Source organism: Panthera leo, chromosome D3, assembly GCF_018350215.1.
Source record: "Panthera leo isolate Ple1 chromosome D3, P.leo_Ple1_pat1.1, whole genome shotgun sequence".
Classification (NCBI taxonomy): domain Eukaryota; kingdom Metazoa; phylum Chordata; class Mammalia; order Carnivora; family Felidae; genus Panthera; species Panthera leo.
The window spans coordinates 18,561,290-18,614,522 of NC_056690.1; the positions used below are offsets into that span (position 1 = coordinate 18,561,290).

General features: G+C 51.7%; 2 protein-coding genes across 2 annotated transcripts in view; one reads left to right on the forward strand and one right to left on the reverse strand.

Annotated features, from left to right (window-relative positions):
* Window positions 1-10,178: 10,178 nt before the first annotated feature.
* Window positions 10,179-34,009, reverse strand: LOC122203675 (glycolipid transfer protein). Its single transcript, XM_042910673.1, has 5 exons — window positions 33,799-34,009; window positions 17,204-17,262; window positions 16,037-16,170; window positions 13,193-13,343; window positions 10,179-11,334 (listed from the first exon to the last, which is right to left on the reverse strand). The coding sequence occupies exons 1-5, from the start codon at window positions 33,899-33,901 to the stop codon at window positions 11,152-11,154; spliced, it is 630 nt and encodes a 209-aa protein (XP_042766607.1). The 5' UTR covers window positions 33,902-34,009; the 3' UTR covers window positions 10,179-11,151.
* Window positions 34,010-52,911: 18,902 nt separating this feature from the next.
* Window positions 52,912-53,233, forward strand: part of LOC122203498 (trichoplein keratin filament binding) — a 15,189-nt gene continuing 14,867 nt past the window's right edge. Inside the window, exon 1 of the mRNA XM_042910395.1 lies at window positions 52,912-53,070. The gene's annotated coding sequence lies outside the window, so the exon portion shown is untranslated. The remainder of the gene's footprint in view (window positions 53,071-53,233) is intronic.

Below are 53,233 nucleotides of genomic sequence, written 5' to 3' on the forward strand. Positions count from 1 at the left end.
GTTCCAGGCTCCCAGCTGTCAGCACAGAGCCCGAGGCGGGAAATCATGACCCAAGCCGAAGTCCGGCGCTCAACCCACTGAGCCACCCAGGCGCCCCTGTTTTTTTAATTTTTTATTGGATGGTGAAGGTGAGCTCCTGACATGCAGTCTCGCCTTTTACTTGAATGCCTCCACAGGATGGGCAGCTCACTTCTGCTGGGACTGGTTGGAAGCCCGGTGGGCCTGAGCTCCAGAGCCAAGCTCCCTGAGCACCCCCCACCACAGCTGTGGCTCTGTGCCCTACCCGAGCAGCCAGTCATCTCCACCTCTGCGCCTCTGTGTCCCCACTGTAGAGTAGGGTGTAGGTATGTCCCCAGCCCACAGCCACAGTGGAGAGGCTGGGAGCACCAGGTCCCTGCAGAGCACAGGGAACATTCTTAGCCCCTTTATCATTACTGTTCTTCTTTAAATTGAGCTGGCTCCGCAAAAACAGTGGGGTCCCTCAGCTGCAAACAGAAATGGCTCCCATGAGGTGTTGGTTCAGCAGCTAGAAAGTCGGATTTTGGAATTGCTGCAGAGGGAGAGAGAGAGAGAGAGGGAGAGAAGGAGAGAGAGGAGAACCTGAACAGACATGACGTGTTCAAACGCCAGTGCAAAACATTTACCAAAAAAAAAAAAAACCAAAAACCCTAATAATTAACTCACTGAGAGTGGCGGGGGTGTGGGGAGGGAGATTTGTCAAGTAAACCTGCCTTCCAAGCAGGCTGTGAGGCAGGGATCGCCCGTGCTCACTGTAGAGATGGGAATCTGAGGCTTGGAGAGGAGTGTGGCTTCTCCAGAAGCGGCTCCCTCCATAATGGGAAGGGGAGAGAAGGGTTTTCAGGATCTTAGGGCAAACAGGCAGCTATCTGGCTGTGGTGAGGAATGTAAACAGAAGAGGCTCCCTCAGGCCTTCCAGACTGAAAGCCTCTCTGCTGGGGGCCTTGCTGGCTGGGAGGAGCGGGCATCAGGCAAACGAATCTGGGGCCCATTTCTGCAGAGAGGCGCCTCTCGAATGAAAAGAAAATGACAAGCATGATCCTGGCTACCAGGAGCCTGATGGGGACAGTGGGGCCGGGGATGGTACCTGCTCTCCTCCAAGGTCCGGGGTTAGAGCTGTGAGCCGTCAGCACTAGGGTAGCTAACCTAGGCCCCTCCGGCCCCACATTTCACAGACTGGGCAACTGAGGTCCCATGCAAGGAAGTGACTTTTTTTGGTCCAGGAGGTGGGATGTTGGCTGCCGCTGATTCAACGGGGGCCACGAGCAAAAGCCTCCCCTTCCAATGCCTGTGTCCTTATCTGGAAAATAGTACTGGTTTCCATGAGGCAAGGGATCACATCTGTCTTTTTTTTTTTGAGTTCATTTATTTTGAGAGAGAATGAAAGAGCATGCATGTGTGCACGTGTGATCGGGAGAGGGGCAGAGAGAGAGAGAGAGAGAGAGAGAGAGAGAATCCCAAGCAGGCTCCTTGCTGTCAATACTGAGCCCAGACTCAGGCTCGTTCTCACGGAACCGTGGGATCATGACCTAAGCCAAAATCAAGAGCCACCCAGGCACCCCCACATCTATCTTGTTCGCAGCTGTGGGACCAGCTTCTGGCACTTAGTAGGTACTTTAAAAATACTGGTTGGGGGGCCTGGGTGGCTCAGTTGGTTAAGCATCAGGCTCCTGGTTTCAGCTCAGGTCATGATTTTTTTTTTTTTTTTTTACTATGAAATTTACTGTCAAATTGGTTTCCATACAACACCCAGTGCTCATCCCAACAGGTGCCCTCCTCAGTGCCCATCACCCACCCTCCCCTCCCTCCCACTCCCGTCAACCCTCAGTTTGTTCTCAGTTTTTAAGAGTCTCTTATGTTTTGGCTCCCTCCCTCTCTAACCTCTTTTTTTTTCCCCCTTTCCCCCCCACCCCCACCATGGTCTTCTGTTAAGTTTCTCAGGATCCACATACAGCATCTGTCTTTCTCTGTCTGACTTATTTCACTTAGCATAACACTCTCCAGTTCCATCCACGTTGCTATAAAACACCATATTTCAGTCTTTTTCACTGCCAAGTAGTATTCCACTGTGTATATAGAATGATTTCATGGTTCATGGGATCCAGCCCCGAATCAGGCTCCCTGCTGTGGGCTCGGAGCCTGCTTGGGATTCTCTGTCTCCCTCTCTCTCTGCCCACTGCACTCTCTCTCTCTCTCTTGCTCTCAAAGATAAATAAATAAGCTTTTAAAAATAATAAAAAGTAGTAAAAAAAAATAAAAAATACTGGTTGATCGAGAGCATGGAGGTCTGCCTTGCAGGGAAGGGGTGAGTAGGAAGGGAAATGAGGTGCCTAGGACACCCCACAAACACTCGCTGGATTTACTGAACGTGAACAAGGGCCACTGCTAGGATGTGCCTGCCATTATGTGACTGTTTTTGTCACTGGCGAAGCTCTCTGGCCTCTGTCCCGGAAGGACAAGGGCTCTTAACACACAGAAGGAACGTGTCTTAAGGAAGGAAAAAATGTCAAGGCCTTTAGCGCAGGCAGAATCCTGTAGAGGCTACAGCCCGGCCTGGTCCTCTGGCCCACACAGGTTCCGGAGAGCCCCAGGGGGGCTCAGCCGCTACCACAGAGGGAGGTCCCGAGCTGTACCCAGGGTCTGCACTTACCAAGCACCTAGTGTATGCCAGACTCCGGTCCAGGCACCGGGAAGAGATCAGTAGGCCAGATGGGTCAGCATCTCAGGGACTTCACACCTGGTGCACCTGCCCCCAACCCCCGGAGGGTGGTGCCCAGTTATGAAAACAAAACGGGTGCACCTCACTTTCCACTTGGCACGACTCTGATGATGTCTCCAACCCATCTCCTGACAGCCTGGGAGGAAAGGATTCTTATACCATTTTCCAGAAAAGGATGCAGACAGACTACTCATCTGAGATTCCACAGCTGGTAGGATTTGAACCCACGCCCAGGAGACTCTACTCAGGGTAGCACAGCCAGTAAAAATATGGTCTCAAAAAGACAATGGGGTGCCTCAGTCGGTTATGCGTCAGACTCTTGATCTCGGCTCAGGTCGTGGTCTCATGGTTCGTAGGATTGAGCCCTGCCCTGGGCTCTGTGCTGTCAGCGAGGAGCCCTCTTGGGATTCTCTCTCACCCTCTCTCTTTGCCCCTCCCCTGCTTGTGCACGCGTGCGTGCTCTCTCTCTCTCTCTCTCAAAAATAAAGACGTAAATAAACATTTGAAAAATATATGGTCTCAAAAAGACAGACAATGAGAGGCTCATGGGTGGCTCAGTCTGTTGAGCGTCCAACTCATGATTTTGGCTCAGGTCATGATCGCAGGGTCGTGGATGGAACCCTGTGCCGGGTTCATACTGAGTGTGGAGCCTGCTTAAGATTCTCTCTCTCTCTGTCTCTCTCTCTCTCTGTCTCTTTCCTGTGGCCCCTCTCCCCTGTTCTTGCTCTCAAATTAAAAAAAAAAAAAAAATGACAGTAATAAATGTCCGCGAGGATGTGGAGAGACGGGAGCCCTCACACACTGTTAGTAGAACGTAAGATGGTGCAGCTGCTTTGGAAAACAGTCTGGCAGTTCCTCCAAATGTTAAATGTAGGATTACCACGGGAGCCAACAATTCCACTCCGAGCGATAAAGCCAAGAGAAATGAAAACATAGGTCCACACAAAAAAACTTGAATACGAATGTTCATAGCATCGCTATTTGTAATAGCCCCAAATAGAAACAACTCGGATGGTAACCGGCTAAATACAATGTGGCATAACTACACAGTGGAAATTACCCAATAATAGAAAGGATGAAGTTTCGCCACTGGCCGCAACATGGATGGGCCTGCAAAAGGAAAAAAGCCGGACAGACTTCGGAGGCCACATGCCGCGTGATCCCGTTTGTGTGAGATGCCCAGGACAGGCAAGTCTACAGAGACGGCAAGTAGGTGAATGGTCGCCAGGGGCTGGGGGGAGGCGAGGCTTGGAGGGTGTGGCCCAAAGCGTGTTGGGTCTCTTTTGGGGGTGACGACAATGGTTCTCCAGCTGATGGGTGACAGTCTCAGTGTAAATATACTACCACGGCCTCAAGGCGGGGAGTCTTCTCCAGCCCCTTCCGCAGGCGGATACCCTGAGGCTCCGAACGGTGAAACCCCTTGCCCAAGGTACCTGCCAGGATGCGGTCAGGATTTGAACCCAGCACCGTCTAAATTCAAACGACACCCGCCCCCCCACAACCCCTACAGCAGCCACCTGGCACTGCCCCAGCCACTGGATGGGACTGGAGAGTGCGGGGCTGTCCAGGTGAGGAATTCTGGCCGGCCTTCTTGTCCTCTCTCCAGTGAGTGCACGGCGTGGATGGGCCCAAGCCGCAATGAGAAGAAAAGACAGAAGAGACAACTGGGGAAAGGTGTGTGCCAGGTGGTGCGTAGGGCTTTCTCCTCATGGATTCCCCCCAGCTACAGGAGAGGAAGCGCACCCAGAGAGGTGAAGGAACCGGCCTGAGGTCACACAGCCGGGAGGGAGGGCGCCGTGTCTCCGACAGTCTCTTCTGGGAGCCTGCCCCAGGAGACAGCAGGCCCCCCATGAAATCACATCCCCTCACATTTGCCAAGAAGCCACTGAGACAGGATGCAAGAGGCTGGCGACAAAGCAGCTGGTTTGGCCACCCCAGTGCTGCTTGTGGCCCAGAGACCGGAGGCCCTGCCCGGCCAGACGCCTTCAATGGGGCTCCTCTGGAATTCTCCCTGGGGCAGAAACCTGAGAGCAGGTGGGAAGGAAGCCCTTCCCTTCAGAGGACCGTTGCCATGGGCACAGCCACCCTCCTGTGGGTGTGGTTGGGCCTCTGCTGCCCACTGGCATTTCAAAGATAGCCTTCATCTGGAGTTGTGGCATGGTGAGGGAGGGGGGCATCTAGGCCTCGGTGCCAGCGGGGTCTGAGTGATTCAGGGCTCCCCAGCTGGGGTCCCGAGGTAGGCTGCTGGGGGGTCCGTGAAGGTCCCCGGAGTAATGAGTGAAATCCTCACAGGGCCTCATAGGCCTTTCACAGAGGCCTGGGACCCCTCCCACTCACACATACTTGTGACGAGGGCTCCATTTTCTCAGCCAAGAAGAGGCGCAGGTGGGGGGTGGGGAGATAGCCTCTTTTCTGAGTCCAGGAAAAGAACCCGTGGAGATCCTAGGAAGGAGCTTTGTAAACTGTGAATTGGCTTCCTCGCCCTCTGTTCACAGAGGCTCATGACTTCCCTTGCTCTTAAAACAAAAACCACACCCCACCTTAATCTCCAGGCTCCAGCCACTCTGCCCTCTCTCCCTCCTTAGTACAAGCTGCTTTTCCGCCTGCCTCAGGGCCTTTGCACTAGTCGTAGCCAGCCCCTTTTCATGGCCTGCTCTTTCTCCCCCTTCAGATCTCAGCTCAAATGTCACCTCCTCAGAGAGCTTTCGTGCCCTCCCCCATCTCCGTCTCCTCCAGTGGTGCAGGAGCCCCTTGGAGGATGGGGCCTTATCTGTCCTTTCCCTGCAGGACCCCCTGAGCCTAGCTCAGGGCCTTGCACATAGTAGGTGCTCAGCAAACAGCAGCTGAACGACTTGCCTTCCAGACAGTTCTCTCTGGGCTAGATGAAGGGCTGCCGAAGGGCGAGTCATCGAGTCATCGTCCTCACTGTCCTTTCTCAAGCACCCTGTAAGTGCCAGGCCCTGTGCTAAGCCCTTTGCATGTGTCATTCCCCTAGAGGTCATGAGAAAGGACTGATGTCCCCGCTTGAGGGCGTAGTGTTGATTTCACTGGAATCACGCGTGCATACCAGGGGCTCCTTACGAGTGACACGAGGTGGCTTCTGGAGATTGACAGCGGGGAGGGAGCTTTGAACTATCTAACCTCCTGATATTATAGATGAGGAAACTAAAGCCCAGAGGGGAGAAGGAACTTGCCCAAAGTCCCACAGCAGATCAGGGCAGAGTCAGAAAAGCAGCCAGGCTGCACGATGTTTCCTGGGCTTTTCCGCTGGCGTGTTCACATGGGTCCTGCTCTGTATCTTTAAGAACGAGGAGTGTGTGAACATGGGGCGTGTTAACTGCATTAAGGGCCAGGTTGTCCCTTCAGGAGCCCGTGGTGTGTATCCATAACGCTATCGTGTTCAAACGCTCTGACGCCATAGTAATTTTAATCATGACCATCATCATCATATATATATATATATAATCATAATATATATGATAATAATCATAATACATTTAAAAAGTGAATAAAGGTCATTTCTTGAACATCTTCTACATGTCGGGCACTTTACACCCATTATATTACGTACTCCTGCTAGGTAGAAGTGTTCCTGTCCCATTTTACAGATGCAGAAACTGAGGCTCAGCGTGGTGAACTGACTTCCCTGGATCACGCAGCTACAAAGTTATAGAACCTGGACTTGAACCCCAAAATGTGCTGGGTGGTGGTGGTGACGGTGGCGGTGCCTGACGTGCAGAAGATGTATCTCGTAGGGGTATCTTGTAGGGGAAGTAGCGGCAAAAGCAACAAGACGCACCTTTGACACAGAGGCTGAGCTGAATGAAGTCAGAACCCCAAAGCCTCCGCTTGAGAGGCTTCAAACTTTCCCACCAGGATTCAGATGGGGCTCCTCACTTGGCCCTTGGAAGCCACCCGGATGACGCTAGCGGGGGCCCGGGCGGAGGCGGGGAGATCCGGTCCGGGACTGGCAGGGACTCGCGGCTGTGCCTCGGGGGCGCAGTGCCCACAGCGCCACCTACCGGGCCCTGCGGGAGCCGCAGGCGGTCAGCGCGCAGGCGCGCGGCCCCAAGCGGGGCGGGGCGGGGCGGGGCGGGGCGGGGCGGGGGGGGGGGGTGGCGCGTACACCCGGGAAGTCATCCACCAACCCACCAAACCCGAGGAAGGCAGGACCCCGCTATTCTCCTGTAACTCTCCGTAAACGAAAATCGGGCCAACACCGAACGATCACGCAGCCCAGCGCCCTAACAGGCAGTTTCATTGACTCTCAAGTGAGCTGGGGACTATTACATCCCCCTTGTACAGATGAGGAAACTGAGGCTCAGAGAGCCGCAGTGGTTTGTCTGTGGCCACTCAGCTGTAACAGAGCCAGGATTCCCTACTCTACCACATCATCCTATACACCCGAACGCATAAATATATCTTTGCAGTTTTATTTAACACTAAGACAGCTTTCTATGCTTCAGACACTTTTAATTGCTTTGCAAATAGTAACATTTATGTTATTTTTTAAGTATATTTATTTATTTTGAGAGATAGCATGTGCGCAAGCCAGGGAGGAGCAGAGAGACAGAATCGCGTAGGCTCCGAGCTGTCAGTGCAGGGCCACACGGGGCTTGAACCTTGAGATCATGACCTGAGCTGAAATCAAGAGCCAGTGGCTTAACGGACCGAGCCACTCAGGCACCCCAGTAACATTTCATTTAAACCTCACAACCCGTGGGGCGACTGGGTGGCTCAGTTGGTTAAGCGTCAGACTTCAGCTCAGGTCACGATCTCACCGTTCCTGAGTTCCAGCCACCCATGGGGCTCTGTGCTGGCAGCTCGGAGCCTAGAGCCTGCTTCAGATTCTGTGTCTCCTTCTCTCTTCTGCCCCTGCCCTGCCCACACTCTCTCTCCCTGTGTCTCTCAAAAATAAGCATTGAGCTTTTTAAAAACAATTTAAGCCTCACAACCTGTGAGGTGGGTATTAGCAAGACCCCTGTGTTACAGAAAAGGAAACCGAGGCTTTTTTTTAGGGAGAAATGGGTTTCAGTTCCTTGTCTATAATAGAGATGTATTATGATGGGTTTGAAATATTTATTACGGGCTTGAACTATCGTTGTGTTTAGAAGAATGAACCAACAGGTGAATACACCAGTCAACCTCTGTCCAACTTTCGGGCTCATCCAGGTTTCTGCGCACTGTCAGGTTAACGTGGGTCAGATAAGTGACTCCCCACAGAGGGATGTCCTGGCAGGAAGATGTGCTGGGAGGCGGGCTGACTCTGTCAGCTGGCGCAGAAGTGGCCACAGCTGACGGGAGATACAAATTCAGATGTGAAACCCCAGTGCCTGGCCGGGTCACCCTGGCCAAGTCCTCTTGCCCTGTCCTCGGGGTTCAGTTTCCTCATCTGACAGATGGGGCTCCTGAGGCCAGCCCAGGGGGTTGTGAAATGGTGCCTGTAAACCACTTGTACTGGGTGGGCCGGGTACACAGCAGGCGCTCAATGTGTGTTCCTTCCTCCCTGGCCCCGGGGCAGAAATCAGTCCCACTTTGACAAAAACGAAATGGGAGGACGTGGATGCACTGCTGGCTTTGTCTCTGGGCACCCAGTGTGCCCCCTGGGGCCCAGCAGGTGCCAGGAGTGAAGGAGGCTGGCCTGGGAAAATGCCGACCTTCCACAAACACATTGCCTTTCCGGTCCCGTCGTATTATGTCAGAGACACGAAGAAAAGCCTCTCTTTTTCTAAAGTAATTTCTATCCCCACTGTGGGGCTCGAACACACGACCCCAAGATCAAGAGTCTCATGCTCGGGGGCGCCTGGGTGGGTCAGTCGGTTAAGCATCTGACTTCAGCTCAGGTCATGATCTCATCGTTCCCAAGTTCCAGCCCGGCATCGGGCCCTGTGCTGACAGCTCAGAGCCTGGAGCCTGTTTCAGATTCTGTGTCTCCCTCTCTGTCTCTACCCCTCCCCCACTCGTGCTCTGTCTCTGTCTCAAAAATAAATAAAAATTTTTTTTAAAATTTATAAAAGGGGTGCCTGGGTGGCTCAGTCGGTTAAGCGTCCGACTTCGGCTCAGGTCATGATCTCGCGGTCCGTGAGTTCGAGCCCCGCGTCGGGCTCTGTGCTGGCAGCTCGGAGCCTGGAGCCTGTTTCAGATTCTGTGTCTCCCTCTCTCTCTGACCCTCCCCCGTTCATGCTCTGTCTCTCCCTCTCTCAAAAATAAATAAATGTTAAAAAAAAAAAAAAATTAAAAATTTAAAAAAAAAAAGAGTCTCATGCTCTACCAACTGAACCAGACAAGCACCCCAAGAAAGGCTGTTTTTTATTTTTTTAACGTTTATTTTTGAGAGACAGAGTCAGAGCGTGAACAGGGGAGGGGCAGGCTCCAGGCTCCGAGCTGTCAGCACAGAGCCCAACGTGGGGCTCAAACCCACGAACTGTGAGATCATCACCCGAGCCAAAGTTGGACGCTTAATCAACTGAGCCACCCAGGCGCCCCTAGAAAGGTTGTTTCTAAAATGAAGACGCAGAATTCCTTTTAGTTGTGGCAGAATTAAAAAGCCTAAAAAGCAGTTGGAGCTTGGAAAGCCCAGTAGCATTCCTACCACCAGCAACACTGGAAAATATAATGAAATCAGAGACAGTAGAAATCTCAGTTCGGGCGTCCATCCCTTGGTCGTGCGAGAGGCAGCCTTCCAAACTGGTTACCTGGTTGATTGAACAAGGACCCTTGAAGGTGCTCCATAATTTTCAGGGTCAAGTTCATATCCCTTCATCACATGATTTCACACACACACAGCCTGCCCTGGGTGTCTCGCTTATGCCTTGGAGCATCCGTCCCCTGCCGTCCTCCTCTGCCAGGCTCTTTCCCACCCCACCGCTTCCATGGAGGCTCAGGGCAAGGCATGACTCTCTAAGAGGCATCCCAGGATGCGGCCCCTCATCTGTGGCCCCAGGCACCCTCTGGGCACGGACTACTCTGTATCATCCCTATTGATTTACTGGCCCATCCTGCCCACTAGACTGCCAACTCTGTAGGAGCAGGAATGAAGTAAAACAAAGATTCTCTCTCCATTTAACCCAAGTATCAGAAAAAGCATCAGCCTACGAGCAAGCGAATAACTTCAGGTCACAGGTTAGGGAGGCAAGAGGGATTGGTAGGGACTGGGGCAAAATGGAGAATATATTTGTCCACTTGTCCTACCCAGCCAAGGGGGCAATTATTCCTCAGCTCCTGCCACGCAGTCTGATTTTTCTTCTAAAGAAGCTAGAAATCAAGATTTGTGTGTGAAATTTCTCCAGTTTCTCAATGTGGCAACCACTTCTATTTTTGTAAACCACGGAGGCCAGAAAGCAGGGCCCTGGCTGGTCCCCAGTTGTAACCTCTTATCCAGAAGCAGGGGGGTGGGAAAGGGATCAAGAACCAAAACCAGCACACCAAGGTGATTCCAAAATAGAGATTTGTTTATTAAGGATCATTTAGTCTCTGCATAAAAATCACCAATTGTTCCTCAGTGGGTTTTAACACACATCAATTCTCTTGGGGCTGCTCTGTTCGCCCCAACACTTTAAAAAATACAGCTCTTTTTAGCGCCAAGAAGGACAGTTAAGGCAGCGAGGCATTTTTCTTGGGTCTCAGTAGATGGAGGGTTCATCCTCTCCCCCTTGAGAGAGTTCACACAGTAGGTAGTTTCTTAGGTTGGAAAAGCTGTCCCTGAAGAAAATAACTATGCAGAAAAATGCAAATATAGTCACATAGGGCCACTCATTTGTGCCTGATAGCTTTAAAATAACCCTTCCCGTGGCCATCAAAGGCTTGCTGGTTGCTTTCGGCTATAAAAAAACTGTCTGGCAAAAGACAGTAAGAAAGAGCAGTATCTTTAATGACTGTTGTGAGGTCGGGCTGTGCAAACCACATGAGAACACACGCCAGTTTGCTTTAAAAAAAAAAAAATCCCACAACCGGGGCTCTGTGTAATTTCAGATCAAACTCCTCATGGTCCTTAAAATACCCAAAACATCATTCAGCCAGATCCTAAGGACACATGCTTCTTTTTCAAGGGAGGGGTATGACACACAGTTCCCCCAGAGTTATGCTCCGCGTGGGGGGAGAAAAAAAAAAACAAAACAAACCTTAGAACTTGATTAGAAACATTAATTGATCTTTCCCACACTGAAATGAAGGGATAAAGTCAGTCTGTGCTGCTGTGAAATTCAAAGGAGATTCGGAAGTAGGATCGTTATTTATTGCTCCGTGAGGATAAACCCCCAAAAATGACTTAAAAATAAAAACCTGGGCCGCCCAGCCCCTGCAGACCCCGGCCGGACTCTGGGCCGCTCCGGGGTGGGGGCACGCGGGCCGGTGCGGGCGGCCCGCCAGCTTGATTCACAGTGATTCGGGTTAGCCGGTTGCTGGGGTGCGCGTGCCTACACCTTGTAGTTGAGCTCGGCGTTCATCTTGGTGTACATCTCGTAGATGACGTCGATGGTGGCCGTGTAGTTGACCAGGAAGAGACGGACCTTCTCCAGGCACTCTTCCTCTGTCACGTTCTGCCCCTTGGAGAGCGCTTTCAGGAAGTCAGACTTGTAGGGTGCCGCGTAGAGCGCTGCCTTGAGACGGGCGAGAGGGGAGGGGGCACAGAGTTAGGGGACCAGCAGGGGCCGCCAGGCGGGGCACAGTGGGGTTCTGGGAGGGGGTGTCCCCGAGGTCCCTGCTACTCATGGTGTCGGAAGGGAAAGGAAGAGGGAGATGTGTGTTCCCTTCTACCCCCGTGAGGGACAGCAGGAAGGACACCAGCTTCGGGGACAGACAGACCTGGGTTCAAATTCCAGCTTGTGCCGCCGACTAGCTGTGAGCCTTGAGCAAGTTACTTAGCCTCTCTGAGCCTCAGTTTCCTCATCTGTAAAATCGGGATGATAATGGCACCCACGGGCATCAGGTTGCTCTCGTAAGGATCAAGGAGGTTGTGCAAAGTACTCAGCATGGCACCAGGCACACAGTAGGTGCTCAGCATGGACGAGCCGCTTCCCTCTGGGTCCCCTGCTCTGGAGAAGATGGACTGCTTCTTCAGAGACCGCACTTTCGGACCAGGGGAGAGGGCTGCTGACATGGACGGGGGCCTCTTTTCTCCTTCAGGGGGGGTGGGGCTACACGTCCCTAAATTTCAAGGCTCCCCTGACACTTGAAAAGTACAGAGAACAGGTAACGCGCAGAATTGCAGAGCCAGAAAGAAAAGGTTGCAGCTGAGTCAGAAGCTTAGGCTAGGAGTTAGACAGGCTGGGGTGGCTATAAATAATAAAATCATCCATACGAACAGCAGCAGTAAAGCTTTGATTTACTGAGTGTAAACCAGGCACCAAGCACTTTGTACATATTAACTCTTTTAATCTTTACTACAACCCTTGGAGGTGAGGCCTAGTTTATGACCATTTGAAAGATGACGATGCTGAGGCTCAGGGAGGTGGAATCCCAGACCGCATCTTACTGTGTGACCTTGAGCGAGATAATTAACCAACTTCTCTGAGCACCAGATTCCTCATCTATGAAATGGAGGTGAGGATGTGCGTTCGTGAAGAGTAGAATGTGTGGGCAGCCCGCCCTGGGCCAGGCACACAGGACATGCTGTTATCACTCAGGTGCGGGTTGCAAGGACTTTGTAGGGGGCAACACAGAGTGGGGGAGGGGGAGCAGGGCTTCATGGCACCCACCTGGGCCCTGCCCCCAGCCCCACCAGGGGGGACAGCCAGGGGTGCCACCTGGGGGGCCACCAGGGGTGGCCCAGCTCTTCCTGCCTGTACCCAGACTGGCTCCTGACCCAGCCTGTGCCTTGTGGGAAAGAGACCAGCCTGTTGGACCCCGGTTCTCAGGGGACAGGGGATGGGCTGCAGGGGAGGGTGGCCAGGACAGGCTGGGCCAGACGAGGGGCCAAGAGACGAGAGTTAGCCAGAGACAGCATGGGGGGCACCCCAAGGACCTCCTGACATCTTCCCGATGGGCCTCTCAGCTGGCGATCCTGGGGGCCCCCAGGCAACCAGGCTGGTGCTGAAGCCCCACTTGCAGAAACCCTGGCTAATGTCACCCCAACGTAAGCCACCAAGAGCCCTGTGGACCCGCGTCTCTTTAGCAGATGCCCCGGTGGGTACAGGAGCCCTTCTTCCCCTCCCTTCCCGGGGTGAGGATCCGGGCAGAATCCAAGGGGCCAAACAGGCCTGCCCGCCAGCGACCCTCGGTCTTCAAGAGTCTCCGCCAGGGTTGCTCCCACAGCCCCCCGGTCAGGCGTCACGGGACACTCAACGGAAACAGCACGGAGCAGCTCTGGCAACACCCACCGCGGCCACAGGTGGGGCTGGGCGAGCGCACGTGACAGGGCCCCTGCGTGAGCCAGCCTCAGCCCGAATAGGCCCAGCTGGGCCCAACCGGGTCGCCCAGGGCCACGGCTAAGCCGTGGCAGGAGGGGGGCCGGCCCACCTGGAAGATCTTCTGCACGATCCAGCCGTGGTACTTCTTGAGGGCCATCTCGTAGGCCTTGGTGGCGTTGACGCGGATGAGGTTGGGGTGATTCTCGTCCCGCTCCCCGTCGCAGATGCTCTGGAGGAAGACCTGGATGAAGCGGAGGCCCCTGCGGCCCGGGAGAGAGACGGCGCTTCAGGACCGGGCGCGCTCGGACCCGCCACGCCGCCGGCACACCCCTGCACAGACCCTGACGCACTTGGACCCGAGCGCCCGCTCTGAGCCGCGGGTACGCGCACACACGCACGCGCACACACGCTCCCGGTGGTGGTCACTCCTCAGGTGGTAGCTTCGACCCCGCTTACGTGTAACGTGACCGGCCGGCTCAGCGCAGCGGCTCCCGGGCACCTTGTCCAGAGGAGACCTGCCGCTGGCCGCTGGCCGCGCTCCCCGCCGGGCTGCGAGGTCTACGAGGCCGGGTCTGGGCCTGCCTTGCCCACTTCTGTGTCCACGCGGCCAGCCCCCGCCACGCGTCAGCTCGCGGACCACGGACTATGGACACACTGACCGGCCCGCCTTGTGCCTGGACGCCCCGCCTTCACCACCGACCCGAGCCACTGTCTACACCCTCCCGTGGCCGCTTGAGCCCCTCCTCCAGGCCCTTGAATGCACGGCATCTCATCTCCGGCTCCCTCAGCCCCAGGAGGCTAGGCTTGGCACAACCTGCCCGTTTCACAGAGGAGAACATCGAGGCACCCCCGAAAGGCTCAGGCAAAGGCCAGGATGTGAACCCCACTGTCTGACCCCGGAGCCCGACTCCTTCCTTCCCCATCCTTCCCTCTCCCCCCGGAGTCCCGGGATGAGCTGCTCTGCTCCTTCCCTGCAGAGAGGTGGGGATCAGGCTGGCGGGGGATGAGGGGAGGCTTTTAGGGGCAGGAGCACTGGGACTAAAGGGTCTCTTTGTCACCTGTGAGGTAAAGGGAAGTCCTCCATACCTGAATCAGAGCCCTTAACCATCAGGGATCAGCCTGGGCTGTGGGACTGAGCCCAGGGGACAATCCCAGCCCCGTCCTGCTCGGCCACCTCTGCTGAGCCCCTGCCTCCCCACAGCCCTAATGACCGCCCTCTACCCAGCAGCCGGGATGGGGTACCATCTGACCCTGTGGCTGAACACCTTCATGGCCCTCGGTGGCTCCCCAGCACCCCGATCAGGCTGGGACTCACCTCTGTCCAATCCCACCTGGTCCCTCCCTGCTCCTGCCTCACATCCAGAACCTGTGAGACCAGACCCTCCCAGACTAGCAGGCACCGGGTCTCTCCTGCCCTCCCACCTCTCCAAGACCTCGTCCTCCTGGGACCCTCCTGCTCAGTCCCAGAGACTCTGCCTGGCACCTCTCCTCCAGGAAGACCTCCCTGACCTCTCTCTGCTCCAGGCACTGCTACCCTGCTGTCAGGATGCACCCACCAGCCAGATACCCTACTCAGGCTGTGGTATCTGAAGAGGGACCCCACTTGTTCGATGCGGCATCCCACAGGCCCAGCACACAGCAGGTGCTTATTATGTGCTCAGCCAGTTGGCATCTCCCTTCACCCGCCCTCCCAGTCACCCGGCTCTGCCCATGTCTGATCGGGACACGAACAATCTAACCGAGCTGAACATCACCATCTGCCTTGCTCCTCCTAAGAAACCGGCAGAACTTGCCGATGGATGAACCAGGGAGCAGGCCTCACCCAGGCCTGTGAGTCTCTCACCGAGAGACAAAAGTGGGTGAGGGTGGTCCCTAAAACATGCTGTGAGGGTGTTAACTGCAGCCCACCCACCCCCCTGACGTCCTCGGCTGCGCCCTCCAGGTGGGAGACTCTCTCTGTTCCATTTCACCGAAGAAGTATGTGGTGGGGAGACGCGGCCGGCTGGGGCTGGGGAGAGACACAGGGGAGGAGCACCCTTCCTGACTCCAGGCCCAAGAGAGGGCAACACTAGGAACATCCGTGGGGCGGAGTATGTGCCTGGCTTCATGGCAGCTGCCAGTGGTGTCTACACAGCTAAAGGAGAATTCTGTGGCTGGTAGAGAGCTGTGTGAGCTCAGCCAGCCAACTGCCCGGGTTCTCTGAGCCTCGGTGGTCTTATCTGTGAGATGAGAACAACTGGATGTGGGGTCAAGTATCTGCTGGAAGGATGATATATATGTATGTATATATATATATATATATATATATATATATATATATATATATATATATATATATAGTGATTATGAGCATTCTCAAGTTTGGGGTAAGACTGTCTGGGTTCAAATCCCCTATCAGGGTACCCTGCCTCCAGCCCATGGGACAATTCTGTGCAAATCAGAGAGAGTGCCTTCTCCTCAAGATGCCGTATTCCTGTCAAGAAGCTCCCATAAAGTCAAACCTGGCACGTGCATGATGCAACCAGCCCTAGATAGGACACCTTTGTGCAGCGTACAACCTGCACAACCGTGCTTGGCCATTGGGGTCCAGCTCTGACCCTGTGACCTGGGCACATTATTTGGCCTCCAGAGCCCCAGTGGCCTCCCCCTGTGAGATGGGGATGATCACCACACCTAACTCACAGCACACGAAATACTATCAGACGTAAAAAAAATGATTAGAACGACATCTAGAGTATGCACTCACTTGCTATGCCTCTGATGGGACTGGAACAAGGGAGCATCACCAGCAGGGGGGCCTTGGCCCTTTGGGCACTTTTTCTCAGCATTTCACACACGTGAAAGGAACGGGGGTGGCCTCGGAGGGCAACAGTAGGGTTGGACACTCCTAGTCTGCAGAGCAGGGCCCCCGGGGCTGCACGGCCACACACGCCCTGCCACCCAAGCCCATCACCTTTTCAGCCACATCAGCGCCAGCGTGGCTCCCACTTTGGGCCACTCTGCTCCGTACATTTCCTTCTCCACCTCCAGGATGTTCTGCAGGGTCCGGAATTTGGCCGGGTTGCTGTCGTACACAGCTTTGATTTTCTGAAACAGAGCACACGGGGTTCTCCCTTGGAAAGGCCGTCCCCACGGACGGCCGTCCCCCACGCCTGGTCGGGGAGCACCCCTCTCCTTCCCACCCGCGCCAGCACCAGCAGCAGGGGCTTGTGCCGGTAACTACGTGACAGTAACTACCATGACTGTTCACGTTTACCGAGCACCTTCCGTGAGCCGGGAGGGTTGGCAAAGCCCTTTGTGGGCGCTGCTCTACTGATCCTCCCAGTGGTCCTGATGTTGCTGTCATGATCCCCGTTTGCAGTGGGGAAAGCGAGGCTCAGACAGGGGAAGGGATAGCTGGCAGCGGGATCCGGCATAGACCGGTTCCAGGGTCCATGCTCGCCAACCACGATCGATGGCGCCTCAGACCCTGAGCATCGGAAGTGGACGGTCGCTTTGGGATTCAAAGATGTCCGGGAACAAGGCTCCTGAATCGGAGCCAGGCAGTTTGGATCTGAATCCCACCTCCGCTCCTTCCTTGCTGTGTGACCTTAGGTCAGCCCTTCCACCCGCCGAGCCCCGGCTTCCTCGTCTGTAAAATGGGGATAACGACAGACCAGCCTCAAAGGGCCGCTGGGCTGACAAAATGAGACAATCCAGCGTGGCCAAGCGGCAGGCCGGGCCGTACGTGGATCCTCACGGGGAGAAGGGCAGTGGCTGGGTGACGGCAGTCCAGGGGATGACCCAGGAATGGGGAGGGGGGAAGGGCCGAGCCAATGCACCCGTGGACTTCGGAGTTTACTTCTTATTTGGTCGGGGTGGATACAAGAACCAGGAGGTTCCTTCCCAGGTCAACCCTTCAGACTGTCATCCCCGTCAGGCTGTGACTGCGGGGTATATGATTTCAAAGGAGCACCAAGAGCCCTGGGCCAGATGACCTGGGGGCCAAGCCTGTTTTCCACGTCTCCTTCCTGTTCCTCAACCTGGGGAGCCTGCGGCCAGGAGCAGGGCACTGGTGACTAATGCAGGTTCACAGTCCCAGTGGAGGTTCCGGGCTGTGGCTGCTGGGCCAAGTACATACCGTGATGTTGCCACTTATGTCTGCCTTGATGGGAGTAAACACTGGGGACCCGAGGCAATCTGGGGACAAAACCAGAAGAAAGATTCAGATTCCCAACAAGGAGGAGATTCAGGAACTCCATAGGCCACAGACGCTTGGGAACAGGAAGGCAGTTCACTTGGTGTGTTTAGGGATGAGCGGAGCTGTTTATAGGTGGTAAGAAGGCTTGTGGGCGAGTTAATTTGGAGCGGTGGGCTCCAGGTGAGACCAGTTTCTTGTTGCAGGACTTGTCAGAGCCTTTAAAATCCAACTGGAATATCTAGGGGGCAAATCCTTTTATCCGCAGCGCCCTTTGTTCTTGGACAGCACTGCCCAGAACTTTCTGCAGTGATGGAAATGTTCTGTATCTGCATTAATATAGACCCCACGTGGCTACCGAGCACTTGAAATGTGGTGTGACTGAGGAACTGAATTTGTAATTTTACTTGACTTTCATTCATTGAAATGTAAATAGCACACGTGGCCGGTGGCTACCTTATTGATCAGCACAGCTGTATACGGTACCTTGCAGAAATAATGTTCTGAGAAAGCCCTCTTGGCCAACAAGGCGGATCACTGCTAATAGACCAGTCTGAGGAATCTTATGAGGCAGAAGGGCCAGATTGATTAAAAATGACCTTCTCGGGCGCCTGGGTGGCTCAGTCGGTTAAGGGTCCGACTTCGGCTCAGGTCATGATCTCGCGTTTCATGGGTTTGAGCCCCGCATTGGGTTCTGTGCTGACAGCTCAGAGCCGGGAGCCCCTGCTCCCGAATCTGTGTCTCCCTCTCTCTCTGCCCCTCCCCTGCTCATGCTCTCTCTCTCTCTCAAAAATAAATAATAAACATTAAAAAAAATTTTTTTTTAATGACCTTCTCATTCACCAGCCTGTAAGAAAGAAACTGGCGACGCAGAGGCTCCACGGTTCGGAGACCCAGCCTCAGAGCCCGGGAGAACACGTCAGCAATGGGGTCCCAGTCACTTAACACTGCGTGAGGGACGCCGGCTCAACCTCCACCCTGCTCTGCAGGCACTGGCCTCAGCCTTCCCATCTAGCCAGTGGGGCAGCAGGACCGATCAGAGATGCCGCGGGCAGGACTTGAAAGAACCCACCTCCAAGGCACACGTTTTGCTTATGTCTGCAATCGGAATGTTCTTAATTGGAGGGGGTTTTCCCTTCTTGGTGTTACTGGTGACACCGTTTTTGTCTTTGCTTTTGAAGTTTATTTATTTTGAGAGCGAGAGAGCGAGCGAGAGGGAGAGCACGGGTGGGGGAGGGGCAGCGAGAGAAGAAGAGAGAGAGAGAATCCCAAGCAGGCTGCACTATGCCAGCACAGAGCCAGACTCCGGGTTCAAACTCACGAACCATGAGACCGTGACCTGAGCAGAAACCAAGAGTTGGACGCTTAACCACCTGAGCCACCCAGGCGCCCCGCCACTGACACCTTTGAGTTGATGAAAGGCAGACCTCGATGGGGCGCCTGGGTGGCGCAGTCGGTTAAGCGTCCGACTTCAGCCAGGTCACGATCTCGCGGTCCGTGAGTTCGAGCCCCGCGTCAGGCTCTGGGCTGATGGCTCGGAGCCTGGAGCCTGTTTCCCATTCTGTGTCTCCCTCTCTCTCTGCCCCTCCCCCGTTCATGCTCTGTCTCTCTCTGTCCCAAAAATAAAATAAAAAATGTTAAAAAAAAAAAAAAAAAAAAGGCAGACCTCGAAATGGGCGGGGCCTGGGACTCTGAGCAGCCTGCCCCCCTCCTTTCCCTCCTTTGTGACCCTCTGGCACTGTCGTGAGGACCTGAGACACCCCACAGGTCAGAGCCTCTTGCTGAGGGCTTGGCATGGAGGAAACACGCAGGGAATGGCTGGTTCCCTCGTGAGCAGGTTCAGCACGACCCTCACCCTCAGAGCCTGAAGCCAGCTGTGCTCCCCCAACACATTCTTCCCCCCCTCGTTGCTGTGTCCAGAGACCACAGGGCCCCGGGGACACAGACGCCCGAGCAGGCCACCGTGGGTACCCACGGGAGGGACATGCCAGACTCTCCTCGCCCGGCAGGTCAGGCACGGGCCTCCGTGTGCACGCCACCTTGACCGCACGGGAGCAGAGGCTTGGGGGAGGGGCAGCTGCAGACTGAATTCCACCCAAGGTGACCCGGCACACCTGGCCAGCCATGTGGAACAGTCCAAGCACAGCTGTTAAAAGAGGTGCATTGGGGAAACAGCTTTAGACACTATAAATGAAATACCCCAGAAGCCAGTGGAAAGAAAGTGGGGAAGGCATCCAGACAGATGGGGTTTGTTTGAATCCTGCCCCGGCCACACCCCAGTTGAGCAAGTCTCCTCGCCTGGGTGCCTCGGTTTCCTCTCATGTCAAATGGGGCAGTAATTGTACTTAACTCATAGGACTGTCACGGGAATTAAAAAACCATGTACTGGACACATTTAGCAGAGTGCCCGGTGCACCAACTCAATAAGATGGATTTTGACCACGTTCACGACTTCAAGCTCCGTGGTCCTGCAAACGTCAGCCAGCTGTGCTCAGAAGCCACAGGCCCTGAGGAATCTCTGCCCAACGGGAACACGCTTGGCCTGTACCCACATCCCTCTATCCTCTGCCTTCTTGAGGCCCCTCGTCAGGCCCAGGGCAGGCTTCAGGCACAGAATCCTCAGGCTGACTGGCCAGCCTTCTGTCATCCACTGGGCTTCTCTCCCGTGCCTGTGGGGCCAGACCGCCTTCCAGGGGGCCATGCAGGTGCGGCTCCCAGGTGCTGGGCTGGGGGTCCAGACGGCCTCCCAAACTACCCCATCCCAATCTTTCATCTTGCCTGACGCACCACTGACTTCATCCAGCAGGGACGGTGGTGGAATCTGCTAACCCTGGAGCACGTTACTACCGGCTGCCGCAAAGGACAAGGCGTTCCGGACTTAAATAGTAATGCAAGCGAGCCAGTCGCAGCGACTGTTCCCTCTTGACTGTGCAGCCAGGGGTCACCAATGCTGACCCTCACAGGGGCCAGGCGGGTCCCCTGGATGTGCTGCATGGGGACTGACTGCTCCTCAGCTCCGGCTGATGGCTTCATGTCCTCATCCTCCAAAAACGCATAATGTCCAAAGATACAGGGGGAACTGATGGATGGATAGACAGGTGCAGTAAAATATTAATGGCAGAATGCAGGTGGTGGGTGTGCAAATATGCACTGTTAAAATTCTTTCAATTTTACCTTATGTTTGAAAATTGTCGGGGCACCTGGGTGGCTCAGTGCGTTAAGTGTCCGACTTTGGATCAGGTCGTAATCTCACGGTTCCGTGGGTTTGAGCCCCACATTAGGCTGAGTGCTGACAGCGCAGAGCCTGGAGCCTGCTTTGGATTGTGTCTCCCTCTCTCTCTGCCCCTCCCCTGCCTGCACTCTGTCTGTCTGTCTCTCTCTCTCTCTCTCAAAAAATAAATAAACATTTAAAAATTAGGAAAAAACTTGTCGCATTTAACATGCTGGGGGAAAAGTCAGGGCTTGTGTTTTTTGTGGGGGTTTTTTTGCTCATAAAGTCGTATTTTTTCCTTTTACTTTTTTTCCGAGTCCGTTTCATGGTGCTTGTGGTTCCACGTGTCATTCTATTTACCACCCATCTCCCCCTTGGACTTGAGTTCTGAGAGGGCAGGGACCTGGTCACCTGGGCCCCCCCTCCCCCCCCCCCCCCCCCGCCCTGTGCCCCCTGTGCCCAGCATGCGTGGCACGAATGAGTGGCCCGACGGTGGAAACTTCCCTCAGTCCCACTTTCTATCCACCCACTGGTGGTGCCGATTGACCCGACGCATGGTTCTAGAGGCACCCATACCACCAAGATGGCGGAGAATACGGGGAGGGGATGGGGCCCCAGTTTCTCTGATAAAGGAGAACGTAGGAAGACCGGCCCGGGCGGGCTGCGCGACGTGCGGAGGCATCATACGTGCCAACTGAGCGCTCGGTCCGCGTGTGATCGTTTTCCCCGCTACGGGCCGAGTCGAGGAGAACCTTCCATGGGAGAACGTACAGACCCGGGGCTCCGGAACCAGTCATTGCCAACCACCCACGGGCGGTTTACCGGCCTGTCCCAGTGACACAGGTCATCGAGCATGCATTTCAGAGACGCAGAAAAATGTTATCTGGCCTCCTCCGCTCTGAAAAGAGCTCTTGTGCAGTTTCTGAGCAGTCCTGCCCCGGTGGCAGGGAGAAAGGCTTTTTGTTTCGCGTTCTCCTGACAGTGCGCTGTGCGGGTCACGAGGCCGCTGTGGTCAGCAGGAGCCGGGCCCTGGGAGCAGTGGCTATTGTGTGCCGTGGCCACCAGGCAGGGACACGGCTTCTGCTCCACTGGGGAGGGCAGGGATGCAGGGCCTACGTGTACTTCTGGAGCGGGGAGCGGAGGCGGAGCTGAGAGGGACGGCGGGGGGTCGGGGGGGGGGGAGTGGGCGGACCCCAGGAGAGAGGGGTGGGGAGGCTGACCCCAGAGTCCACTTCCAGCAGGAGAGGCATCTCTGTGCACACAGAGACGCGCACGTCGGGGTCAGTTTCGGAGCACCTGGGAGCAGGGAGGAGGCGGTGTGGTGCTCTGAGGTCTGCTGGTCTGGGTTCAGGTCCCAGGTCTGTGACTTTGGACGAGTGACTTAACCGTGCCGGGCTCAGGTCCCTCACTGTCCGCAGCCCACAGGTGCCGTGTGCAGGCGCAGTTGAGGCTGAAACCTGCTTCAACGTGACCTGCTGAATGTTCCAGGCTTGTCTGTCTTTGGTGCCGTCCAAGGCCACCACGCCCAGAAAAGTCAAGGGACTTGCCTAGGGTCACAAAGAGGAAGCCAGGCACTCAGACGTAATTACAGAACCAGGGCTGGTTCCACTTCTCCCTCACCTTTCTTTCTAGAATGTTCCCAGCCAGGTGAACTCACCAAAAAGGAGAGTACTCTGACAGGAAAACCAGAAGATGATTTTAATCACCAAGCACATGGTGGCCTTTTGAATAGTTTAAACTCAGGCTGGCCCCTGCTCTGGGCAGACTGTGACACTACCCAGCCTTACCTTTCCTACGGAATGTAGCCGTGCCCCAAAATTACCTTTCTTGTTTTACCAGTTTTGCAGATATACCTCCAAGTTGGTTTTTATTGTTGTCAGCAAACAGGCTCTTTAAAATGCCATCCAGAAGCCCTCTGCCAAAAGGGAGGGAGGGGGTTTGGATGGTTTCCTAGTTCCTCATCTTACCTCCAGGGAGAAAGGAAGTTGTGAAAGTTTCTTTCTCCGTGAAAGAAAGGAAGAAAGAAAGAAAGAAAGAAAGAAAGAAAGAAAGAAGAGAGAGGGAAAGAAAGGAGAGAGAGAAAGAAAGAAAGAAAGAAAGAGGGAGAGAGAGAGAAAGAAAGAGAGAAAGAAAGAAAGAGAGAAAGAAAGAAAGAAAGAAGAGAGAGGGAAAGAAAGGAGAGAGAGAGAAAGAAAGAAGAGAAAGGGAAAGAGAGAGAAAGAAAGAAAGGAGAGAGAAAGAAAGAAAGAGAAAGGGGAAAGGAGAGAGAAAGGGAAAGAAAGGAGAGAGAGAGAAAGAAAGAGGGAGAGAGAGAAAGAAAGAAAGGGAGAGAGAGAAAGAAAGAGAGAAAGAAAGAAAGAGGGAGAAAGAAAGAAAGAAAGAAAGAAAAGAGAGGGAAAGAAAGAAAGGAGAGAGAGAAAGAAAGAAGAGAAAGGGAAAGAGAGAAAGAGAAAGAAAGAAAGAAAGAAAGAAAAAGAAAGGAGAGAGAGAAAGAAAGAGGGAGAGAGAGAGAGAGAGAGAGAAAGAAAGGAAGGAAGGAAGGAAGAAAGAAGAGAAAGGGAAAGAAAGGAGAGAGAGAAAGAAAGAGGGAGAGAGAGACAAAGAAAGAAAGGAAGAAAGAAAGAAAGAAAGAGAAAGGGAAGGAAAGGAGAGAGAGAAAGAAGGAAAGAGGGAGAGAGAGAGAAAGAAAGAAAGGGAGAGAGAAAGAAAGGGAGAGAGAAAGAAAGAAAGGAGAGAGAGAGAGAAAGAAAGAAAGAAGAGAAAGGGAAAGAGAGAAAGAAAGAAAGGAGAGGGAGAGAGAAAGAAAGAGAGAAAGAAAGAGGGAGAAAGAAAGAAAGAAAGAAAGAAGAGAGAGGGAAAGAAAGGAGAGAGAGAGAGAGAGAAAGAAGAGAAAGGGAAAGAGAGAGAGAGAAAGAAAGAAAGAAAGAAAGAAAAAGAAAGGAGAAAGGAGAGAGAGAGAAAGAAAGAGGGAGAGAGAAAGAAAGAAAGAAAGAAAGAAGAGAAAGGGAAAGAAACGAGAGAGAGAGAAAGAAGGAAAGAGGGAGAGAGAGAGAGAAAGAGAGAAAGAAAGAGGGAGAGAGAGGAAAAGAAAGAAAGAAGAGAAAGAAGAGAAAGGGAAAGAAAGGAGAGAGAGAGAAAGAAGGAAAGAGGGAGAGAGAGAGAGAGAGAAAGAAAGAAAGGAGAGACAGAGAAAGAGAGAGTGGGAAAGAAAACAGGAAAGGAGAGAGAGAGAGAAAGAAAGAAAAAGGGAAAGAAAGGAGAAAGAGAGAAAGAAAGAGGGAGAGAGAGAGAAAGAGGGAGAAAGAAAGAAAGAAAGAAAGAAAGAAAGAAAGAAAGAAAAGAATAAGCTATAACTCCAACGTCTGACTCCATAGGACCACTCCTAATGAGCACAGATTCTAAATAAGCCTTGGTTATCTGGAATATGTGGCAAATGGCCACTTCTGTTTGGTGTGGAAGGTTTTTCTAAGCATGCTACTCAATCCAGAAGGCATAAGGAAAATACCACAAAGCTGATTACAAAACCCAGAAACCTCTTACATGCGGCATGAGGAGATATCCCATCACCAATCACAGGCAAACAACAAACTGATGGTCGGAGGGCTGGTCTGTGAAACAAACCATAGACTAAAGATAATTATCCTTAATATGTAAAGAGCTCTGATAAATCAATAAGAAACAGCCGAACCTGATAGAAAAATGGCATAACATAGAACAACAAAATGTCTTACCTTGACAATAAAAAGAAGATAAAATTAAAACGGCGAAATATTTTTTAGCTGTCTAATGTAACGAATGCCCCAACCTTCTCTGGTTCAACCACTCTGGATGAAACGCATCAAAATGTAACACAAATGTCCCTGCTTTCGTATACCAAGCCACACACGGTTTTCTAAATAGGGCCATCATCGATGATAGGAATTATGATAAAGGTGTGAGCCAGTAACCTCACAGGCCCCCCTGAACCCTTCACTAAATGGCTCTACGTGGCATTTTCAGGTTTTCAGGACCAAGTTGCCTAATTGAAAAGAAATTGCTCTTGACAGGCAAGGAGCACCACTCCCTCCTGCTTTCTCTGTAGCGCTTTCATTCTGCTAGATACTTGGGAAACAAATAATGAAGGGGGTCAGCTTCAAGGTCAAGCATTTTGTGCAGGACCTCCGTGACGATTCTGGCTGGACAACCTCCTACCTGGGATTCACCAGGGTTCAGATAAGGAGGTTGCCCAGAGAGCAGAATGCCCCACAAGCCATCAGTCACCATATGTCACCCAGAATCAGACTCGTTTCTGCTTTTTCCGGCTTCAACGTGGTTGGAAAGCAACAGTTGTTACGAACGCTCTGAGCACGACCACAGCACATATGCAAGCTTCCCCACGACACCTGCCGGACACTGGGCAACGGGGCGACTGAACTGCCCTGCCTGGACCCCCCTCTCATTCCATCTCAGGAATAATTTTGGCAGAGGAATAAAAAGCACTCCTCTTCTCAGACACAAGGCTTTGCTTTCAGCCTGTGTGATTCAGGATGGAAACCCCGACCCCAACCAATACTTACTTCAAAAAGGAAGAACAGGATGCCTGTGTCGTTGATGCTAGGAGCCTGGTTTAGGAAGGTTCTATTTCAAACTGAATTTTTTTTTTTTTTTTTCAGTAGCTGGATAATTAGGTTCCATTGCTAAAGATACGAGGCAGATTAACTTTACAGGTCCTGGCTTTTCGAGGACGATAATGGGAGGAACTCAAATTACAGCCGATGGAAGTGAATCATTTATTAATCCACAGGTATGTGGTGTGTGTGTGACGGCTCAGTCTATACTAAGGCCTGCTTTGAGAATGCCCACCTTCGTAAAACTAAGACTTCCTCGAGATAAGGCATTTTATTGTTGTGTGAATTGTCGTTTTTAAAATTTTTACTGTCTAAAGAGGAAAGGATGTTTACAAAACAATCCTGTGGCACCCGGGTGGTCCAGAGGGTTAAGCGCCTGACTCTTTGATTTCAGCTCAGGTCACGATCTCGTGGGTCGTGGACTTGAGCCCCATGTCGGGCTCTCTGCTGTCAGCGCAGAGCCCGCTTTGGTTCTTCCATCTCTCTCTCTCTCTCTCTCTCTGCCCCACCCCACTGTCTCAAAAATAAATATTTAAAAACAAAACAAAAGAAAGCCAATCCAAAACACTGGTTATAAATTAAAAATCACCCCTATGGCATGCCAACTCCCTTTGTCCACAGTTGTCCCCTTCAACAAAAGCCACCCCTGAAGTGGGGATGTGGCTGGGAAACTCATTTTTCTCTACTTGCTGTGTGGCCTGGGAGAAATCAGTTAACCTCTCTGAGCCGCGGCTTCCTCATTGGTAAAACGAGGCCGACAACGGACCCCACCTCAGGACCTCACCTCATCGGGTCGCTGGGAGGCTTAAACGAGGTGTTCTTTAAAGGGCTTTGCACGGTCTCTGGCACCTAGTAAATGCTCAGGAAAAAAGAAAGTATTCTTTATGCTTATTATTATTATTATTTATAACATCATTTTCATCTTTCTCAACAGACAAAGCTTTTCTTCAGAGAGGAAATCCAAAGAAGGCTCCCAATGACTAAGAAATCACAGAAGAAAGAGAGTAAGGGAGGGAGGAGAGAAAGTGGAGCCTACTGATGGATATGGATACAATTAGCAGGAAACCTCCTGTCATAAAATAAGGACTTCAAATGTACTCCAGACCATTAAAAAAAAAACGGGCTCTCAGACGAGAGTGGAGTGAGGGAGCTTGGGGGAACAGCACGGCAGAAAATGAATCACTTCCGAGCACAGGAAAGTGTGAGCTGGCTGGTTTTTATAGGACCCTGGAGAGGGCGGATCAGCTGTAATGACTTAAAAGCTCAGATACAGTTAACACGCTAACCAAAAAGAGAAAAAAAAAAAAAAAAAAAAAAAAAAAAAAGCCCCCGACACAAGTAACACTGTAAGAAAGCAACAAAAGGAGTGAACATCCACCCAGGCGTTTTTAAACTGAAACAATGAAACCTAAGACCAGAGCTCCTCTGGGTGGCTCACTGAAACCAGCGCTGCTTGGCCAGATGGGGATTTCCTAGCACTCCCCTCCCCCACTCCCAAACAGCGTGGAAGGGCCAGAAACGGGGCTACTTCTGCCCGGAGTAAGACCTCCCGGGTCTTTGAGTGCTGCCCTCCCTTATCACAGGGCCAGCCCACTTCTCAGCCCCGTGGACCACTTCCCAGCTGTGCCGACCTGGTCACCTCCCTTCCCCACTCGGAACCTCGGTTTCTTCTTCTGTAAAATGGTGCTACTCCTTCCGAATTCGTAAGGTCATGAGAAGGCTTAGAAATGAGACAGAGGCTCGTTCAAAGCTCGGCACGTGGGCGCCACTCAAGACAGGAGTCACGCTAGCTGTGATCAGGGTCGTGCGTTATATTTTACAAAGCCCTCTGTCACTCGCTCTTCCCATTCCCTTTCAGGTCGACACCTCTGGACAACTCCGCTCTGCCGCTCTGCCGGCTGCACTGCTGGGCCCCGGGAGGGCCCGACCTCTGCCCCTGAGGGATTCGCAGTGGGGCACTGTTCCTCCAAGCAGCCCTGTGCTGGAGGTGAGGCAGGCCTGGGTGAGCTAGCAAGAGACAGAGTGGACACTTTCCCTCCTACTTCTCCATTTGAGTCCCTCTGGGAGCAGAAGCCAGACTTCAGTCCTTGACCTCAGGGCCAGACTTTTCTGAACATGGGGACGAGGAGGATCTACTCGCAGTCACTGGAGGACAAAGCAGGCGGGCACCGGTGGTCTGTGCTCCGCGCTGGTCTTTGGATGTTATAAATGAGGGTGCTGGAGCGGTCTCAGACCAGCAGCTGGCCCCAGCCCTGGCCGTCGGTCCCCAGACCCACAGATGGGAGAGACAGCTTCTTTCTGGAAATCTTTGTTTCTTTCCCAAGGGCTGTGTGGCAGTGTCTGAAGGCCTGAGGCCATCCGTCCTATCTGGGCAAAGATGGAGCGATTCTGGGCGCTGAGCACCAAAATCATTTGGGAAGGTCACCTCCATCCTTCTTGGGAGGCCAAGCCCAGTCGGGGCTGGAGGCCTAGAGAGGGGATGAACTTAGGCGTGGACACAGCCTTGGCACCGTGGAACCAGGACTCAAGCTCGCGTGGGCTCGGCCTGCCGCCAGGGCCCGTGTTTCTTCCCATTCATCTACCTATGATTTTCAGAGCAAGGCCTTCAGCAGACAGCGGACCCAAGTTCAAAGTGACTTCTCCCAGTTGAGCCTCAAAAGCAGCCAACTCACAGCTGTTACAGACACAACCGGCTAACACAGGAGTCAGCGGCAGCTCTTTCAACAGGGGTCACTCAGATCTTCCCTGGGCCAGGTGAGATCATGAGCGTGACACATCAGAAGGACATCGGGCACACAGTAGGTGCTCCTAAAGTCTAGTGGGCCCCCACCCACTACCTGCAAAGGCACTACCAGCCAGTAAGAGTCTCCTGGCAGTTTCGAAATTGCAAAACCCAATTGCAGAAAGTGTATTTTTGGCTTCTTCCTCCCACAGGGACACAGTTTCCTCTAAAAGCGTCCCTCACAGGCATACAGTCTATGTCCGGTCCCTACAGAATCCAGCCTTCAACAGACACTCAACCAAAATGATAACTAAGCTGCTAGAGTAAGACGGTTCAATCCAGTTTCTTGCTCATCTTTCTTGCGATATTAGCTTTAAAACTTGTATAAACTTAAAAAACAAAACACCGCAGAGATCTGATAGGTGGTCCCGAGTCCCAGAAGGTACTTGTTGCCCTGGGGCAGATAACTTCCCTCAAAGAAGGGGAACTTCTTACTCCCAGGCCAAGGGGTGTTAAGGGGGCTGGTTCTCAGGCGGTTAACGCCATGTTCCAATTACAGGAGAAGCTGACCTGTTTGGGATGACTGGGTGACTTCTATATCCCAGTCATTCAAATTTGCATTCAAATGAGCAAGGGTTACGGGCCCAGCTTGGAGGGCCGATTACGAGGCAAACACCCGGGAGGAAAGCTGCATATCTGGTTTGCGGGTTCCGGCATCTTGAACCAGTCACTGTGCCCCCTGGACTCTTTAGTGACCATGCAGGTGGCTCCACGCGGGGCAGAAGGGGGTTTCTCCTCTGCCGGACAGGAAGCCAGGACAGCAAGCAGGCACATGGCCAAGACCACTGCATAAGGAATCCTGAGGCCTGAGGCCCGAGTTCTGGTTTGACCTGAGCTGTGGCTGGGCTCCATTGGTTGCCCCCTGGCTGTGTGACCCTGGGCATGTCACCTAACCTCTTGGGCCTCGGTTTCTCTGGCTGTATAACAAGAAGATAATTCTGTCCTTCTGGGCTGCCACTGTCCCCCCCTCCCCCCACAAATAGAGCGAACACTGAACCAAAGGGATGGGAAATCACTCTTTCTGGGGTTTCCCCTACGACTATTTAATGAGCATCAGATACCTGTAAGGCCTGATTCTCTGAACGTCCATTTAATGACATAAGAGATCTGAAGGAAGAAAAATCATCCCCAGAAAGTGGATGTCAAGAACTGAGAGATGGAGATCATTCCCTTCAGCTTCTGCATCTTCAGTTTCTCCCTAAACAGTGAGAACAGACAGGCGTGGCTTCATGCACCACGTCCGAGAGACCTGGAACAGCGTGTTAAGAAAAACACCGAGGCTGTGTCTAGACTAGAAGGGAGAGAGCGGTATCGTGACTGGTTAATAATGTCATGTCTGCCATGGGTACGGTTTATGAGTTACATATTTTTTCAAATTTATTCATTTATTACTATTTAAAAAAACTTTTAATGTTTATATTTATTTTTGAGAGAGAGACAGAGCGGGGGCAGGGGAGGGACAGAGAGAGGGAGACACACAATCTGCAGCAGCCTCCAGGCTCTGAGCTGGCAGCACAGAGCCCGACGTGGGGCTCGAACTCACGAACCCTGAGATCATGACCTGAGCTGAAGTTGGCTGCCTAACGGACTGAGCCACCCAGGCGCCCCGTGAGTTATGTATTTTAATTCAGAAAGAGAGAGAAAAGCAAAACTTCTTCTAGAAAGAACCCAGAAAACAAAAAACAAACAAAAAAAAAAAACATGGGAATGGAACCAAAAGCATTCACTCAGCAAATATCACCAGCTCACCTGGGGCCAGGCGCTGAAATAGCTCAAAGTCACAGAATGTGATAGGTTCTGTGGTAGTCTAAGGGAGTCAGGAAAGACTTTCCGGAAGAGGTGACTTTCCCGTAGGGATAAGCGGAGCCCAGCCAGGCCAAAGGAAGGTGGTAGGCTGGAGAGGAGGAGGGGTGTGCCAGGCAGAGGCAAGTGATGGCACGGCACCACTCGTGGGGCTGCAAGCCATCCAGAGAGGCTACAACACAGATTTCAAGGTGGGGTAATAGGGAGCCACCGAAGCTTCCAGGCAGGGAGTGACCAGATGAAATGACATCCCTGTCTCTCCCTCCCCCTCTCCCACTGCCTCCGCCCTCTAATTGTTAGTACTGTAGAACATTGCTGCATAATTGACCTAAAAGATGAGAGAGCAAGCCTCACAGAAGTCAGTCGCAAGCTGATCACTCAGACATGAGATCCAATTACTGGGTCAAGGTGGAGAAAGAAGCCGGACAAGGGGCTGGACTCTAAGTGGACATAGTAAAGCCTGTACCACGCCAGAGGTTCAGGCCAGAGATAAGGACGAAGGGCTAGCCCAAGATGTGGACGCTCTAAGCCACACCAGACCCGCAGCCCGAGGAATCAGCATTCACCCGGGCTGACCAACTCTGTCCCAAACCACACCCGACAAAAGTGAAAGAAATGTGATTGCTCTAAAAGCTTTCGCATCCTTCAACCCAGCAATTTCACTTCTAAAAATTACAAATAATGAAAGAAGTACACAAAGAAACACATACGAGGATGTTCACTGCAGTGTTGTTTACGAGAGTTGTTTACGAGAGCAGACCACGAGAGAAGTGATGTGCGTGGCCCACAGCAGGGGACTGGTTAATTAAAGTGACCACATTCAAACAAAGGAATTCTAAGCAGCTGTGACAAATGGTGACAGGCATGGGAAGATGGTCATGCTATATAGTGGGCGGAAAAAAGCAACTTATGCATTTTCCCTTAAGACGGACAAAAATGAGTCCAATAGGAAAGTATTTCGGAATGTCAACAGAGATGCTCTCAAAATAAAAACAAGCAAACCAAAAAACCCGACCTCAAAAGGTTCTGAGAGGATTAGAGTACTAGCACATCGTAAGTGCTCAAGAGATGACAGAGAGATTTTTATTTATCATTTCTTCTTGCAAAGTTTTTCCTTCGATACACAGATCTTCCTTACAGCATTCAATACTTTTTAAAAACACAGCTTTCTGGGGCGCCCGGGTGGCTCAGTCGGCTGAGCTCCCAACTTCGGCTCAGAGATCACGATCTCGCAGTTCGTGAGTTCGAGCCCCACATCGGGCTCGTTGCTGCCGGAGAGGAGCCTGCTTGGGATCCTCTGTCCCCCTCCCTCTACCCCTCCCCCACCTGCGCTCTCTCAAAAATAAATAAACGTTTAAAGCAAAACAAAACAGCTTTCAGCCCTTTGCCCTATTTATATGAAGAACAGTGGTTCTCACACCAGATTTTGTCTCCTCGCACAAGTCATTGTCCCAACTTGGGGAGAGGGAGGTGTTACTGGCATCGAGTAGGTAGAGGCCAGGGATGCCACTAAATGCACAGGACGGCGCCCACCACAAAGAATGATCCTGCCTCAACCGTCAGCCGTGCCATGGTGGAGAGACCCTGATTTAGAGGGAAGCGTGGCTACAACCTATTTCAGACTTCTTGCATCCACTAAGCCAGACCTGCCCCATTCAAGAAGACACACGCAAGCCACCCGGACCATCCAGGTGACCACACGCCCCCAAGATGAGACAGAGCCCCTGTGTTAGAGCCCATGGTGGATCTCAACGGACCCCTGAGTCCCAGAGAAAAGCCACTGGTGGGAGCATCCTCCTAAAACTGAAATCCTCAGGAGAAACTCTTCTCCCAGACAAGCAAAATGGTTCAAAATGGATTATCACATTTTTTTCTTTTAAGAGGGTTAAGAATTATTCTGTGTGGGCCAACCCACGGAGGCTTCTGTATAAGTGGGGCCTCTGTCAACAGATGTGCTGCCCCACGGCACATGGCTCACAGCAAAGACAAGGGTCCTTTCAGATCAGAGGAAGGGAGGAGGGGATGCTCTTCAGCCCTGGCATCCTGGCCCTGCTGGCTCCAGGGGCCACCGTCCCTTCTCCTCTAAAAGCAGCCAGATGATCGCATCCGGTGAGGGTCCCCCCAACTGCAGAACCGTAGTACGGGCACCTTTGCCGAAGATAAAGAGATTAACTTGGGGTTTCTCACCTCGACAAGGCAAACATTTGGGGCTGGATCAATTCTTTGTGGTGAAGTTGTCCTCTGCATCGTAAGGTATTTTGCGGCATATCCCTGGCCTCTACCCACTGAATGCCAGCAGCACCTCCCTGCACGCCACCCCCCCCAGCCCCGCCCAACACACACACACACACACACACACACACACACACACACACACACACACACACGCACGCACAAGCTGTGACAAACAAAAATGGCTCTAGACATTGCCAGCTGTCCCCTGAGGGGCAAAACCGCCCTCAGTGGAGAACCATTAGCTTAAACAGATTCTGAATCCTTGTCCAGGGCAAGCTGGCTGAGTCCTGCCAATGTTCACAGAACAAGAGGTGGTGGGGGGTGGGGGGAGGCATGCAAATAAAAAGTTCCTCGGTGCCAAAGCCAGTGAGTTCCCAAGCCCCTGCCTGGAGAGTCAGTGTTATTTCAACACTGAGATAACCGATAAGAACATTTCAGGCACTCCATGAGGATGGACTAAGCACCTACTATGTGCCAGGCACTGTTCTGGGTACTGAGGGTGCAGCTGCGGACATAAAAGTCCGAGACCCTGCTCTCGGGTTGCTAACCCAGGTCTGAGGATCATACGAACCAGGTGACTGCACTCACTCAAACCCTGATTAATCATCTACTACGTGAAGGAACCAAAACTGGACCAAGGAACTGATGCGATAACTGCTGCCCCCGCAGCTAAGATCCATTTGGCATTTAAGGCCTCACAGCTTTACACACATTTACCCCCTCGCAGCTAGCCTGAGAGATCAGCAAACCCATTTCACAGATGGGGACCACCCACTTAGGGGTAACGGGAGTGGCTGTCCGTGTGCCAGATCTCTTCAGCCCCAGGTCAGTGTTAAGGTTCTGTCAGTTTGTGGGTTACAGCCGAACTCTGTCCTGGGGATGGGTATCTTCCTGCAAGGCCACCGAGTGAATGAGCAGGGCAAGGCGCAGGGCAAGCCCACATGGAAGGGTCAGGTTGCACCTTTAGCCAGGACCCGAAAGGCAAAAGGCAGCGGCGGGTGGTGTTGTCTTCTATTTCCCATTTTCCATCCAGGGCCTGGGCTGGGCTCAGGGAGGTGAGGAAAGATGCTCTGAAACTGGCTTAGCGACTGCCTTCCTCACGCTCCCACAGCCTTCCTGGACCTGCCATATGAGGCAGGGGTCTTCTTCCAGAGCCCATGCCAAGCACTCTGTGTCTGACGTCACCCCACAAAGCAGCTTCCCCTGACCTGACCCCTGTTCTAAATGGAGGAAACACTTTAGGTGGTTCCCCCTAGAAAGGGGTGCCAGAGTTTCGCGAATCCCTCTTCAAAACCTCCCTCCTCGTCCTTCCTCCCTTGGTGCAGGGGTGGGGTGTCTTTGATCTGGAATGGGGGAATTCTGAGGGAAGAAGGGTTCACACCTGCGAGGGGGAGGCTGGAGAATGCAAGGAAAAGAGAGGGCTTATGGAATGGGAGGGTTATTTTAAGGGGAGGGAGTTGAAAGCCACTCTGAAAAGCAAGAAGGGAATGATAGGGTGAGGGATACAGGATTTGGGGTTGAAGGGGCGGATGCTTTCGGGAAGATGGGAGGATTGGAAGTGTCAGGGGTGTCTGGGGGAGAGGGATGATGGGGGGAGCCCAAGGAAGTGGAGAACTGGCGCGCGGGAGGGGGGTGGGCATCTTAAGGAAACGGCGGAGTGTGAGGTGGTGGAGATGAAGGAGTGGAGTGTCTGGAGGAGACGAAGGATCTGGGGGTGTCCGGGAGAGGGAGAACCTGGGGTGCCTGTAAGGAAAGGGGGTCTTGGGTGCCTGGGGAAATAGGATCTGGGGTGTCCGGGAGAGGGACGGCTGGAGGATGCTCGGGAGAAGGGGGTTCGGGTGCATCTGGGAGCGCTCCGGAGAAGAGCTGCGGGCTGGCTCCCCCATTCACCCCTGCTCACCGAAGAAGGGCGGCAGGTGGGACACCGCCTCGAGGAAGGGCCCCGTCTCGATCTGCTTGTCCGCGGGCAGCGGCTTCAGCAGGTGCTCGGCCAGCAGCGCCATTTCGGGGTCGAGGCCGGCGGTGATGCCCCAGCCGGCGCCGCGGGCGTCCACGCCGCCCCCCGGGCCGCCGCCGTCAGCGCTGGGGCCGTCACTGACGCCCGCCGCAGACTCAGGGGACGCCAGCGTCGCCACTTCCGCCCTCGCCGCGCCCGCGTAGCCGAGCGCTCAGCGCCGCCCGCAGGCCAAGCGCCTAAGCGTCCAGACGCGCCGCCCCGCCCCCACCCGCCCGCGCCAATCCGCGCCCGCCGTCGCGCCCGCCCGTCCAATCCGCGCCCGTCGCCGCCCGCCTCCCCGCCGCCATTGGTCAGGGGGCGGGGCCGGCCAGTCCGGCCTGAAAGCGCGCGGACTCGCCAGTCTAGGTCCGCCCAGGTGAGCCGCTCCCTGGTGAACCTTCTGCGGGCGTTCCCTGCGGCCCCGGCGACGTGTTCCCCCTCCGCCCCCAACCCGGGCGGACCGGCTCGGGCCGGGTCCTCGCCTGATGGGGGCGTAGAGCTGCCCAGGTCACAACTCCACTCACCTACCAGCCCAACTTTACAGCCCAACACAGCCAGCGCCCCCGAGGACACCTGTTTCCCCAAGAACAGAGCCTGTCTGTCCTCCAACAGCCCCAAGCAACCTGTTGGACGCTGTTCGGGTCGCAGTTCTCTTTAGCTGCAACCAATGGGGACGTTTGACTGTTCTTCAATGATCTTTCACCTGTTGGACGCTGCTCAAGTCACAAGTTTAACTCGGCCATGCCTAGCTGAGACTCCCGTTTCCTGAAATCTGGGGTCCTGTCTGACCTGAACGGTCTGATGTTACCTAAGGGACCTGGCCCAGTTTACCATCCAACTCAACCACCATCAGACTGAACACTTGTTTCCCCAAACCTAACCTCAGACCAATAGCCCAGGATACATGCTTGTCACCACTTGGAGCACAATTCACATCAGCCACAACCCACCTAGATCCTTGTGTCCTAAAACCCAACACCCATCTTCTCCCAAAAAATCTAGCACACAGTTGTTGAGAGCTTCTCATTCATTCTGGAATTAATATTTACTTGTGCCCAGTCTGTGCCGTGCACGGTGCTAGGTAGGAATTGTGGATAAAAGGTGTGAACAGTACAGCAAAATTCCTGCTCTTGTGATGCTGGCTTTCTAGTTTGGGAGACAATACAATACGATACACAAGTAAGACAATTTCGGACACTAATGACTATAAATGAAGAAAATAAAACAGCAGAATGTCAGAGGGTGACTGAGGGAGATAGGATGTAGGAGGTTTGGGCAATAAATATCTATGAAGAGCTGAGATCTGAAGGAGTATTAGCAGACAGCCAGAGTGGCTGGAGCATGTGCAAAAGCCTTAAGGTGACAAAGAGCTTAGGTGTGTGCAAGCAACCGGGGGGGAGGGGGGGGAGCGGGGGGAGGGGGGGGAGGTATGAGAGTGGAGAGATAGGAGTTTATTTAGCTAAGGCAGGTGAGCAGGGGCATGTTGGGTTAGGTAGGGGGTGATACAGAGTTTGGACTTCATGTTAAGGGCAATGCGAAATCACTAGTGCCGGAAAAATCATTGCTAAACTATATGAAATATTCTTAATTTAGTCTTTCAGGAGGCAGAGGGGAGAAGAGAGAGACTGTTCCACATCAAGGCTATAACCCAAGTGCAGTTGGGAAGTGAGGGGGTCTGTCTGAGGGAGACAAAGCTATCATCATTCTCGCTCATGACACAGATCTTGACATGCCCCATCAAGTCAGATCTCTCACTGATAGGAACCCAAGTCATCAACCTTGGCTTGTTCCCACCCCACCCAACCTCCCCACCTCAGGCATCTTAAGATACCATCTCCTTGAAGCCTCACCATCCTACCCAGCACCCTGACCCAGTGCCAGTACCCCACCCACCTTTCAGACACCTCCATCAATTCCACAGAGAGATCACAACCTACTACGAGGACCTCCAGCATCAGACAACACCCTGATTTCTCAACTTGCGGCATCCCAGCCAAACCACCCAGAGACTATGGCCACTACAAGAAATTCAGGTCTAGGGGTGCCTGGGTGGCTCAGCTGGTTGAGCGTCCGCCTCTTGATTTCGGCTCAAGTTGTGGCCTCACGGTTGTAGGATCGAGCTCTGCGCTGAGCGTGGAACCTACTTGAGATTCTCTCTCTCCCTCTCTCTCAGCGCCCCCCACCAAATAAATAAATAAACATTAAAAAAAGAAATTCAAGTCTATAAGAATTGTCTTGCCATGGAACATATATTTAATGTGCTGAGAAAGGTCATTGCTCTTGGTTCATAGAGTATCTTGAAAGTTCATCTATCGACCCATCTTGCCTACCCAGCCAGCCAGCCAGCCAACAAATGTTTTAAGTACCTGCTCTGGGTGATTCCCATAGTTTATCATAGAGGTTAGGCTAGTCCCCGGGGGCAGGCTGGTAGCATCATGGATGCTGTGGGCCAGGTTTTATACAGTAAGGAGTGGTGGGGACTGTGGAGAAGAGGTCACCTGGCCCATCTAAAGGGCGGTGTGGCTGTTCACCTAGCCACTCATTGCCCAGAATTGTTAGCATTTCAGATTTCCCAAGAAGTCAGAAACCTAGAATAGGGGGTAAAACCTCTTGATTTTTAGGTATTGGCAGCTAATTCAAAAATTTTAAAAAACATCATGTAGGGGCATCTGGGTGGCTCAGTCGGTTAAGTACCAGACTCTTTTTTTTTTTTTTAATGTTTTTATTTATTTTTGAGACAGAGAGAGGCAGAGCATGAGCAGGGGAGGGGCAGAGAGAGAGGGAGACACAGAATCTGAAGCAGGCTCCAGGCTCTGCGCTGTCAGCACAGAGCCTGACGCGGGGCTTGAACTCACGGAGTGTGAGATCATGACCCGAGCCGAAGCCGGACGCTCAACCGACTGAGCCACCCAGGCGCCCCAAGTACCAGACTCTTGATTTCAGCTCAGGTCCTGATCTCAGGGTCATGAGTTCAACCTGTGTCGGGCATGGAGCCTCCCTAAAAAATAAAAATAAAAAACACTATGTAAGCCACACAAAACATTTCTTTTTTTTCTTTTGACACAATCTCAAATTTACAGAGAAGTTACAAGTACAATTCAAATAGCTGTATATCCCTGAACCACTGGAGCATAAGTCGCTGACACAATGCCCCACCACCCTAAATATTTCAACGTGTATTTCCTCCCAAAAAGGATGTTCTCCAGTGGAATCACTATACGTACTTCTGTCAATGCAGGAAATTAACACTGATACATTAGTACCATCTAATGCTCAGATCTATTCAAGTTTCACCATTTGACCAAATGATGAACTTTGTAGCAAAAAGGTCCAGTTCAGAATCTCATGTTGCTTGTAGTTAGTTGTCCTATGAGGTTTCTTGAGCCTTTTTCCGTCTGGAACATTCCCGAGTCTTTCTTTGGCTCTCATGACCTGGATACTATGAAGAGGCAAGGCAGTTATTTGGAGAATATCTGTTTATGTTTGTTTGATGTTTCCTCTTTTTAAAATTTCATTTATTTATTTATTTATTGAGAAGGGAGTGGCAGAGACAGAGGGAGAGAGAGAGAGAGAGAGAGAGAGAGAGAGGGAGAGAGAATCCCAAGCAGGCTCTGTACTGTCAGTGAGGAGCCCAGTGTGGGGCTTGAACTCACGAACTGTGAGATCATGACCTGAGCCAAACTCTAGAGTCGGATGCTTAACCAGCTGAGCCACCCAGGTGTCCTTCATGTTTCCTCTTCATTAGATTTGGGCCACGCATCTTAGATTAGATGCAGATTGTGGATTCCATACATCACGAACCATCACAGAAGTGATGTGCTGTGTCTCTCATTATATCTTAATAGATAATCTGTGACTTCAGTTGGTCCCACTATTGATGTTAATTCGATCACTTGTATGAGGTGGTGCCTTCCAGGCTTCTCCACTGTGTAGTGCATCTGCTCTTTTCCTCCTTGAAACAAATAGATATTTCAGAGGGAGGTACTGTGAGACCAGGTAAATGTCCCATCTCTGATCAAACTTTCCTTTTATTTATTTATGTCCGTGCAGACAGAGGTAGATGATTCCATGAGTTACAAACACGTTACTGTTATTCTTTATTTGGGTGCCTAAATTAGCTTAGATTGGGTCTGTGATGGTCCCTTCCAGCTGGTTTCTGTGTCCTTCAGACATGTCACCATCGTTCTGTAAGCACTTCCTTACTCTCTGGCACAACATATTCCAGGCTTACTTTGTCCTTTCCCTGCCCTAGGCCTGGAAGCAGCCATTCTCCAAAGAGCCCAGGTTCCTTTTAATGGAGAATGGTGTTCAGACACCAAGATCTACATGTGCTTCCTGTTACTGGGGTGTCACTGCTCCCAGATCCGCCCCATGGACAGAGCTATACACACGTGCAAACCCACATATGCACACACATTTCTACCCATACTTGTCTATATTTGTCTTGATGGTCCTCTGCTACATTAAAAGTCATGAGGTCAGGGGTGCCTGGGTGGCTCAGGTCATGATCTCACGGTTCGTGAGTTCGAGCCCCACGTCGGGCTCTGTGCTGACAGCTCAGAGCCTGGAGCCTGCTTCGGATTCTGTGTCTCCCTCTCTCTCTGCCCCTCTCCAACTCTCTCTCCCTCTCTCTCAAAAATAAACTTTTTTTTTAAAGTTAAAAGAATCATGAGTTCATCTTAATAGATCCAATGCCAATTCCAGATTTTCCTGTTTCCACATTGGTGATTCCCTTGTCCAACCATGAGAGACCTGGTATATTCTCATTGTTTTCAATGTGTTCACTCATGTGGCCAATCCCCCACATGCAACAATTTCTTATTATTGATGCCTCCTTCTCCCCAACAAGGATGCCCTTTACGGCCTGCTCAAGCTCGGCTGCCTTTCCACGAGGATGCCCTCCTCACTCGCATGAGCTCTGGCCACCCATGCTGGGCTACCCTCCTCATCCCATTTGGGCTATGACATCCTCTGGGACCAGCATACACCCTCTCCCCATTCCCCTGCTACTGATGCTTACCTTGCTGGGACTCCCCCCCACCGCCCCAATGGTTCTTGGATTGAACTGTTCAAGATCAGAAGGGAGGGGAAAGAAGGAGATATGGAAGGAACAGGGGAGGAGCGAAATAAGCCTTTGGCAAGCTGGCCTTAGCGTCCTGCGGTGGGGCAGACATTCACACATTCAATAAGTACGTGTTGAGTGTTTACCCTGGACCACAGAGAAACAGAGGATGAAATCATCAATAAATAAAGTGTTATGGGGGAAATATGGCCAGACACAGAGGAACCATCTCATCTTTTTGGATCGTTGGGCCATCCTGCTGGCTCTATTGGTTGCAAACCCCTCTCAAGCCGAACTGCAAGACCAGCTTGGCCAGCAGAGTTGACTCTCATGGTTGGAACTGACTCAGTGGGGGTGAGGTGTTCACCCAACAACGTTTCATCATTTTCCTGAGCCAGCCCCACCCAGCGCTGTTAATAGCTTCTTCCCAAACTGAGTCATCAAATCCTGGTTACTCAAACTGTCTCTCCCCAACGCCATCTGTTGGGATGGACAAAGTAGGCCAAATTCATGGTCTTTCTGACATTTTATCCTACGACTCAGCCTTCCCACATGCAACATCGTAATAATCACAGGTCATGTTTTTTGAGCATTTGCTGTGTTTAAAGCCCCACACCTCCACTTTCCAGCTGGGTGGCCGCGGACAAGTCATTTCCTGTGTGAGTTTCCTGTGGCTGCTATATAACGAAGGACCACAAACCCGGTGATTTAAAACAACCAGAAAATTATTCTCTCTATTTTGGAGGTCAGAAGTGTGAAATCTGTATCACCAGGGCAAAATCAAGGTGAGCGCAGCACGGCATGACCTGGGAGAGCTCTAGAGGAGAAACTGTCCCTTGCCTCTCCCAGCTTCTGAGGGCTCCAGGGATCCTCTGGCTGTGGATGCATGGCTCCAACATCTGCCTCTGTCTCCACACAGCCTCCCTCATGTCTGCACAGTCTCCCCGTCTCTGTCCTATAAGGGTGCTTGTGATGGCGGTTAGGGCCCACCCAGACAATGCAGGATAAACCCCCCATCACAAGACCCTGAACTTAATTACACCTGCGAAGACCCCTTCTTCCAAATAAGGACAGATTGAGGGGTTCCAGGGATTGGGAGCCCATCTCTTTGGGGGCCATTACTCAGCCTACCACACGTCCCCTCTCTAAGCCCCAGCGGTCTTGTTGGGGAGCAAGAAGATCCTGTCCCCTCAAAGTCTTAGCTGGACCAAGAATCAAATTGATGTAAGACAGATTAACAGGAGAAAATCAGATTTAGTTTTGTATGTACAGGAAATCCACACAGACATGGAAGTTCCAAAGACAGGCAAAAGGAGACCTATGTGTCATGCTGAACTAAGGAGAAGGGGACAGGGGGTCTGGGACTTCAAAGGGAAGGAATGCAATTCACAGGAAGATGAAAAAGAGTAACTGTTCGGTAAACAAATGTTTTCTGGGCCACTCGGAAACAATGGGACATAGAGAGGACTTGTTTTTCCTTTCATTTAAACCCAAGTGAGTTAACATACAGTGTAATAATGGTTTCAGGAGTAGAATTTAGCGATTCATCACTTACGTGTAACACCCAGTGCTCATCCCAACAAGTGCCCTCCTTGGTGCCTGTCACCCATTTCGCCCATCCCCCCACGCACCTCCCCTCCAGCAAGAGAGGACTTTGATCAAAGTGCCCCCCCCCCCCCCCCCCCCCCCCCCGTCTACCGTGCCTCGTTCACATCCTAATGTAGTTACGTTCTTGTGCTAGCCTCTCCCCGGAGCGGGTCCTCTATCTAAAGTCTTTTTAGGCAGTTCTAGAGGGAGGTAAGGAACTTTTCCTGAAGCTGCTGGGGTTTGATGGCTTTTAACTCTAAATAGCTCTCATGCCAAAGTGGCCCATCTTGGGGTGGCCCGGCCTGGGCCCCTACAATCCCATCGGTAAAAAGAGGATAGGAATAATGGCCACTACCTCTCAGGGCTGACGTGAGGTTGAAAGGGTTAATGTAAATCAGGCAGTCGGGAGGTTGGCAGGCAGGCGGCCCTCGATGAATGGCGTGGTTATTATGAATTGATTTCTTGAGTTATTTCTACCCAGGACTGGCAGTTGTGGGGGTAATTGATTCCAGTGATGTCACCTCTCCAACTGCCAGGTTTTCAGCAGGATTAAATGTGCCAAATGGGCTTTGTTGAGCCAACTCCTCTGGGTGTGAAAGAGCCGCCATGCCAACCCGCCTTGCTGTTTCCAGGGCCCGTCTGCTGCTTTTCCCTAATTAACGCAAAGGCGACACCCGCCAGCAGGCCCACTCGCTGCCATCCCGGGAAAACGGCACAGCGCACTGCAGCTAAATATTTGAACATTTTTTCAGTTTCCGGATGAAAATAGCATTTGGGGCACTTAAACAGCACAGAGTAGAGGAAAGGGAGGAATACCACATCATCCTTGCGCCCCTGCAGCAGGGAGGAGGCGGGGGGGGGGGGGGGGGGGGGGGAGGGGGGCTCCGGGGAACATGCTGAAAGGAGACCCAGCCACTGTGTGCCTGACCTAACACAACGTCATGGCTAATTACCACTGTTATTCAGTGGGAGAAATAGAAAAAGTGAAAGCTGGTCTTCTTCATTCCATTCAACTCCACAATCACTTTTTAAAAATGTTTGTTTTTGAGAGAAAGAGATAGAGAGTGAGCAGGGGAGGGGCAGAGAGAGAGGGAGAGAGAGAATCCCAAGCAGCCTCTGCACTATCAGCACAGAGCCTGATGCAGGGTTTGAGCTCATAAACCACAAGATCATGACCCGAGTGGAAACCAAGAGTCGAACGCTTACCGGACTGAGCCACCCAGGCGCCTCTCAACTCTACAATCACTTCTTAAGCTTCTCCCGGGGGCCAGGCTCTGCTAGGGATTTGTGGGCGCCAAGATGGCACCCCGTCCAGGAGCTCACAGAAACTTGTATTGTTGTTGACAATGAATCACACACTGAATCTAAGCCATCTGAGGATGAGGACATAAGGGAATCGAGAGGAGCACAGGTTCTGGAGTCAGACAGACATGGGATCAAACCCTGCTTCTACCTGTGTGATGTTGAACAAATGACATAACCTCTCTGAGCCTCAGTTTCCTCATCTGTGAAATGGGGATCCTAAGAGCACCTCCTTCAAAGTGTTGAGGACAGTATTCAAGGAGATAGTATATTTAAAAAAAATTTTTAATGTTTATTTTTGAGAGAGAGACAGAGAGACAGAGCATGAGCAAGGGAGGGGCAGAGAGAGAAGGAGACACAGAATCCGAAGCAGGCTTCAGGCTCTGAGCTGTTAGCACAGAGCCCGACGTGGGGCTCGAACTCGGGACTGGCAAGATCATGACCTGAGCCACCGTCTGATGCTCAACCGACTGAGCCACCCAGGTGCCCCAAGGAGATGGCATATTTAAAGATTCACCCAGGACACAGGTTGGCACTTGACACAAGTCATGTGGGGATGCCCAAGATGATGTTGCTGATGATCGACATGCCCTCCCCAGCTCTCAGAAATTCTGGGTAACGCTGGGAGCCCGGTGAGGTAGAAAGCACCCAGGCCCACCTGTCAGGGGACCCAGGATCTGGTTCCAACTCTGTTGATTGGTTTCAAGACTTGATGGATGTCCCTATTTTTAAAAAAAAAAAAAAATTTAATGTTTATTTTTGAGGCGGGGGAGGAGCAGAGAGGGAAACACAAAATCTGAAGCAGGCTCCAGGCTCTGAGCTGTCAGCACAGAACCTGATACGGGGCTTGAACTCACGAACCGCAAGATCATGACCTGAGTTGAAACCGGATGCTTGACTGAGCCACCCAGGCGCCCCTTGATGTCCCTTTTTTGAGCCTCATTTCCTGCCGACTGTTAGGTGAGTAGGTCTGGCACCATAACTCGAGGCCCCTTTGCCCTGAGCATGCTATGAAGGTGCACGCACGAGTTGTGTCTTTCCACAGCATCGGCTTTCTTCTGTCATAGAGCAAGGCTAACGTAATTATAAAGCAGGTTCAGGATTCCAAGTTCAATGACATTTCACCACGTGATTCACTTGGCTTCTCACAGGGCACACGGAGCAGGAGAGAAGTTGCACAACAAACAAGATAACAGAGGGCGTAAGAAGTGAATGAAAAAGACACACAGTCTGTGGGTCCCCAGTGAAGATAAGGTAAGATAAGTCCAGTCTAGGTCAGCTCTCGCCACTGTCTGCTTATTATGTCCAAGCAGGGAAGGATCTCAGTTCTTTTTTCTTTTTTTTTTTTTTAATTTTTTAAATGTTTATTTATTTTTCAGAGAAAAAGAGAGAGCGCGCAAGCAGGGAGGGGCAGAGAGAGAGGGAGACACAGAGTGGGAAGCAGGCTCCAGGCTCTGAGCCGTCAGCCCAGACCCCGACGCGGGGCTCGAACTCACGGACCGCGAGATCGTGACCTGAGCCAAAGTCGGACGCTCAACTGACTGAGCCACCCAGGCATCCCATCACCCTTCTAATTCCAATAGTGGCTTTGGGGGGGGGGGGTGTCCCTCTCTCCTGCTGCCCCAAGCCAGTAATGGGAGAACTTTATTGTCCTCAAGAGACACACATGAGGAGACAGTCCAAGGGCTGAAGCTTTCCCAGGGACAAAGGCGCTCTAAATGCAGCAGAGGAGTCTGGGAACACCCCAGGCGCTTGCTCAGCTGAGATAGCACTAATTTTCAGGAACCAGTCCTGGCACACGGCCCAAGTTTAGGGACACACCTCTCTGGCAAAGGCGTGGCCTTCCCGCTCATGCCTTCATGCCCCTGACTACTTGTGTGCTTAAGTTAGTACCCCCCTGGCCGGAGTTTCACTCACTCACTCATCAAGTATTTATTAAGCAGCTACAAGGTACGGATCAGTCTGGCAGAGACTGGGACACACAGCAGGAGCAAGGCAGCAAGTCCCTATTCTCATGGAGTTCAGTTTGGTGTGGGCAGGTTATTAATTAAAAATTTTTTCAACATTTATTTATTTCTGAGAGATAGAGACAGAGCAGAGAGAGACACACACACAGAATTTGAAACAGGCTCCAGGCTCCGAGCTGTCAGCACAGAGCCTGACGAGGGGCTCGAACCCACGGACCGTGAGATCATGACCTGAGCTGAAGTCGGATGCTTCACCGACTGAGCCACTCAGTCGCCGACTTAAGTGACCAACTTAACCACTTAGGCGCCCCAGGTTATGAATGTTTAACAATCATTTCACACTGCAGTGAACGCTATGGGGAAAATGCAGGGTGTCCTGAGGCCAGGCAACTTGATGTCATTAGAGAAGATCAGGGAGGGCTTCCCACAGGAAGTGGCATTTACAAGATCTGAAGGATGAGGAAGAGTTAGAAGTAGGGCAGAGCCTTCCAGGCAGAGGGCACAGCATGGCAGAAATGCAGGCCACAGGGCTTAAAGGAAAGGCCAATATGGCGGGCGAGGTTGGCCAACAGCCAACGTTGGGTCCAGTGACTTGTTCAAGGTGTGGACTTCATGTAGAGGGAAAGGGGGAGCCCAGGAAGGCTCAAAGTTGAGCAGAGAAGGGAGTTGCTCTCACACCATCCTCCAATCACCCTGAACTTGGTAACTTAGGAAGTGGAAGCTCTCTACCGTCCAGGGATGGCCCCTGGGTGCCCATGTCCAGGAAAGCCATGGAAAAGCTGGCTTGATGCCCCATCTCAGTGGGCCACGCCCACATCTGACAGCCCAGCAGAATGGAACCGGTGTGGACTTTGGGATGGGGACCCCGACTCACGACACTGGCCATGAGCATCCTCTGCCCAACCACACTGAGCCTCAGTGTCCCCATCTGAAGAGTGGGGTTGCGATAACCCATTCTTCCTGGAGACACCGTGAGAAGAGAGATCACAGAGGCTCAGAGGACAATAGATGTTCAATAAGTGCCACGCAGGTACTGGCTGAGTCTCTCTCCCCTTCTCTGCAGCTTGTTTCTGTCTCGGCTCGCTGAGGCCACCAGCTGCTCTCACAAGACACACTGACTCTGCCACTTGCCCCGTTTGGGTACGTCCTCCCCTTCTCTGTGTAAAGTCAAGGGTGAGCTCCACCAAGCTGGGTCAGGTGGTTCTTCAACTGTGGTCTTGGGCCCCCCCCACCCCCGCCCAGGGAGAACTGGGGTGGGGATGTGGGGGGAACCTCTGACATCGGTTCTTCAGCTGCTGTCGTGGATCAAGAATTACAGGCCGATTCTAAAACTGAAGGTCTCGCACATCGCGTTGTTTTCCAGGAAGCCTGCTGTTTGCACAGGGTGCGGGCGTGTCTTCTGAAATTCAGCCGTGGCAAAGGCAAGCAGCCTGAATGATTCAAGTTCTATTCTAGGCCCCTCCTGCACCCCTGGGAGTTGGGGGGGGGGCATTCTTTCAGCACTGGCTCCTGTGTGTGGGCCACAGCAAACTGCCAACCTGCCTGGGGAAAGGGGTGTTTGAATATTTTGTTTTCTAGTGTCTTTTTTGGCCAGCAATACCTTGACCGTGAAAAAACCATCCCCGCCTCCAGTGTGGTATGTGCCGTGGGTGTTATTATTATTATTATTATCATCATTATTATTATTTTCCATGACCTGGTTTTGTATATTAGATAATAGTTGAAACACACTGAGAGGCTGCACAACATTGTGAGTGTGCTTAATGCCACTGAATTGCACACTTAAAAACGGTTAAAATTGGGGTGCCTCAGAGGCTCAGTCAGTTGAGTGTCTGACTCTTGGTTTTGGCTCAGGTCATGATCTCATGGTTGGTGAGACTGAACCCTGCGTCGGGCTCCTCGCTGAGCCTGCAGCCTGCTTGGGAGTCTCTCTCTCCCTCTGTCCGTCTCCCCCGCCTGCACACATGCTCTAAAACAAAAATAAATACATTTTTAAAATGTTTAACGTGGTTGATTTTATAAGTGTATTTTAATGCCCTTCTCCCCAAATGTGATCCATATGTATATACACATACATACTGCACTGTGAGTGATGCTGCTCTAGAAAAGTCTGTCGATGGGAATGTTTCCTGGTAACTGAAAAATGACATAAAGCAAGAAGACTATTTTATCCTGTAAAAGGAGTCCCATTGTACGTATATATCACATCTTCTTTATCCATAGACAATTCTGTACCGTATAGTTAAAGCTTTGTTAAGGGGGTAGATATCAGGTTATGTGGTTTTTTTTGTTTTGTTTTGTTTTGTTTACTATAAAACAGTAATAAAAAGAAAGATCTTAAAAGAAAAAAGGAAAGAAGAAAGAAAAGAAAGAAAGAAAGAAAGAAAGAAAGAAAGAAAGAAAGAAAAGAAAAGAAAACAAAAGAAAAGAAAAGAACCAAGCTCTGGGATTGGGGCCCATGGGATGGGTGGATTCTGTTTCTGACATCGCCATCAAGCAGCAACCCTTCTCTCTTCCTGCCCTGTGATGGTCACGGTCAGCTGTGTCGGTGGCATGCTCCTGCTGGGGTTATGGCTGCAGCGGTACCACAGGTCTCTTGCACATATAACAGCACCCAGGAGTTGCCCCACCCCCACCCCCAGCAGACATCCCCTGAAGTGTCTTTGGTTAGAACTGGGCCCCACCCCCTCTCCCCCACAAGGGTGTGGATCCACCGTAGTTGGGTCAGACAAATCAGGATTTCCTCCTGAACCACAGAAAGAAGGCAATACCCCAACCCCAATCAGGGTGTAGCTTGAGCAGGGAAACTGGGGGGAATGGTAGGGAGTTTATCAACCGCTCGTATGCAAATAAGTAACAATTTCCCAGCGCCTTCCTTTAGGAGGGGGGAAATGAACCGAGCACTTACAGAGGCAGGCGCTATGCATAAAATTGTATCAGGGCAACTATGACACCAACAGGTATCATTTATCAAGTTCCCACAATGTGCTGGCCCTGGGCTAAGACAGCTGTCAATAACAAATTCATACTATCATCCCTATTTCACAGATAGGAAAATTAAAGCTCAGTGACACGAAATGATTCAGAGCTACACAGAGGCTGCTTCCTTCATACGGGGCTGGCCTTGAAAAATAAAAGGAATACCAAAAAAAAAAAAGTTAGTGCTGTTCCATCAGACAAATGTATTCCAGCAGGTGGAAGCAAGCTGAACGACTTGAATGGGAGGTTCTGGAACAGAATTCCATTTTTCAGCTTCCTCTGCACATAGGAACAGGTCTGTTCGAATAGGGTCTGATGAGCTCACCTGATTGACAAATAGAGCATCCATGGTCATGGAAGGTCCTGGCCACGCATCTGAAGAGGGCAGACTTACCTGTGCAGGTTTCTCTCAGGGTGACGACCTCCAAACTGGGAGGAAGGAGGTAAGCAGAGGCCAGGAGGGCTTAGAAGGATAAGAGATGTGGTAGTGATGTACTATTTGGGGGGGGGGGGGGGAGGGTGGTAAAAAACAAAAAGCAAAGCCAAATGAAATTGAATGACAATAATTAAAAGTGTCCCCCTTTCCTCCTGTGGTGGGTGGAATACTGACCTCCAAAGATCTCCACCCCCTAACAGGTTACCTTGGCTACGTGGAAGAAGGGGCTTTGCAGAGGTGGTTAAGGTTAAAAACCTTGGGATGGGAAGGTTATCCTGAATCATCCAGGTGGGCACATGAATCCTTAAAAGTGGAGAAGATTCCCCAGCTGAGGCCGAGCAGATGCGGCTGGCGAAGAATGGGCAGAAGGAGATGCTAGGCTGTGGGCTGTGAAGACGAAAGAAAGCCCAGGAACGTGGCAGCCTCCAGAAGCCTGAAGAAGGCAAAGACACCCATTCTTCCCTGGAGCCTCCGGAAATGTAGCCCCGTCGGGAGCTTGAACTTGACTCCTTGAACTCAACCCCGTGAGACTTCTGTCCTACAGAAGTACCTAATGAACATAAGATGTTAGTAACGGAAAAAGGACTATAAAGCAGAAGGAACTCTCTGTACTATCTTTGCATTTTTCTGTGAATCGAAAACTATTCTAAAGTGTATGAAAAGTACAGATAAGCTTCCAGTTAAATAAGTCACAGGGATGACAAGTACAGCAAAGGGAATACAGTCAATAATATTGTAATAACTTTGGCGAAGATGGGGACTACACTCATGGTGGTGAGCATTTCGTTACATATACATTTTGTTACATATTGGATCTGTGTTATACACCTGAAACTAACATGATATTATGTATCAACCATATGTCAATTAATGCTTTTTGAATTTAGGGGCACCTGGGTGGCTTAGTCTGTGGAGCCTCTGACTTAGGTTCAGGTCATGATCTTACAGTTTGTGAGTTTGAGCCCCCACATTGGGCTCTCAGCTGTCAGCATGGAACCCACTTCAGATCCTCTGTCCCTCCCCCCCTCGCCCCTCCCCTGCTTGTGCTTACTTTCTCAAAAATAAATAAACATTAAAAATTTTTTTGAAATTTATTTTTATTTTTTAATTTGATACTTTTTTTTTTTTTTTTTTTAGAGAGACAGTGAAAATGCGAGAGGGAGAGAGGGAGAAAAGGAGAGAGGGAGAGAATCCCAAGCAGGCTTCATGCTCAGTGTGGAGCCTGAATCTGGGCTCAGTCCCACGACCCTTGGATCATGACCTGAGCTGAACTCAGCATAGGACATTCAACCCACTGAGCCACCCAGGCACCCCAAAACTTTTTTTTCAATGTTTATTTATTTATTTATTTATTTTTAATGTTTTATTTATTTTTGAGACAGAGAGAGAGACAGAGCATGAACGGGGGACGGGCAGAGAGAGAGGGAGACACAGAATCCAAAGCAGGCTCCAGGCTCTGAGCTGTCAGCACAGAGCCCGACGCGGGGCTCGAACTCATGGACCGCGAGATCATGACCTGAGCTGAAGTCAGATGCTCAACCGACTAAGCCAGCCAGGCGCCCCTCAATGTTTATTTATTTTTGAGAGAGACAGAGCGTGAGCAAGAGAGGAGCAGAGAGAGAGAGGGGAGGCACAGAATCTGAAGCAGGCTCCAGGCTCTGAGCTGTCAGCACAGAGCCCATCCGATGTGGGGCTCGAACCCATGAATCACGAGATCATGACCTGAGCCGAAGTCGGACACTTAACCGACTGAGCCCCCCAGGTGCCCCCCAAAATTTTTTAATTAAAGAGATAAACTACCAAAAATGGGAAAGAATACAGATGCCCAGACCCCACCCCTGACCACCTACATCAGAACCTGTCTCCGGGATCAAGCATCAGGATTTAAAAAAATTTCTCTAGGTGATCCAGACCTGCAGCCAAGGTTGAAAGCCATTCATGCATTGAAAGTACCTCATAAAGCCTAAGGCACGATGGAAGTGCAGGTTATGATTAACGAACCAATGCCTTATTTTTTTGTTAATTACACAAGCAACCGCGACCATCATAAATTCAAAAACCTGGAGGGAAATAAAAATTCAAATCACCCTGAATCCTGCCCCCTAGTGATATCCACTGTTTCTGGTGGATGCCATTTTACACCTTTTTTCTCACAGATACCTACATTTATGATTATTCCTGTTGTTGTTATTAAAACACAAAACTGGAGCTCCGGCAGGCAGCCCCGTAGCCCCAGGATCTCTGAGCTGCTGGTCTACTTCAGCATCCAGGAGGATGGGGAGCCCAACCCAGATGAGAAGAGAGCAGCTGGGTGGCTGATGTTGAAATTCCGTGAAACCCCAGCATAGACCCATGTGCCTTGGCAATGACACCTGCTAATTAAGTGAGGGCACAGCATGGCCTCCAGCACTGTCACGTTTCAGCCAACAGGGAGCTGCTCCCATGCGGCCACACCATCTCCCCGGTCCTGTTTTCTCCTGCCCTGCTAGGACACCCAGAGACACAAGTCCAAGAACAGCCCTCCTCACCTCGCTGGCCCAGGGCCCAGCATGTACGGCATCCACCTGCCTGGATTTCCCCTCTCAGCCCCCTGTGGGCCATAGTCATCAACCTGTCACTAAATATTTAACATCGTTGAACTCTTTAAAGGGCCCAGCTGGTCCACATCTGCCGGCCTCTTTTAAGAGCTACACCTGCAAGTCACAGGCTCTTGGAAAAGCAGTCTGAAGAGGGATCGTAAGCTCTGGGGGTTGCGTGGAAATCCTGGCTCTCCTAGTCCTTGCTGTGTGACCTCAAGAGAGTGACTTGACTTCTCCAGGGTCTCAGTTCCCTCATGTACAGAATGGAGGCAGGACTCCCGCAGGAGGGAGGCTTAAATGAGTATTCCAGCAACGTGAGTTCTGTTTTTTCTTTTTGCTTTTGATATCATGCTCCCGCCCCCCCCCCCCCGCTTTTTTTTAAGTTTATTTATTTTAGAGAGAGAGAGCATGAACAGGGGAGGGGCAGAGAGAGAGAGAGAGAGACAGAGACACAGAGAGAGAGAATCCCAAGCAGGCCCTGCACTACCAGCGCGAAGCCTGGTGCAGGGCTCAAACTCACTAACGGTGAAATCACGGCCTGAGCTGAAACGAAGAGTTGGACGCTTAACTGAGCCATCTAGGCGCCCCTCCCCTTTTCTTCTGAAGGAGAAGGGATTCAAATGCAGGGAATCTACTCATTCATTCTCAACAAATACTACGGTGAGCCTACCATGTGCTGGATGCCAAGACAACAGCAGGGAAGCCCAGGCCCCAGAATCAGAGCAGGGCTTCCACCACCCTCCACAGGCAAGGGATGCCACTTTCTGAGGCTCAGTTTAGTCAACTTTAAAATGGGAATAATAAACGGTGCCTGGCAGGTTTAGTCGGAGCATGAGACTCTTGATCTTGGAGTTATGAGTTCAAGCCCCACCGTTGGGTATACAGTGGGTATAAAAATAAAATCTTAAAAAAATAAAATGGGAATGATAAAATCTCTCACAGGGGTTCTGGGAGGATCAAAGGAAAAGATACTTGTAAAGATGCTTAATGAGCTACAGGTAGCTATGTAACCATGAGGGTAGAGGTTGACTAAGTGGGGGGCCAGTGGGGATGACTGTTGAGCAGAAGAGACCTAGAGACCATGGCCTGGGGACCAGGCTAGTCAAGCCCTAAGCCCTGGAATCCCACTAATGGAGCTTGTTTGGTCCTTTAAGGCCATCATACAGATAAGAAAACCTAGGACCAGGTGGCAAAGGGGACTCACTCAAGAGTCACAAAATCAGGACCTGAAGCCAGGTCTCCCCCTATCCAATTCACTTATTTCTGAAGTTCCTACCACATTCACAGAGACCCACCAATAAGCATTTATGTCTTGGGTTCTTTTGCTGGACTGACCCCCAGTGGGTAGCTGCCTCCCCTGCCCATTGGGGACACGATATGGAAAAGGCCTTGAGCTTGGCCAAAGGGGTAGGCACCAACAGAAGGGTAACCCTGGGGAATCTCACGCACGGGGCAGGGCAGACCCTGAGTCAACTAAGTAAAGGGAGATGTATAAAAAAGAGTACTTACCTGAGACTGACCAGGTGGTCTCCACTGAAACTTCATTTCGTCTCACAAGGGCAACCTTAAACAACAGCACCGGTGGTATTCTTGTTCAAGGGTAAACTGAGGCACATTCTAATTTTTCAAGAGTTTATTTGGGCATATATTTTAACTGGGTGATGCCACACCAAAGGTGGGTAGGAGCTCTCTGCCACCAGGCAGGAGCTGGGGGAGAGCTTTCTTTTTACAAAGAAGACACGGAAGCAAAGCAAGGAAATCATTTTATTGGCTACCACATAGGTTAGTTGTTTTATCTGGGAAAGGCTAGGTGGCTGTTTGTGATTGGTTGTCCTTACATTTAATTTTCTCAGACTCTAGGGGCACCTGGGTGACTCAGTCACTTAAGGGTCTGATTTCAGCTCAGGTCATGGTCTCACTATCTGTGGGTTCAAGGCCTGTGTCGAGCTCTGTGTTGACAGCTCAGAGCCTGGAGCCTGCTTGGGATTCTGTGTCTCCCCCTCTATCTCTGCCCTTCCCCCACTTGTACGCACTAGCTCTCTCTTTCTCAAAAATGAATAAACGTTAATATTCTCAGATTCTAGGGCCTTGATTCTGGCTTAGGTTTCAGTTTGCGTCCTAAGCAAGCAAGACATCAGGGCTGTCCTGGTCTAATGGTATCCCTGTTCAATTACTTTCATATTCTCATTTCACAGAGAGATGAAGTGACATGCCCAAGACCCCACAAGTAGCTTGGCGGAGGTTGGAATAGAGGCCAAAGTGTTCAACAAGATACTTCACCGCACCAGAAAAAACAGATGAATAAGAATGAAGGGAGGAATGAAGGGAATTAAATACAAAGAATGGGAAAATGAAAGAAAAGAGGATGAATGAGTGAAGTTTATTATCTTTTTTTTTTTTTTGGTAAACTTATTTAAAAAATAAAAATTTTTAAAACTAAGTACACCCACCGTGGGTCTTGAACTCATGACCCTGACATCAAGAGTCGCATGCTCTAGGTTCCCCTTAATTATCTTTTTCACACATAAAACAATACGTGTAACACATGTGGGTCAGAAAACACCAATAGAACCAACACTCTGGAACTCACCACCAAGCGAAAGACAATCGTTTCCAATAACGTGTATCTATTTAGGCCAGCGGTTCTCCGAGCTGGTTGCACACTGAGTGCCCCTGGGGAGCTAAGACAACCTCTGACACCCTGAGAACCTGATGGGACTCGTCTGGAGTTTGGTCTGTATTTATTTATTTTTACTTCTTTAACGGCATCTAGACTTAAGCCTTCCCCAGGTGATTCTCGTGTGCAGCCAGGTTTGAGAACCACTGATTTATATTCTCCTCCCCTGTCGTATCCCCCTGACTTCCCTCCACCCTCACCTACATTCTCCTCACCGCCCCCCACCCCCCAACACACACACTCCAGGTAACCACCACCCTGAATTTTGAATAGTGATTGGATGCCTTTACCCTCCTTGCTGGTTTCCGGGACCAGCGACGTTTGTGATTGATCTCCCTCCCCCCACGAGAGGGCGCCAGAGAAAAATCACAACCTCCTTTCTGTCTGAGCGTCCGGTATCGCGTTGGAGGCGGCTTGGCCCTCGCGGCGCTCCGTCATCGGTCTGTTGCCCCGGCAACAAGCGGCGAAACCGCCGGAGTTGGTGCTGAGCGGCCCCGGAAGCGTGGCCGCGGGACCTGTCGGGCTTGGTTGGGGCATGCGGGAGCTCGGCGGGGGCAGTCTTCGGGAACTCCGGGGCGCGGAGAAACGTGAGTCGGGCATTGGGCTCGGCCGGAGCCGGCGTGGGGGCCCGAACGCGCGGAGCCCGGCCGCCGTGGCCCGGTGTTGGCGGGAACCGCGGCGGGCGCCGGGGGACCGGCCGTCGAGTCCTCACTGTTCCCTGCGCACTCTGGGTCCGACGCTTTGCTCTGC

Bases quoted from the DNA above. Each gene is read 5' to 3' on its own strand.
- LOC122203675 (XM_042910673.1), bottom strand. From the start codon at position 33,901: ATGGCGCTGCTGGCCGAGCACCTGCTGAAGCCGCTGCCCGCGGACAAG. The intron at 17,263-33,798 runs GTGAGCAGGGGT...TTTTGTCCCCAG, and splicing joins CCACCTGCCGCCCTTCTTCG to ATTGCCTCGGGTCCCCAGTG. The intron at 13,344-16,036 runs GTGATGGGCTTG...CCCGGGCCGCAG, and splicing joins GCGCTGATGTGGCTGAAAAG to GGGCCTCCGCTTCATCCAGG.